Source organism: Arachis hypogaea, chromosome 19 (genome assembly GCF_003086295.3).
Source record: "Arachis hypogaea cultivar Tifrunner chromosome 19, arahy.Tifrunner.gnm2.J5K5, whole genome shotgun sequence".
In the NCBI taxonomy this organism is placed as follows: Eukaryota; Viridiplantae; Streptophyta; class Magnoliopsida; order Fabales; family Fabaceae; genus Arachis; species Arachis hypogaea.
This window is the reverse complement of record NC_092054.1, coordinates 97,164,597-97,236,685: the sequence shown is the minus strand read 5'-3', so window position 1 is coordinate 97,236,685 and position 72,089 is coordinate 97,164,597. Positions and strand designations below refer to the sequence as shown.

Below are 72,089 nucleotides of genomic sequence, written 5' to 3'. Positions count from 1 at the left end.
CTTGTTTGAGTCTAGAGTCAATTTTTAAGTTTGGTGTCAATTGCATGTTTTTATTCTTCTTGCATTTTTCGAAAGTGTGTTCATATGTTCTTCATGATCTTTAAGTTGTTCCTGGCCAGTCTTCTTGTTTGATCTTCATATTTTCTTATTTTGTGTCTTTTCTTGTTTTTCATATGCATTCTTGAATTCTTAGTGTCTAAAAATTAAAATTTTTTAAGTTTGGTGTCTAGCATGTTTTCTTTTCTTGAAAATTTTCAAAAATAAGTTCTTGGTGTTCATCTTGACATTCAAAGTGTTCTTGGTGTTCATCTTGACATTCATAGTGTTCTTGCATGCATCACATGTTTTGATCCAAAATTTTCATGCATTGAGTCAATTTTGTGTTTTTCTCTTTCATCATTAAAAATTCAAAAATAAAAAAAAATATCTTTTCCTTTTTCACTCATAAATTTTCGAAAATTTGAGTTAACTTTTTCAAAACTTTTTAAAATTTAGTTGTTTCTTATGAGTCAAATCAAATTTTCAATTTAAAATCCTATCTTTTTCAAAATCTTTTTCAAAAAATCAAATCTTTTTGTTTCATGTTAGTCAAGTAATCAACTTTAATTTTCAAAATCAAATCTTTTTAAATTTCTTTTTCAAACCTTTTTCAAAATAATTTTCAATCATATCTTTTTCAATTTCAATCATATCTTTTTCGAAATCAAATTTAAAATCTTTTCTAACTTCTTTTCTAACTTCCTATCTTTTCAAAATTTGACTTTCAAATCTTTTTCAATCAATCTTATCTTTTTGTTTCAATCACATCTTTTTCAAATTTCAATCTTATCTTGCCAAAATTTGATTTTCAAAATCTGTTAACCAATTAACTTTTTGTTTGATTCTTATCTTTTTCAAAATTGCCCAACTAACTTTCTACCTTTAATTTTCGAAAATCCCTGATGAGCGGATAATTTATACGCTTTTTGACATTGTTTTTAGTATGTTTTTAGTAGGATCTAGTTACTTTTAGGGATGTTTTCATTAGTTTTTATGTTAAATTCACATTTCTGGAATTTACTATGAGTTTGTGTATTTTTCTGTGATTTCAGGTATTTTCTGGCTGAAATTGAGGGACTTGAGCAGAAATCAGATTCAGAGGTTGAAGAAGGACTGCTGATGCTGTTGGATTCTGACCTCCCTGCACTCAAAGTGGATTTTCTGGAGCTACAGAACTCAAAATGGCGCGCTTCCAATTGCGTTGGAAAGTAGACATCCAGGGCTTTCCAGCAATATATAATAGTCCATACTTTGGCCAAGAATTGACGATGTAAACAGGCATTCAACGCCAGCTTTCTACCCAAATCTGGCGTCCAGCGCCAGAAAAGGATCCAAAACCAGAGTTGAACGCCCAAACTGGCACAAAAACTGGCGTTCAACTCCAAAAATGGCCTCTGCACGTGCAACACTTAAGCTCAGCCCAAACACACACCAAGTGGGCCCCGGAAGTGGATTTATACATCAAATACTTACTCATGTAAACCCTAGTAGCTAGTTTATTATAAATAGGACCTCTTACTATTGTATTAGGCATCTTGGATTGTATTTTGATCCTGTGATCACGTTTTGGGGGCTGGCCATCTCGGCCATGCCTGAACCTTCACTTATGTATTTTCATACGGTAGAGTTTCTACACTCCATAGATTAAGGTGTGGAGCTCTGCTGTTCCTCAAAGATTAATGCAATTCGCTTCTAAGATATCCATTCGCACCCAAGAACGTGATGAAGGTGATGATTATGTGTGACGCTCATCATCCTTCTCCCTTATGAACGCGTGCCTGACAAACACTTCTGTTCTACATGAAATAAGCTAGAATGAATATCTTTTAGATCTCCTAACCAGAATCTTCGTGGCGTAAGCTAGAATGATGGCGGCATTCAAGAGAATCCGGAAAGTCTAAACCTTGTCTGTGGTATTCCGAGTAGGATTCAATGATTGAATGACTGTGACGAGCTCCTAACTCGCGATTGCAGGGCGTTAGTGACAGACGCAAAAGGATAGTAAATCCTATTCCAGCATGATCGAGAACTGACAGATGAATAGCCGTGCCGTGACAGGGTGCGTGAGCATATTATTCACTGAGAGGATAAGATGAAGCCATTGACAAGGGTGATGCCTCCAGACGATTAGCCATGCCGTGACAGGGCATTGGATCATTTTCCCGAGAGATGACCGAAAGTAGCCATTGACAGTGGTGATGTATCACATAAAGCCAGCCATGGAAAGGAGTAAGACTGACTGGATGAAGATAGCAGGAAAGCAGAGGTTCAGAGGAACGAAAGCATCTCCATTCACTTATCTGAAATTCCTATCAATGAATTACATAAGTGTCTCTATCCCTATTTTATTAATTAATATTCGAAAACACCATTATCATTTTATATCTGCCTGACTGAGATTTACAAGGTGACCATAGCTTGCTTCATACCAACAATCTCCGTGGGATTCGACCCTTACTCACGTAAGGTATTACTTGGACGACCCAGTGCACTTGCTGGTTAGTTGTATCGAAGTTGTGACAATTATGAATTAAGATCAGAGCACCAAGCTTTGGAGCCATTACCAGGATTTGTTCGAGCCTGGAGATCACAATTTCGTGCACCAATCCCCCCCTCTTTTTTTTCAAAATTCCTTTTTAATTAACTAATTATTTTAAATTTTAATTTTTAATTTAATTTCAAACTTTAATTTTCAAAATTTAACTTTAAATTTAATTTTTATTTTAATTAATTTTCGAAATTCTCTCACCTCTCATCTCCTTCTATTTATTTATTCATCTACTAACACTTCTCTTTCACCCAAAAATTTGAATCCCATCCTCCTCTCTGTGTTCGAGTTTTTCCTCTTTTCTTCCTTACATTACATTCTTCTCTTCTTCTACTCACATAAAGGAATCTCTATACCGTGACATAGAGGATTCCATATTTTCTGCTTTCTTCTTTTTTTCATATGAGCAGGAACAAGGATAAGAACATTCTTGTTGAAGCTGATCCTGAACCTGAAAGGACTCTGAAGAGGAAACTAAGGGAAGCTAAAGCACAACTCTCTGGAGAAAATCTGACAGAAATTTTCGAAAAAGAAGAAGACAATATGGCCGAAAATAATAATAATGCAAGGAGGATGCTTGGTGACTTCACTGCACCTAATTCTAATTTACATGGAAGAAACATCTCAATTTCTGCCATTGGAGCAAACAACTTTGAGCTTAAACCTCAATTAGTTTCTCTGATGCAACAGAACTGCAAGTTTCATGGACTTCCATCTAAAGATCCTTTTCAGTTCTTGACTAAATTCTTGCAGATATGTGATACTGTTAAGACCATTGGGGTTGATCCCGAGGTCTACAGGCTTATGCTTTTCCCGTTTGCTGTAAGAGACAGAGCTAGAGTATGGTTGGACTCTCAACCTAAAGATAGCCTGAACTCTTGGGATAAGCTAGTCACGACTTTCTTAGCCAAGTACTTTCCTCCTCAAAAGCTTAGTAAGCTTAGAGTGGACGTTCAAACCTTCAGACAGAAAGAAGGTGAATCCCTCTATGAAGCTTGGGAGAGATATAAGCAACTGACCAAAAAGTGTCATTCTGACATGCTTTCAGAATGGACCATTCTGGATATATTCTATGATGGTCTGTCTGAACTATCAAAAATGTCACTGGACCATTCTGCAGGTGGATCCATTCACCTAAAGAAAACGCCTGCAGAAGCTCAAGAACTCATTGACATGGTTGCAAATAACCAGTTCATGTACACTTCTGAAAGGAATCCTGTGAATAATGGGACGCCTATGAGGAAGGGAGTTCTTGAAATTGATACTCTGAATGCCATATTGGCTCAGAATAAAATATTGAGTCAGCAAGTCAATATGATCTCTCAGAGTCTGAATGGATTGAAGGAATCATCCAACAGCACTAAAGAGGCATCTTCTGAAGAAGAAGCTTATGATCCTGAGAACCCTACAATAGCAGAGGTGAATTACATGGGTGAACCCTACGGAAACACCTATAATCCCTCATGGAGAAATCATCCAAATTTCTCATGGAAGGATCAACAAAAGCCTCAACAAGGCTTTAATAATGGTGGAAGAAACAGGTTTAGCAATAGCAAGCCTTTTCCACCATCCACTCAGCAAAAGACAGAGAGTTCTGAGCAGATCCCATCTAGCTTGGCAAACATAGTCTCTGATCTATCTAAGGCCACTCTAAGTTTCATGAATGAAATAAGGTCCTCCATTAGAAATTTGGAAGCACAAGTGGGCCAGCTGAGTAAAAGAATCACTGAAACCCCTCCTAGTACTCTCCCAAGCAATACAGAAGAAAATCCAAAAGGAAAGTGCAAGGCCATTGAATTGATTACCATGGCCGAACCTACAAGGGAGGGAGAGGACGTGAACCCCAGTGAGGAAGACCTCCTGGGACGTCCAGAGATCAATAAGGAGTTTCCCTCTGAGGAACCAAAGGAATCTGAGACTCATCTAGAGACCATAGAGATTCCATTGAACCTCCTTATGCCATTCATAAGCTCTGATGAGTATTCTTCTTCTGAAGAGAATGAAGATGTTACTGAAGAGCAAGTTGCCAAGTACCTTGGTGCAATCATGAAGCTGAATGCCAAATTATTTGGTAATGAGACTTGGGAAGATGAACCTCCCTTGCTCACCAATGAACTGAGTGATCTGGATCAACTGAGATTGTCTTAGAAGAAACAGGATCCTGGAAAGTCCTTAATACCTTGTACCATAGGCACCATGACCGTTGAGAAGGCTCTATGTGACCTTGGATCAGGGATAAACCTCATGCCACTCTCTGTAATGGAGAAACTGGGAATCCTTGAGGTACAGGCTGCCAATTTCTCAGTAGAGATGGCAGACAAATCTATGAAGATGGCTTATGGCCTAGTAGAGGACGTGCTAGTAAGGGTTGAAGGCCTTTACATCCCTGCTGATTTCATAATCCTAGACACTGGAAAGGATGAGGATGAATCCATCATCCTTGGAAGACCCTTCCTAGCCATAGCAAGAGCTGTGATTGATGTGGACAGAGGAGAGTTGATCCTTCATCTTAATGAGGACAACCTTTTGTTTAAAACTCAAGGATCTCCTTCTGTAACCATGGAGAGGAAGCATGAAAAGCTTCTCTCAGTACAGAGTCAAACAAAGCCCCCACAATTAAACTCTAAGTTTGGTGTTGGGAGGCCTCAGCCAAGCTCTAAGTTTGGTATTGAATCTCCACATCCAAACTCTAAGTTTGGTGTTGGGAGTCTATAAAATTGACCTGATCACCTGTGTGGCTCCATGAGAGCCCACTGTCAAACTATTGACATTAAAGAAGCGCTTGTTGGGAGGCAACCCAATTTTTATTTATCTAATTTTATTTTTATTTTTATTGTTCTTTCATGTTTTATTAGGTTCATGATCATGTGGAGTCACAAAATAAATACAAAAATTAAAAACAGAATCAAAAACAGCAGAAGGAAAATCACACCCTGGAGGAAGGACTTACTAGCGTTTAAACGCCAGTAAGGAGCATCTGGCTGGCGTTCAACGCCAGAACAGAGCATAGAGCTGGTGCTGAACGCCATAAACAAGCATAAAACTGGCGTTCAACGCCAGAAACATGCTGTATTTGGGCGTTGAACGCCCAGAACAAGCATCACTTCGGCTTTTAAATGCCAGAATTGCATGCAACGATGTTTTACACGCCTAATTGGTGCAGGGATGTAAATCCTTGACACCTCAGGATTTGTGGACACCACAGGATCCCTACATACCTCCACTCACCTTACCTCCTCATAATCCTATATCACCCTTTCCCAAGAACCCTTCACCAATCACCTCCATTATATTTTATTTATTTTCATCCACTATAATTTCTTAAAACAATTTAATCCGCCTGACTGAGATTTACAAGATGACCATAGCTTGCTTCATACCAACAATCTCCATGGGATTCGACCCTTACTCACGTAAGGTATTACTTGGATGACCCAGTGCACTTGCTGGTTAGTTGTACGAAGTTGTGAAACAAAATTAAGAATATGAACGTGCGTATGAAGTTTTTAGCGCCGTTACCAAGGAAGTAAAGATCACGATTTCGCACACCACACATGCAACATGAACTCTCTGAAATATACTACTGCCTTCTTTAATGCCAAATTCCTCATTCTATCCATTATATATATATATATATATATATATATATATATATATATATATATATTGCTTGTGTTGTTGTTGTTAAGTGTTTTGGTGCTTGTGGATGGTGGATTGTTTTATATTTTATTTTACTATTAGTAAGTATAGTAGTTAATGGAGAGCAAAGGAGAAAAGGCCTAATTAGGCTTTGTTGTTGTTGTTGTTGTTTGTGGTCTACATTTAATTTGAACACGTGATCAATTTTTCTTTCTAGTAGGACACCCCTCACGTGATCAATTTTGTTTGTGGTCTACATTTAATTTGAACACGTGACCAATATTTGTCATTTAATTTTATTTATTGAGATGTTTCTTCATTATAAGATGAAACTAAATGAGTAAATGACCCTTTTCTCATAGGATGCTAGAGCTTTACTAAGAAGGCTTGAATATCAGAAGGGTAATTTTAAAGCTGCACTTCATATATCAGAAGGGTAATTTTTGAAGCTACACTTCAAATTCCTACAATGCTGAGAGGTAGGAATTTGTGATAAACATGAATAATTAATTTTGTCTTATGAATACTGCTTGTGGGTGGGAATGGTATGACAAGAGACTTGCTTGAAATAATTAAAGCCATTCACATTAACTTGATTATTTATTAACATATTTTCATTGTGATATGTTCGCTTGGTGACATAATTTACGTGAAAGGTTGCTATGATAACAATAGTAAAACACCATAGATTATTTGTAATTATGGGTCTACAATGAAATAATTGAAAATCAAAGACTAAAATATACACATTGAAAAGATAAATTGAATAACTCTATTAACCCTGTTATTAGTTCACTTTCTTAATTCATACTGTAGTTTCAGTTATTTATTGTTCCTGCTTTGATTAATTTTTCCATGATGATGTTAATGAAGTATCTTAGTATAATTTTTTTTGGTAAAAGTATTTTATGGATGCTTAGGTGGATTCTTCATCCCCCCTTCCCCAATCCACAGCACCACATATTGAAATAGCCACTTAGGAAAAGACACAGATTTTGTCTAGTAAACTCTTTAATGTCGTCTCTCGCTGCCTATGATTTTAACTCCATATTCTTAAACTTTTGATATTGGTTGTTGACAAAGCCCAAATGCACGGGTTTGGAATTTTACACTAAAAATAAGATTGACGTTGCCAGTATAATCCAAACCCAACAATTGAACATCAATCAAATAATAAATTCAATACAAAATATAAACCGAGAGTATTTAGCTCCCGGGTCGTCTTTCCTAGGAGTTGCAATTAAGTGTATAATTATTGGCTACGAGAGAGAGCATGGGGGATTGGGAGTTGTGAATGCAAGAGAGCAAGGCAATGTAAATAGCAAGGAATTAAATGAGCATGCAAGGAATGTAAATGGAAACTCTTGGCAAGGAGTGGGTAATCTAGGTTTCCTATCCTAGTTGTGGACCACAAACATGGCAATTGTGTGGAAGCAATCCAAACTAGTCAATCCTCTGAGAATTAGTCAAAAGGTGTAATTGATCTCAATCCATAAGTCCTAGTCAACTCACTAATTACTTAGTGAAAGATTAGTGTCAATGGAAACCAAATCAATTAACAATTCTCACACAATGTGGAATAGACATCCACAACTCAATTCCATCCAAACACCCAATTTCTCAACCAAGAGTGTGAAAACTAAACGTGCAAAAAATTAAACATCAAAGCAATAAGAATCAAAGCAATTAAACGCAAGGAAAGGAAATGGCAAGAAAGTAACTTAACATGCAAGAAAGTAAATGAAAGCAAGTAAAAGTCAAAGCAATAAAACTTCAAATGCAAGAAATCTCTTGGCAAGTAATTGAGGACTAAGGCTACCTATCCTAGCCATTGACCACAAACATATGATGATTATGAAGAGTAAATCCTACTTAGTCAACCTTACATCAAAGATAAGTCAAATAGGCATAGTTAATTTCAATCCCTAAGTCCTACGTCAACAGTAAGAGGTCACATAGAGTCAAGGGAGACCAAATTAACTAACTAGTCTAATATATCAAACAAGAATGGACATCAAGGACTCAAGGAGTACCAAAGTCAACAATTCCAAGCCAAGAGTGAACAAAAACTAAGTAAAAACTAAGCCAAGTATTTTATCAAACACTTGGTGTGCATGAAAATAAAATAATATTAAAATGCATTAAAATAAATTCTAAAGCTACCAAAGCAAGAAAATAGCAATAACAACTAAAGGAAGCAATAAATGATATGGAAATATAAATTTGCATTAATTGGAATTAAAATAACAAAAATGTTCATAACATGAAAATAACAAAATAAAGGAAATAACAAGAGAAATGAAGAAGAGCAAAGAAGTAATAACAATAAATGACAAGGAAAGGTAAATAGAAACAAGAATTAAAAGTAGAAATGACAAGAAATTAAACTAAAGAACCCTAATTCTAGAGAGAGGGGAGAGCTTCTCTCTCTAGAGAACAACTTACATAATGCTAATCTAATCCTAATTTCTCCCCCCTCACATGGAGTAAGGCTTCCTTCATATAGCACTCAATCAGGTTCAGAAAGTCCCAAAATTGGGCCCTGGAGGCCCAAAAATCGCCCCCAGCGATTTGCAATAAATGAGTCACGCGCTGGGACGTGTGCGGACACACAGGTGTGTGCGTCCACATACATGCTGATTTTCTTCGTGTGCGTACGCACAGGTTGTCGTACGTATGTGATGAATCCATATTTGATGATGATTTTTGGTTAGAATTGGATGGATTTTCATCATATAAACTTGCACTTATTCCCTTGATTAGCATGCTTTTGAACATTCCTTCCAAATTGTGCTTGATTATGAAAATATGCTCTTTTGTGCCTATTTAATCTATTTTATTCCATTTGCCTTCCATTCGATGCCTTGATGTTGGTTGTGAGTGATTTCAGGTGTAGAAGGTAAGAATGGATTGGAGAAAATGGAAGAGGAGCATGCAAAGTGGAGGAAACATGAAGAATCAAAGGAGATGAGCTCAGAGACGTGTGCGTGCGCACAGGCACAGCCACCCAATCAAAGCGCGTGGAGTGTTTCAAGCGCGTCACGTGTCCAGCCAAGCATCGCTTAGTGTGCGTGCGCACAGCCTCTTGTGCGTACGCACAGGCCTGAATTTTTCGCGAAGTATGCGGACGGACGCGTCTGTGCGTCCGCACAGGTGTCCGTATATGACTTCATTAAAAGAGCACGTGCCTCGCGATTTAGGGGCTTTGGAATCCCATTTCTGAAGTTATCTAGCTCATATTGAAGGGGAAATGAAGACATAGTATAGCATATCATTAGTGTAGTTTTAGGAGTAGTAGTAGGAAGCTTTAGTTTGTTTTTCTCTAAGTTTTTCATCATCTTTATTAGGGTTTATATTAGGGTTTTAAATTCAAGTGCCATTTCCATTTTTGATCTTGGATTTTGCTAGCTTTCATTGTAGGTATTCTCTTGTTATTACTTTTTATAGTTACATTGTCATTACTTTTTCTTCTAATTCAAGTTATAGTTCAATTTTGCTTCTCTCTTGCAATTTTAATTTCTTGTTGATGAATTTGATGTTTGATGTTTGTTTCATGCTTCCTTGTGTTATTCTTGTTGATTGAGATCAATTGTTGCTTTTAGTTTCAATTCATTTCTTATTTTTGCCATGTTTAAAGTTTATGCCCACCAAGTGTTTGACAAAATGTCAAACATGGTTTTAGGCTAAATTTTTGGTTTTTGGCTTAGGTAAAGTGAGCAATTGGGTTTCTAGAGTTAGAATGTCCAACATTTAGTTTTAATTCTTGGATTGTTAATTGTTTTTGTTCCCACTAACGCTAATTTGTTACTAAAGTAATTAGCAAGCAAGTTAGGATTTATGGGTTAGAAACACTTATACTCATTTAACTTACTTTCCAATGTGAGAGTTAATCAAGTGAGATTAATCCATCATAATTGTCATAGTTGTGGTTCCAATAAGGAAAGGACCTTTAGCTCACTCCAAGCCAAGACTCTTTTTGATGCTTTTAATCTTTCATACATTTCTCTGTTAATCTCTTTTATACTTTACTTGTTTATATTACATAGTCGGTTCTTTAATTTTGCATGTTCTTTTATTGCTTTATATTTTCATATCTTCATTGATAACCCCTTGATCACTACAACCGGATTCGCACACTCATTGTTCTAAAGTACTCATTGGGAGACGATTCGGGAGTCAAATACTCTCGGTTTTGAATTGGGTTTGAATTGTGACACATCTTGTGAACCTCTAATTTGATCGATGGCCAAGTTGTTGGGTTAGGACTATACTTACAACGCTAATTCCAATTTTGAGGAAATTCCTAACCTGTGCATTTGGTCGCACATCAAATTTTGGCACCGTTGCCGGGGAGTTCACTTTAAGTGCAATGAGTGCTACAATTTTGGTTATTGTAAATATGTGAATAGTATGAATATTTGAATTTTGATTTGCTACTTAGCACTAATTGTAGATACTACTTTTCTCTCTTTAGTAGGAGGTGCCTCTATCTTCGTATTGATAGTAACTAACTCTTTTTGTTTGTTTAGCTCTGCACAAGTGGATATAATTAGAACATATATACTCATTGGTTCATTGCTTTTGTTGATATTATTGGGTTTTATTTTTCCCATTCATCATCAACGATCACCCTTTTGACTTGGAGTCTGGTTGTTATCATGTTGCAGGGGGTAGCAATGCCGATGTTGGTTCACCTCAAGGTATGGAATGCCAATTCGAGGAAGGGTCGCAAGCAATCAACTCTTGGCAACAAGGACCGTTGCGAGGGCCCAATGATCTTAATGTCTATCAACCTCTCACACCTAGTGGAACATGTCCTCACTACAATTTTTCCCATCTATATGCTTACACTTCATACCCTCCACATGAAATGCAACCATCATGCCCTCAAGCTCCTTTACCTTTTCCACCACCAATTCCCTCTCCATCCCTCTACTTACCGTCTCAATTGGGACGACCTAGTTTCCACCACCACCCCACTCCCATTAACTTCCCTTATAGAGAGCCTAGCTTTCAAGCCCCTCATCCAAGAGCAAAGAGAGTCTCAAAGGAAGCAAGAGAAGTGCATGGCAACTCTTGCCGATGCTTTGTCACGTCTAGCACCCCATCACTCCAGCCCTAGCAACCTTGCTCATCCACCCTTGCCACACCCATCACCACCAAAGTCTAGCATTGATGCTATAACTCCGGAAGGAAGTGGATCGCTTAATGAGATAAACCACCAAGAGATAGGGGCGAGAATTTCATTGAAGATGGGAGAGAGGATGACCTTGAGATAGATAACCACCAAGAGCTTCAAAAAGGTTTAAGTGATGAAGAAGATGAAAATGACCCACCAAGTCTCCATAACCAAGAGGATAAGTTGCCCTACCAAGAAGCAAGGGAAGATTTGAAACCACTACCACCTCATGTTAAATATGCGTTCCTCGATGAGGAACATAAGTTTCCGGTGATAGTGGCAACCGACCTCTCCGATCAAGAAGAGCAACAACTCCTTGAGGTTATTCGGAAGTATAAAAAGATAATTGGATAGAGCCTAAGTGACATTGTGGGAATAAGTTCTCAAGTGTGCCTCCATAGGATTTTCTTGGAAGAAGGCGCTAAGCCGGTCCGGCAACCGCAAAGACGGCTAAATCCTACAATCCTTGATGTGGTCAAGAAGGAAATAACTCGCCTCTTGGAAGTGGACATTATTTACCCCATTTTCGACAGTGAATGGGTAAGTCCGGTCCAAGTAGTGCCGAAAAAGTCCAGGGTAACAATGGTGAAGACGGAGAGTGGAGAGCTTGTGGCCACCTGAGTCCAGAATACTTGGCGAGTGTGCATTGATTACCACCAACTGAATCAATCAACAAGGAAGGACCACTACCCGTTGCCGTTCATTGACCAAATGTTGGATCGATTGGCAGGTAAATCCCATTATTGCTTTTTAGATGGATACACAGGATACTTTCAAATTCACATAGCTCCTGAGGATCAGGAGAAAACCACTTTTACTTGCCCCTTTGGGACGTTTGCATACAAGAGAATACCGTTTGGCTTGTGCAATGCATCGGCAATGTTTCAAAGATGCATGACAAGTGTTTTCTCGGATCTTTTGGAAGATTGTATGGAAGTCTTCCTGGACGATTTCAGTGTGTATGGTAGCTCCTTTGATGCATGTTTATGGAACTTAGCTAGGGTACTAGAGCGATACACCAATACTAACCTTGTTTTGAATTTTGAAAAGTGCCACTTCATGGTGAAGCAAGGTATAGTATTAGGTCATATTGTCTCTAAAGACTGAATCTCTGTCGACCCGGCTAAGATAGATGTCATTTCGAGTTTACCTTACCCCTCCTCGGTGAGGGAGATCTGTTCCTTCCTTGGTCATGCAGGCTTTTTATCATCGGTTCATCAAGGACTTTAGCAAAGTCGCCTTACCTCTCTCCCGCCTACTACAAAAGGATGTGGAATTCCATTTCAGTGAAGATTACAAAAAGGCTTTTGACAAGTTGAAGGAAGCGTTAACCACGGCTCCTATTGTGCGAGGCCCAAATTGGAATCAACCTTTTGAGATCATGTGCGATGCCTCGAATCATGCCGTAGGTGCCGCGCTAGCACAGCGCGATGGTAACGCTCCCTACACTATAGCTTATGCATAAAAAACTTTAGATTCAGCTCAGTCGAACTACACCACCACCGAAAAAGAGCTTTTAGCCATTGTTTTTGCTCTAGACAAGTTTTGACCTTATTTGCTAGGCTCTAAAGTAGTGGTGTATTCGAACCATGCCGCATTGAAATATTTGCTAAAGAAGAAAGAGTCAAAGCCTAGGCTCATTAGGTGGATATTACTTTTGCAAGAATTTGACTTGGAGATCAAAGATAGAAGTGGCTCCCAAAATCTAGTAGCGGACCATTTGAGTCGGATAGAACATTTAACTTCGGATCCCACTCCTATCAATGACTCATTTCCCGTAGATACCTTGCAAGCAATATCCCAAAGCACCCCTTGGTTTGCCGCGATAGCTAATTACTTGGTTGCTCGCGTTTTTCCCCCACAATTTTCAAAGTATCAAAAAGATAAATTGAGAAGCGATGTTAAGTATTATCTTTAGGATGATCCACATCTGTGGAGGCGTGGGGTGGATCAAGTAATTAGAAAATGTGCACCAGAATTTGAGTTCCAGTCTATCTTTCAATTTTGCTACTCATCTGAGAGTGGGTGTCATTTTGGCCCGTAACGAACAGGGAGGAAGGTTTTAGACTATGGATTCTGGTGGCCTACTTTATTCAGGGATGTCAATCAATTTTACAAATCTTGTCATCAATGCCAAAAATCTGGAAATACCTCTCAAAGGGATGAGATGCCCCAACAACCGATAATTTTTTGCGAGATTTTTGATGTTTGGGGCATGGACTTCATAGGGCCATTTCCAAATTCCAATGGGTTTGTATACATATTGTTAGCAGTGCATTACATCTCTAAATGGGTGGAAGCAATTCCTACCCATTGCGATGACGCTAACACCGTTGCTTCATTTTTGAAGAATAACATTATTTGTAGATTTGGGTCCCCATGAGCAATCGTGAGCGACCAAGGAACCCATTTTTGTAGTAGAAAAATCGAGGCATTGATGAAGAAGTATGGGGTCATTCATAAAGTCTCCACAGCATATCACCCCCAAACCAATGGGCAAGCAGAAGTATCCAACAGGGAGATCAAAAGAATCTTAGAGAAGGTGGTTAACCCACAACGGAAGGATTGGAGTTCTAGATTGTGAGATGCATTATGGGCCTATAGGACCGCTTACAAGACCCCAATCGGGATGAGCCCCTTCCGTATTGTTTTAGGAAAGCCTTGTCATCTTTCGGTTGAAATCCAACATAGGACTATTGGGTGGTGAAGAATTGTAATCCGGACCTAAAAGGGGCGGGAATGGAACATAAGCTTCAATTGGAGGAATTAGAAAGCCTTAGGTTGGAAGCGTATGAGAACGCTCAATTCTACAAGGAAAAAGCTAAGGCATTCCATGACCAGAATATCAGGAGGAAGAATTTCAAGATAGGTGATGAGGTGCTTGTGTATAATTCAAGATTGCGATTGATGCCCAGAAAATTGAGATCAAGATGGGACGGGCCATTTAAGGTGGTAGATGTCAAGCCTTATGGGGTAGTGGAGGTGATTCACCCTACCAGTGGAGTGAAGTTCAAGGTTAATGGTCATAGGGTGAAGCTTTATCACACTCAACCCAAAAATGCCAAGGAGTTGGAGATTTTCCTCCTTGTGAAGTTTCCAAGTGACAAATGAAGTCATGCAAGTCCAACTTAGGACTCTAAACCAAAGTGCTCGGTGGGAGACACCCCACCATGGTAACTTTGTTCCAATTTTATCTCTTGTTTATAGCCTTTTGAATTATTTGCTTTCTTGTGATATAATGGTTAGTTTAGGTTTGGTTTAATGATTTTTGGGTTATATAAGTTGATTTACTTGTGGACTGTGAATTTGTGCTTGTTTGAATGATTTGGGGTTGGTATGTTGATATACTAAGGGTATGAACCTTAGTTTTAAAGAGAAAAGAATTTTCCGAAACAGGGCATTTATGCGTTCTCACCCATCTGTGCGTGCGCACAAAACTGTGTTTTTCGCCATTTGTGCGAACGCACGAGCCTGTGCGTCCGCACACACCTTTATATGCCCTTTGGTCACAGCGCCAGCACAGCTTGTGCGTGCGCACAGCCGCGTGCATATACACACAACCCCTCACATACTTCATCTGTCGGTCGCACAGACGTGTGCGTCCACACACAACTTGATAGCCCCTCTGGTGGGAGCGAGGAAACAGCCTGTGCACGTGCTCAACCTCCCCCATTTCTAACCCCTGTGCGTGCGCACGGACCTGTGTGCGCACGCACATATGCTTTTGTCTTCAATTTAAAAAAAATCCTCTCTGTGCGGTCGCAGGTCTTTGTGCGTCCGCACATCCCTTCGCAACCTCTCTGGTCGCAGCGATTGCACGCTGTGTGCGCTCGCACCCTTCTAAGTTTTCATCGCTGTGCGTCTGCACAGGCCTCTGTGCGTCCGCACACGACGCGTTCTGAGCAATAACAGGGCAACCTGCCCTGTTGAGCAGTAGCTTCTTTTCTTTTCTTCTTTTCCCCATCGCTGCTCTCTCTCTCTCTCTCTCTCTCTCTCTCTCTCTCTCTCTCTCTCTCTCTCTCTCTTCTCAGCCCAGCTCCGCCGACTACCACCGCCATCAGCCACCGCCGGCGACCTCTTTCTCTCTCTCTCTTCTCTTCACTTCTCTTTTCTCTTTTCTTTCTTTCTTTCTTTTTTTCCTTCTTTTTTCTCTATACACCAACGGTGAGTTCTCTATTCCGGTGTTTTCTTTTTTCGGCGAACCCAAACGCCATGACTTCGGAGTGGCTATAAGAAGTGCCATTGTTTCTCCCTCATTCTTGCCAGTTTCAACCTTTATCTCTTAGGTTCTTGCTTTTCCTTCCTATTTATGTTAATGCTTTTGCACCTGTTTTCATTTCTTTTATGTTGCTTAGATCTCATTAGTTACTTTCTATATTGTTTCTTTGTATTGCAAAGTGTTAATTGATTGATTGTTGGGTTAGTTATGATCAAATTTGAGCTTAATTGTGATGAACTTGCACATTGCATACCACATGTTCGATAAAATGCCTCAATAAATATTTTGTTTGATTCATATGACTTGGCCATCATATGTGTTTAATTTATCTCTTGTAGGCATATTGTATGTATGATGCAACTTCTAATATGACTTTTGATGGTAGAAAAATTGAAATCACCAATGCATTTCTTTGTTTGATTTTGGTTGTAAATACCTTGCGTTGGTGTGATATAAGTTTCGTTGTTCATCTTGGAATTCAAATTGAGTAACCACTTTACAAGTGTTCAACTTTTGATGATGTCTTAATCAAACATCTCTTGGGCTTCCAATTGGGAACATTGTATGTGTAATTACCACTTTTTAAGGATGAACAATCGATAATTCCCTTTTATGGTGCTTGCTTGAAGCTTTGAACTATGAATTGCCTTAAGCGTGTGACTGCCGTGATATCTGGCCGGTGTGTGTATTCCAACTGCGCACATCATTGGAATATACACACCATGGTCCTTGTAAATCACACTACTTTTATAGGCTCTTTTCACATTGTTAGTGCTTCCTCAATGATTTTACTGTAGTGTTGCCCTATGATCTTGAAATTTTTTTCTTGGTATTTTCAGGATAAGGAAGAAAGGTAAGACACCGGTTACTCCACCGGTTGAGCAAACTTCTGCTCTCTTTCCTGATGTTTGGTAGCATCGCCAAGGTCATAGACCGGATACCTTGGTTAACCGGAGAGCCAACTCTCAATTCAAGAACATTAAGAAGCGTACAATCCATTGGGAGCGGCCGTTGAAGGTTCCAAGAAAATACAAGGCGACTATTTACCAAGGGACCACCTCGCTTCATTGGGAGTTTCTCGAGCAAGAACCCATTGAAGTCAATGAGACTATGGTGCGGGAATTTTATGCAAACTACCAAGCTTGGGAAGAGACGTCAGTTTTCCTACGGGGAAGGATGTTGGATACATCCAATCAAGCTCTAGAAGCTATTCTGGATATCCCCCACATTCCACTTGAGAAAGATGAATATTCCAAGATAAAAGCGGATGTTTTCAGTGGAAGAGTATCTCTGACTCCTATTCTTGAGAGAATAAGCCGTCCTGGTGCATCTTGGGAGTATAGCAAAGGGATGAATTCTATTCCCACTAGTATTACATACTCTGATTTGAATGCTGAAGCTCGAATATGGCATTAGATTGTGGCGGACTACATCATCCCGAGCACCCAATATACCCATGTGAGATTCAGAACTGCTTTGCTACTATGGGCTATTATGCAAGGGAAGCATATAGCCATCTTGCCTTTATCACGCAAATCGATTTGGAAATTAATTGAGAAGAAGAATGTCAGCATTTCATTTCCGTCGATGGTGATGCGCTTAGCAAATGTAGCGGGGGTAGAAAGGTGACCAACAGACGTTGCGTTCTGAGTTCCTAGAGGCAACATGTTCATTCCGAGGGGTGATTTGGAAAGATCAACAAATACAACCCCCTCCAAGAGGAAGACACCCGTAACACCACCATCAAGTCTACCAACTTCATCAACTGCTTTACCTTTTCTCTGACTTCTTCCGGATTTCTTCCGAGACATCTTGCACAATATCCACCATATGGAGCATTTGGAGCACAAACATTTTGAGTGGATAGCGGCAAAGCTAGAAGGAAGAGACCCCGGCCCGATTCCTAGAGCTTCATCCGAGCTAGCTGGGGAGGAGCATGATGCAGTTAACCATCCCACTCCTGATTCCACCAGCTAAAGGTGGCCCCTCTTCATCCTCTCGGATCGTTAGCATGCACGGAGGACCGCGCACAACTTAAGTGTGGGGAGGATCGATGACTTCAAGGGGGTAAAAAAATTTCTCTCTTAAAGACACTTTGCAATGTTTCTTGTAGTACTTTTTCTTCATTTTGAGTAGCTTTATTTCAATTGCATCTTGTTTGGTTTGTTGTGAATATCTCTTTACCGCTTATGGATAGTTAGTAGTTAATATTTGTGTGTTGCATGATAGAATGAATAAGTTGGTGAAACACCAAGAAATTTCCATGAAACCTTTTAAGGGCATACCATTGATTGAATTGAAGAAAAATTTGTTTATCAACTTGCTTGGAGCATTTTATTTGTAGAACATGGAAAAGAGCTCGAACAACATACCTTGTGAGATTTGAGCTCTAATAGATGGTTGCACTTTTCAGCCATAATGTTGTTCTTGTGTGCGATTATACTCCTTTTTGATTGTGATCATTGATTTTCATGATTCTTTATGTCTTGCATTTGTGTTTGGATGCATTTAGCATGATTGAGGCCATCTTTGATGATAAACTCACTAACCTATATGGCCAACCCTGGCATTCACCTTTGTGAATCCCTTTGAGCCTATGAATCCCCTTTTGTTCTAATGATAGCACATTACTCCTCTTAAGCGGAAAACCATTGATGTCCTTGAATTATTCTTTGATTAGCTTGGGTGGATTAGTGTGTAAACTCTAACTGTGGGAGAATTTTGGGAAGCATTGGTGATAAAGGCATGAACTCTTTGTGAAAAGAAATTTTGGGCAATTAGGTAATGCTCATGCATTTCATTAATTAAAACATATGCTTTCATAGTTCAATTTGAAAAAAAAATGCCATGTTTGTGCATAACAAAGTATGAATAAAAAGAGTAAATAAAGGATGCATATGCCATATTTGAAAAGAAAATGCATGAGTGAAGTGAGATAAGAGAAGAGAAAATGGGTAAAAGGTTGTATTGTTATGTGTACATAGGTGATGTAGGATTAGGTGGACATTCAAGCTAATCAAAGAACTAATTCTTTAAGTTCACTTAACCAAACTTCATCCTACCTAACCTTAGCCCCATTACATCCCTCTAAAGACCTCATGATGCTTGTTATTCATGCATTAAATACTAGTTGATTGTTAGATGAGTTGAAAATCTTTGAAAAGCATGATAAAAGGGGAATTGAGTGGTTAAACCCTAAACACTGAGCGAATTGAGTGGATACACATACGGTGAGGGGTTCGATCACTCAATTCCATGTTTTTACACCTCATATTGCATCTTCTTGCAAGTTGTTTGATTGGATAGTTTTGATAACTTCAATTCAATTCTTTGGACATTGATCTTAATGCATGAACTCTTTGCATTGGCCCTAAAGATCTCTTGTGATGGATTGGAATTTCATGATTTGTTTCTACCAACTCTCATAATAGTATATTTAGGTGCTTAGTCTTAGGATAGTTGCATACATTTAAGTAGTATATAGCATAAATCATTTTCCCTTTCATATATCTCCTTTGTGAGTTAAGCATGAGGACATGCTAGTGTTTAAGTGCGGGAAAATTGATAAATCCATATTTGATGATGATTTTTGGTTAGAATTGGATGGATTTTCATCATATAAACTTGCACTTATTTCCTTGATTAGCATGCTTTTGAACTTTCCTTCCAAATTGTGCTTGATTATGAAAATATGATCTTTTGTGCCTATTTAATCTATTTTATTCCATTTGCCTTGCATTCGATGCCTTGATGTTGGTTGTGAGTGATTTCAGGTGTATAAGGTAGGAATGGATTAGATAAAATGGAAGAAGAGCATGCAAAGTGGAGGAAACATGAAGAATCAAAGGAGATGAGCTCAGAGGCGTGTGCGTGCGCACAGCTACCTGTGCGTATGCACAGCCGCCCAATCAAAGCGCGTGGAGTGTTTTGAGCGCGTCACGCATCCAGCCAAGTATCGCTTAGTGTGCGTGCGCACAACCTCTTGTGCGTACGCACAGGCCTGGATTTATCGCGAAGTGTGCGGACGCACGCATCTGTACGTCCGCACATGTGTCCGCACATGACTTCATTAAAAGAGCACGTGCATCGGGATTTGGGGGCTTTGGAGGCCCATTTCTATAGTTCTCTAGCTCATATTGAAGGGGGAAATGAAGACATAATATAGCATATCATTAGTGTAGTTTTAGGAGTAGTAGTAGGAAGCCTTAGTTAGTTTTTCTCTATGTTTTTTATCATCTCTATTAGGGTTTATATTAGGGTTTTACATTCAAGTGCCATTTCCATTTTTGATCTTGGATTTTGCTAGCTTTCATTATAAGTATTCTCTTGTTATTACTCTTTATAGTTACATTATCTTTACTTTTTCTTCTAATTCAAGTTATAGTTCAATTTTGCTTCTCTCTTGCAATTTTAATTTCTTGTTGATGAATTTGATGTTTGATGTTTGTTTCATGCTTCCTTGTGTTATTCTTATTGATTGAGATGAATTGTTGCTTTAAGTTTCAAGTCATTTCTCATTTTCTCCATGTTTAAAGTTTATGCCCACCAAGTGTTTGACAAAATGTCAAACATGGTTTTAGGCTAAATTTTTTATTCTTGGCTTGGGTAAAGTGAGCAATTGGGTTTCTAGAGTTGGAATGTCCAATATTTAGTTTCAATTCATGGATTGTTGATTGTTAATTGTTCTTGTTCCCACTAACGCTAATTTATTGCTAAAGTAATTAGCAAGCAAGTTAGGATTTGTGGGTTAGGAGCACTTAAGCTCATTTAACTTACTTTCCAATGTGAGAGTTAATCAAGTGAGATTAATCCATCATAATTGTCATAGTTGTGGTTCCAACAAGGAAAGGACCCTTAGCTCACTCCAAGCTAAGACTCTTTTTGATGCTTTTAATCTTTCATACATTTCCATGTTAATCTCTTTTATACTTTACTTGTTTATATTACATAGTCGGTTCTTTAATTTCTTTATTAGTTCAATCATTACAATTTTTCATGTTCTTTTATTGCTTTATATTTTCATTTCTTCATTGACAACCCCTTGATCACTACAACTGGATTTGCACCCTCATTGTTCCAAAGTACTCCTTGGGAGACGACTCGGGAGTCAAATACTCTCGGTTTTGAATTGGGTTTGAATTGTGACATATCTTGTGAACCTCTAATTTGATCGATGGACAACTTGTTGGGTTAGGACTATACTTAAAACGCTAAATCTAATTTTGAGGAATTTCCTAACCCGTGCATTTGGTAGCACATCAGTACGTACACATGGTTTTGTGGCTTTTGTGCATACGCACAGGTGGTTGTGCGCACGCACACTCCAATGTGTGCTTCTCCTTTGTTTTCTTCATGCTTTCTCCCTTTGTACATGCTTCCTTCCACTTTTGCCTTGCCAAACTTGCCGCTAGGACCTAAAATCACTCAACAAACATGTCATGGCATCGAATGGCATAAAAGTCGGATAACAGTGATTAAAATAAGCACAAAATAACATGTTTTCACATTTAGGCACAATTAAGGGGAGAACACAAAAGCATGCTATTTGGATGAATAAATGTGGGTTTATATGATGAAATCCATTCAAATCAAACCAAAATATACCGGAAAATATGGACTCATAAATTTCCCGACACTTAAATAATAGCATGTCCTCATGCTAATTACAATCAAAGGAGAAGGATAAGGAGGGAAAGCAATTTATTTAATGCAACTAACTACATGCCTGCAACTATACTAAATACTATCTATCTATATCTATACTATGGTTCCTATTGAGTTTTGTAAAAACAAACAAAAGAATCTCAATCAATCCAAAATAGGAACTTAGGGCCATGACAAGAAAATATAGCAATGTAATCAATGTCCAAGGATTTGATTTGAAATTTTCAAAATTCATTTCCATAACTTGCAAGAAGATACAATATAAGAGATGGAATCATAGAATTGAGTGATTGAACCCCTCAACGGATGTGTTTACACTCTAATCGCTCAGTGTTTAGGGCTTAATCACTCAATCCTCCTTTATTCATGTTTTCAAAGATTTGCAATTCATCTAACAATCAACTAATATTTGATGAATGAATGCAAATATCATGAGAACTTTTGTGGGTTGTAATGGGGCTTAGGTAAGGGTAGGATGATTGCGAAAATTGTTGTGGGTAAGGAATTTCGCAAAATATTTACCTTGCAAGTATAGCTCCAAACCAACAAACAACTCTCGCATCAAATTAAATTTTAGGTTGTCACAATTAACAATCCCCAATAAGAATTAACCGAAGTATTTTGGACTCCGGGTCGTCTCACGAAGAGTTGCAATGAAGTGTTTAATTATTGGCTATGAAAATGCAAAAGGAGGGTTTGATTTGATATTTGACAAGAAAATATAAATGACAAGAAAGTAAAATAACAAGAACTTATAAAAGAAATGAAAGAACTCTTGGCTAGACATAGGTAATTGAGATCACCATCCTTGTCTACATACCAAATATTGATAATTATGAGAGGCCAAGCTCATTAAGTCTACTTCCAAAAGTCTTATGTACGTAATATCTACTCCTAGACTTGAAGTACGTCAAATGGCTTTGATCACATCAACCCATAAGTCCCAACCTACCTACTAATTAGATTAGTAGTGGGTTGGCGTCAATGAGTATCAAATTGATCACCAAGGGTTCTCAAATCACCAATTCAATGAGACCCAATGACTCAAGGTCACTCAATTCCCTTAGCCTAGGCCAAGAGTCAAGAGAACTACTCAAAAACTAGAGGAAACATTTTAACAAACACTTAGTGTGCAGGAAAAGTAAACATCATCAAATGCAAGGATTAAAAGAAACCATAACCAACATAAGCAAGAAATCAACAATAGCAATCAAGATCAAGATAAAAGAGCATGGAAACATAAAATTGCATGAAAGAAAAATTAAGATCCAAGAATGATTCATCAACATAAAAATGGCAAAATAGGGAAATTAACAACAAGAACTAGAAGAACAAAGGTGTAACAACAAGAAATTAAAAGAGAAAACTGAATCAAAACAAGAATTGAAAGGTGAAATTGAGAGTGATTAACCTAATTGTACCCTAATTTCTATCCTAAATCTAGAGAGAGGAGAGAGCCTCTCTCTTTAGAATTCTAGCCTAAAACATGATGAAAAACTAAACTATGACTAAGTGTGTTGACTCTCCTTCAATCCTTGGCTTGAATAGCATCAGAAATGAGTTAGGTTGGGCCCAAAGTGAGCTGCAAAATCGCTGGGGACGATTTCATTAAAGTGGGCCACGGACAGCATCGGCGCGCGCGCGCCCCTGAACGCGAAGCAACATATAGCAAAATTTATATCATTTCGAAGCCCCGGATGTTAGCTTTCCAACGCAACTAGAACTGCCTCATTTGGATCTCTGTAGCTCAAGTTATGGTCGATTGAGTGCGAAGAGGGCGGGCTTGACAGCTTTCCGGTTCCTTCATTTCTTCATTTGTTCTCCCGCTTGCATGCTTTTCTCCTCACTTCTTCCATCCAATACTTGCCCTATGAATCTGAAATCACTTAACAAATACATCAAGGCATTGAATGGAATTAAAGTGAATTAAAATTACCAATTTTAGGGCCTAAAAAGCATGTTTTCACATTTAGGCACAATTCAAGGGAGAATTACAAAACCATGCTATTTTTATTGAATAAATGTGAGAAAAGGTGATAAAATCCCCCAAAATATGCACAAGATAAACCACAAAATCGGGGTTTATCATAGGATTAATATGGTTAAGTGGGCTATTAGATTGGATCTTTGATTAGCTCAAGTATCCCACCTAATCCTATATCATCCTATATACATAACAAAATAACCTAAATACCTATTTATCCCTTTTTTCATGTTCACTCATGCATCTTTCTTTTTCAATTCACACACATATGCGTCCTTTATTTACATTCTTATTATCATTTCTTTTTTCTTTTTTTTCTTTCTCTTTTTTTTATTATTATCACAAAGAAGATGCATATGTTTTAAATGATGAATGCATGAGTGATTACCCATTTTTTCCAAATTTTCAATATGAGAACCCAAAGAACTAACTACCAATGTTTCCCACAAATTTCTCTACACTTGATTAACACACACACACTCAAACCCAAGCTAATCAAAGATATAATCCATTGACATAATGATTTTTTAGTTAGGGCAAATGATGTGCTTAAAATTAGAATAAAAGGGAATTAAAAGGCTCAAAAAGTGGTTTACAATGGTAGATGTAAGGGTTGGCCATATGGGTTAGTGAGCTATACAAAGATGGCCTCAATCATAGTAAGTGCAATCCAAAACAACAAATATAGGACATATAGATTAAAGCAAATCTAAGATCACAATCATAAAAGGAGTTTATCACACAAGAACAAGATTTTGTGGCTGAAAAATGTGAAACCACTCAATTAAAGCTCAAATCTCACTAGGTATTTTGTTCAAGCTCTTTTCTGTGTTCCATAAAAAGATACTTCAAGCAAGTTCAAAAACAAGTTTCAAATCTAATCAATGGAATGCCCTAAAAAGGGTTTCTTGAAAATTCTTTGTTGTTTAACCAAAACTTAATTTACTATATGTATGTATGTATGTATGTTGTGATGGATGCAATTTCAAAATCTTTCCTAGTTCTATTCCTAATTTTCAACAAGTAAAAGTTAACATGAATAATTAGGACAAAATTGAACTAGGTGCTATACTATTCATGTCATCCAATCACAATTTTTATCTATAAAATATATACTAAGAAAAAGATACAAAACGCAATAAATATAAACTATGAATAGTCTAAGACATATATACTAGAAGAAAATGCAATGCAATAATCAAAATCACTCCAAATATATACAAGAAACCTACTAAAAGAAGTAAAAATAAAGTGCAAGGTGTTTGGGAAAAGAAAATTTACACCCCAAAATGGCGAATCCTCCCCCACACTTAAGCGTTGCACGGTCCTCCGTGCACAAACAAAATTCGGGGAGAATGTCTCTCAAGAGCTCCACCTTCGGTTGGTGGATGCGGGGGCTTGGGAGTCCATGTATGCTTGGCATCTCCCTCCTCAGTAGCCTCCTCCTCTTCCGGCTCCTTGCCTTTTGATGGTGTTTTTGCGGAAAAACTAATTTCCAAAACACACAAAACTAACCGGCAAGTATACCGGGTCGCATCAAGTAGTAAAACTCACGTGAGTGAGGTCGATCCCACAGGGATTGATGGATCAAACAACTTTAGTGGGTGATTAGTTTAGTCAAGCTAACATTGAATGATTTGAGTGACAATTGAAGCCAACAGAATGTAAACTTGCAGGAATTATAAAGTGCAGAAAGTAAAATTGCAAGTAACTTAAAGAGCAAGAAAGTAAAATAGCTGAAACTTGAATTGCAAGAAATATAAATTGCATGAAAGTAAAGGGGACTGGGTGCAGGGAAATTAAATGAAAGCAGTAAATCAAAGCTTAGAACAATTGCAAGGAAATTAAAATTGCATGAAAAGTAAATTCAGATCACAGTGGCTCAAATGTAAAATGCAGAGGAACACACGTGCAGGAAAGTAAATGAGATTTGCAGCAGGCTTAATGTAAATTGAATTGAGGAACCGAACAGAAAATGAAATGCAGCTCAATTACAATAACTAAAGGAAAGTTGAAGATCTCAGGGGTTGGATGAGACTAGAGACCAAGTCAAGATCTCAATTCCTTCCTTGATCCAACAGTAAACAATTTGCAGAAGAAATAGAGATGAAAGCAGTAAAGAGAGTTTTAATTCAAATTGCAATTCACTGAAAGTTTGCAGAAGAGGAAAACAGAGAGAATTCTCAAGTTGAGATTGAAACAAAATTTCTTCAATTCTCAACCCAAGATTCAAAAAAAACTAAAGAGAGAGAGTTCTGTATTCCTAATGCTCCCTAGTGGAGCTCGCCCCCCTAATAAAATGAAACAGATGCCTATTTATAGGCATTTTTACAAAATGAAAATGAAATTAAAAACAAATTACAATTAAAATGAAATTTCTATTCTAACTATCTCTTGTGCCTTTGAGTGGTGTCAATTGGGCCCTTGCTCTTGATGGAATTGGGTTGATAGAGGCCTTGGTTGATTGCTCTTGGAGTTGGAGAGAGAACCAATGTGAACCGGGTTGTGAATCTTAAAAGCTTGAGTAAAAGTTTGAGTAAAAGTTTGAGGCAAACTTTTACTCAAACTTTTTACACCAGCTGCCCCATTCTTGCTGCTACCAACGTTTGAGCTAAAGTTTGGGGTCAAACTTTTGCTCAAACGTTGGCCCCCTAGTGCATATATGTGGCGCTACTTTGTCCTCTTGTCAACGTTGCCAATTTTATGCCCATTATAGACTATTATATATGGTTGGAAAGCTCTGAATGTCAGCTTTCTAACCCAATTAGAATCACCTCAATTGGACATCTACAACTCAAGTTATGCTCCTTTGAAGAGGACAGGGTCGCTGGCTTTGGTGTCCAACGTTTGAGGTAAAGTTTGCCTCAAACGTGGTCGAAAACGCCAGTTTTGGAGGCTCAAACGTACTGTCCACCCCATAATATTATACATTGTTGGAAAGCCCTGAATGTCTACTTTCCAATGCCTTTGGAAGCACATCATTTGGAGCTCTACAGCTCGAGTTATACTCCTTCGAAGGTGCAGAGGTCAGTTGGCCTCACTGCAGGTTGCCACCATATTCGTTTATGCACATTTCGGGGCAGTTTTCTACCTCAATTTTAGTGTCCACCATGCAGTGTCATATATGCCTGGAAAGCTCTTGATTCCTACTTTCCATTTCTTTTTGAATCACCTCATTTGGAGCTCTGTAGCTCAAGTTATGCTTGTTGGAAGTATACCCCTTGTATGCCTTGTGGTGCCAACGTTTGCCAAAAAGTTTGAGGCAAACGTTGGCGCAAGCTTTTTCTCCCCTGGGTGTGTTGGTGTGGCGCCAACGTTTGCCAAAAAGTTTGAGGCAAATGTTGGCGCAAACTTTTGCTCTCCAGGGTGTTGATTTGTGATGCCAAAAGTTTGCCAAAAAGTTTGAGGCAAACTTTTGCTCAAACTTTTTGCCCAAAAGTTTGCACAAAAGTTTGAGGCAAACTTTTGGTCAAGCTTTTTGCTCCCTGGTTCGTTTTCACTTATTCCAAAAGTTTGATCTAAAGTTTGAGGCAAACTTTTGCTCAAACTTTTTGTCCTCTCTTCCTCCTAGCCATTCCTTTTTGTTTCAACCTTTCTCCAAGCTTTCTTCACCTATCATCAATCAACCAAACACATCAAAGCTATGCTAAAAATCATGAGATATTCATTCTTTCATAATATATGACAATTATAGCATAAAACCTCATGAAATTGCATTAATTCATCTATGGTTGATTAAATCAAAGGAAGCATGAAAATCTACCCAATTGGCTTGCTTATGGCTTAAGAAAGTGCATAAAACCTATTGAAAACAAAGGAAAAAGCATAGAAAAACATGGCATGGTGACATGTTATCACAACACCAAACTTAAACCTTGCTTGTCCCCAAGCAAGAAAAGAATCATGCAATAAATATTGACAATCCAAGGCAAGAAGAATAGCAACTCAATGTTCATGGTAAGCTAGTTTTCTAAGCATGCTACAATCACAAAAGAAATGTAAATGATTGATGCTTCCATCTAGCTCAATTTATGAAATCTTTTTCTTATATTTCTTCCTTGAAACAAGCTTTTGATTTTCTTATTAGCTTCTCCTTTTGGGTGCTTTGCCCCATGAGTTGATAACAAAGCTACGACTTCTAAATGCTTTGTTTTCAAGTATTACCACTTGATACATAAGCACCACAAGCATTTGATTAGAGGACTTCATTAAGCTCATTTTTCTTTTCTTTTCTTGACTCTCTAATCATTGATGCTCAGAGCCTTGAGCTTTGAGGGAGTGCTTTTGCACTTTGAGCCTAACCTTGACTTCTAAGTGTTTTGTTTTCAAGCATTTGGCTTGATACATAAACACCACAAGTACTTAACAAATGAATTGCCATTGGTACTCAGAGCCTTCAGCTTTCTCAATCTTTCCCTTTTTCTTTTTCTTGCTTTATTTTGCATTTGCTTCTTCAAGGTTTTCATGATTTTAAAAGATTTCACAAAATGTTCTAGATGAAAACTTCAATTAAATAAAATCCGATGCAATTGAGCAACAATTAATCATACTAGCTTTCCAATACTTGTATGCACATGCTAAACTCTTCTTTAGTTCCTTGTTTGTTTATGATCATGATGCTTTACTGCTTTTGAATTCACAAAACTCAAGTTGGTAATCACAATGGCACAGCACCATGTTGCAATTTAGAAATCAAACTATGCCTTTTCATACACACATGCATACAGAGAAGGTAAAGACAATCATGCAGTTTATAGTGCTTGAAACAAATGAGAGGAAAAGGAACTTTACAATCTTGTAGTTCATCTTCTCTATTGTTGTCATTTTCCTCCCATTCTCCTCCTTCCCATACCAAACTCAGAATGCTTGCTCATCCTCAAGCAACTATTAGAACCGTGGCTATGGGGCTAAGATGGATCATGAATGTCTTACACAAGAAATGTTAGTAGTACATGTGTTTCAAGCAAGCAAGATTAAAGATAATAATCACGGCACAAGAGACAGAGACATTGTGATTGCAAGCTTAAGAAGGTGAGCATAATACTTTGCATAAAGAATAAGTGGCACACCAAACTTAGTGTGACACTTTCACTTGGAATTGATGCAAGTATCTTGTAAGGATTAGAACCAAATTTTGTTGCATAGCAACACCAAACTTAGAATGCAATCACATGTCAATTTATTTGAAATAAAACTAAATGAAAGAAACTATTATATGTTAAATACAATCACCAAATGAAGAGTCTGTTATGAATAAGGATGTCTTGGTGATGTATTAACAAAAACAGTTAATGAAGGAAAGCATTAAAAACAAGTAAATAAATGAAATAAAGAGAAAACAAAAATTATCCAACTAAGAAGAAAAATAACACTGTAAAAGACAATATGATTATGCAGACAAGTGATGTTGCTGGATTGATTTGCATAGAAAAATAGGTGGCACACCAAACTTAGAATCTTGGTGTGTCACTTTCATGTAAAATTGATGCAATCATCCATGAAGATGGAAAACAGTTTGTTGCAGGGCAACACCAAACTTAGAATGTAACCATATGCCAATTTATTGAAATTTAAACAAAGCAAGGAAAAGAAATGTACCTACTGTCTACCTGTTTTTTACTTTCTTCCTCTTCTTCCAATTTGTTAAGAGAAATGACTTCAAAGGAGGAGAAGATTCAGCTATTACCCCCTGTCTTGGTCTCTCCTCAGCAAGCTTTCTTTTGTACATGGCTTGATTGAGCTTGCTTGCTATTGGTCCAGGGGTTGGATTGCTTGTGGTTGACCTCCTCTTGAATGTTGTCCTTGGTAGTTTGGTCACAATCCTCTTCTTGGTGCTTTTGTTAATTGCCTTCACTTCTTTGAATCCAAGTCTTGGTGGTTGTGTGATTGTTGGAGTCTTCTTTTCATCAAGAGTCTCTTGTATTGGTGGTTCCATGAACTCCTCCTTTATGTACTTCTCTGCTTCACTTGAGTTTGGAATGACTTCTTCACTTTCTTGCTCCTCCACTTCCTCTTTTACACTCAACATTTGTTTTAATAGCTCTTTTATGGAGGAGGTTTGTTGATCTTCCCAAGCTTTCTTCATCTCCTCTTCATACCTTTCAAGCATGGATTCAAGTGTTGAGGCGTTTTGGTCCAGGGAAATTTGTGAGAGTTGTGATTCTTCATGTTCCTTTGTCATCTCAAGTGTAGTTTCATTTTTAACCACCTCATTCTTCATTAAAAATCCACCTGACTCAGTAGCCTCTTCCTTTTGTTTTTCCTCCTTCTTCATTGCACTTTCACTTGACATAAGGACCTTTTGTTCTTATTTTTCCACTTCCTCTCCCACAGATTGATTTTTACTGTTTGATGGTTCTAAGTGTTTCCTTATGTTCTCCAGGTGCTCATTCGCCCTTTGACGGATGATTTCTTCCCTTTTCCAGGCTTTCATTGCCTCCTCCTCATTTTTTTTGAACATGGACTCAAGCTCTGAAAGCCTTGAGTGGTTCATGGAAGTTTGTGTGGGTGGTGAGTTTTGAAAGGGGCTTTCAGTTGAAGTATGGTCAAGTGATGATATCTTTGGATGAATATCATATGGAGCACTAGAATTCCCTTCCCAGCCACCATTAGAATCATGACTTGCATTATTTTGTGGTGGAGGAAAATATCCCATATGATTTTCTTTCTCATCTTGTGGTTCTGAAGCATAGCTCCATGAATTGGAGTGCCCAGAATTTGAAGTTTCTTGGTGATATTCCCAACCACCATTAGAGATTGGTGATGGTGGGTGATATCCCATAAAATTTTGTTTGACCATAAGATGAGTTGAATTCCATTTGTATTTTGTAAACATCAATGAAATTTGAAATTCATGTCATAGAGAAAGAATTTCTTAGTGAGGCAATAACTCAAACACCTTGGTTTCAACTTAGAACAGAGAACAAAAATAAAGAAAATGCTTGATCTAGACTTCTCACCCACTTAATCATTGTTGATCTAATCAATCCCATGGTGTTTTTGCGGAAAAACTAATTTCCAAAACACACAAAACTAACCGGCAAGTATACCGGGTCGCATCAAGTAGTAAAACTCACGTGAGTGAGGTCGAACCCACAGGGATTGATGGATCAAGCAACTTTAGTGGGTGATTAGTTTAGTCAAGCTAACATTGAATGATTTGAGTGACAATTGAAGCCAACAGAATGTAAACTTGCAGGAATTATAAAGTGCAGAAAGTAAAATTGCAAGTAACTTAAAGAGCAAGAAAGTAAAATAGCTGAAACTTGAATTGCAAGAAATATAAATTGCATGAAAGTAAAGGGGACTGGGTGCAGGGAAATTAAATGAAAGCAGTAAATCAAAGCTTAGAACAATTGCAAGAAAATTAAAATTGCATGAAAAGTAAATTCAGATCACAGTGGCTCAAATGTAAAATGCAGAGGAACACACGTGCAAGAAAGTAAATGAGATTTGCAGCAGGCTTAATGTAAATTGAATTGAGGAACCGAACAAAAAATGAAATGCAGCTCAATTGCAATAACTAAAGGAAATTTGAAGATCTCAGGGGTTGGATGAGACTAGAGACCAAGTCAAGATCTCAATTCCTTCCTTGATCCAACAGTAAACAATTTGCAGAAGAAATAGAGATGAAAGCAGTAAAGAGTGTTTTAATTCAAATTGTAATTCACTGAAAGTTTGCAGAAGAGGAAAACAGAGAGAATTCTCAAGTTGAGATTGAAACAGAATTTCTTCAATTCTCAACCCAAGATTCAAAAAAAACTAAAGAGAGAGAGTTCTGTATTCCTAATGCTCCCTAGTGGAGCTCGCCCCCCTAATAAAATGAAACAGATGCCTATTTATAGGCATTTTTACAAAATGAAAATGAAATTCAAAACAAATTACAATTAAAATGAAATTTTTATTCTAACTATCTCTTGTGCCTTTGAGTGGTGTCAATTGGGCCCTTGCTCTTGATGGAATTGGGTTGATAGAGGCCTTGGTTGATTGCTCTTGGAGTTGGAGAGAGAACCAATGTGAACCGGGTTGTGAATCTTAAAAGCTTGAGTAAAAGTTTGAGGCAAACTTTTACTCAAACTTTTTACACCAGCTGCCCCATTCTTGCTGCTACCAACGTTTGAGCTAAAGTTTGGGGTCAAACTTTTGCTCAAACGTTGGCCCCCTAGTGCATATATGTGGCGCTACTTTGTCCTCTTGTCAACGTTGCCAATTTTATGCCCACTATAGACTATTATATATGGTTGGAAAGCTCTGAATGTCAGCTTTCTAACCCAATTGGAATCACCTCAATTGGACATCTACAACTCAAGTTATGCTCCTTTGAAGAGGACAGGGTCGCTGGCTTTGGTGCCCAACGTTTGAGGTAAAGTTTGCCTCAAACGTGGTCGAAAACGCCAGTTTTGGAGGCTCAAACGTATTGTCCACCCCCATACTATTATACATTGTTGGAAATCCCTGAATGTCTACTTTCCAATGCCTTTGGAATCACATCATTTGGAGCTCTACAGCTCGAGTTATACTCCTTCGAAGGTGCAGAGGTCAGTTGGCCTCACTGCAGGTTGCCACCATATTCGTTTATGCACATTTCGGGGCAGTGTTCTCCCTCAATTTTAGTGTCCATCATGCAGTGCCATATATGCCTGGAAAGCTCTTGATTCCTACTTTCCATTGCTTTTTGAATCACCTCATTTGGAGCTCTGTAGCTCAAGTTATTCTTGTTGGAAGTATACCCCTTGTATGCCTTGTGGCGCCAACGTTTGCCAAAAAGTTTGAGGCAAACGTTGGCGCAAGCTTTTTCTCCCCTGGGTGTGTTGGTGTGGCGCCAACGTTTGCCAAAAAGTTTGAGGCAAACGTTGGCGCAAACTTTTGCTCTCCAGGGTGTTGATTTGTGATGCCAAAAGTTTGCCAAAAAGTTTGAGGCAAACTTTTGCTCAAGCTTTTTGCCCAAAAGTTTGCACAAAAGTTTGAGGCAAACTTTTGGTTAAGCTTTTTACTCCCTGGTTCATTTTCACTTATTCCAAAAGTTTGAGCTAAAGTTTGAGGCAAACTTTTGATCAAACGTTTTGTCCTCTCTTCCTCCTAGCCATTCCTTCTTGTTTCAACCTTTCTCCAAGCTTTCTTCACCTATCATCAATCAACCAAACACATCAAAGCTGTGCTAAAAATCATGAGATATTCATTCTTTCATAATATATGACAATTATAGCATAAAACCTCATGAAATTGTATTAATTCATCTATGGTTGATTAAATCAAAGGAAGCTTGAAAATCTACCCAATTGGCTTGCTTATGGCTTAAGAAAGTGCATAAAACCTATTGAAAACAAAGGAAAAAGCATAGAAAAACATGACATGGTGACATGTCATCACCTTTATGTCTCATCTTCAAAAAGAAGAGCAAAGTATAGTTAGGACTCATAGGGCAAGTAGCACAAAAGGGTAAAAGGGAAGAGTGAATAAGCATCTAATTGAGGAAGTTTGCATAGTGGTATGGAATACACACAATGGCCGGCTAACGTGGCATCCACACAATGAAAAAGTAAGCATGAGTTCCTCAACTAAATGGCCTAAGAAGCAAGCAATAAATGAGCATCAATCAAACACAAGCAAACTTAGGCAATTGCAACAAGAGTGAATTGAATTAAGAATATTGGATATTGAAATTGTGCAAGTAAAACCTCAAGAGTGATATAAAATAGCACAATAAACAACACCCGATCCATCAATGAAAAGGAAACTACTTATTTATCATGAAACACAAGGAAAAAGTCACATGGTATAGGTACTTGTTACAAAAAGTGATACACTTGATAGCAATCAAGTTAGGTCACTCAAACAAATGCAAAGCATTAAAAAGAAACAAGTACCAGACATGTGATCCATATGATATGAAAATCAAGATGAACAAGTAATTTCAACTCAATTCACCAAAGTGAAAGTGCACAATTCAAGATGCCAAACAAGGATAAAGTTTAATGCATATGGTAGCTACAACATATGAATCAAACTCACAATTCATCTAGGCATTTAAACAAGGCTTTTAATGCTCAGTGCACATATTTATCAAACCTGAAACCAAATTCAAGCAAGAAGCAACCCAATCAATGTTAAACAGACACTTGCAACTTATTTATTTGTCAAACAACTAAACTAAAGCTAATATAATTACCAAAATAAAAACTGAATGCAAAAAAAATGAACAAGAACAAGTATAAAATAAGGTGAAAGAGAAGAAGAAGAGAGGAGAGAAGAGAAGAAAAGAGGCATAGTGAGAAAATAGGGGCGTGCGCACGCACAGGGGTGTGTGCGTGCGCACACTATGAGGGAAGGGGGAGGTGTGCGAGCGCACCCGTTATGCGAGCACTCCTGGTAGAAGAGGGAGTGAGAAGTATGCGTGCGCACAAGGTTGTGCGCACGCACAGTAGAAATTTTTTTTTTGGGAAGGATCATGTGTGCGTGCGCACATGCTGTGCCAATGCTCCCACCAGAGTGGTTGCAGGTTGGCGTGCGGACGCACACGTCTGTGCGGCCGCACAAGAAGCGCGAAAAAGGGTATGTGTGCGTACGCACGAGTGGGTGCGCACGCACAAGTCGTAGAAAGCAGGGGAACGCGTGCGCACAAGGCTTGCTGGGGCTGCGAACATAGGGCAAAATCATGCGTGTGCCTGCGCACAGGTCGGTGCGCACGCACAGGTCGCAAAAAATAGAGGTTGTGTGCGCACGCACGGGTGGGTGCGTACACACAGATGCCCTGTTTTTCAAAATTTTTTTCTTTCAAAAACTAAGGTACCAAGCCTTAGATCAATCAAAACCAAACACCAAAACATGCAATAACCGATAAATTCATGATCCAAACCAAAATTAACTTACAAATCTCAAAATTAAACGGATTCTAAGCTAACCAATCAAACAAACATGCAATAAAGCCAAAATTTATACAAAAAGAGAAGAGTAGGAATGATGTTACCAAGCAGTTTTATTTAATGTCTTTAAGTTAGACAATTGGGAGAGCCCTTGCTATGGTGGTTTGTGCTTGACCTTCCCACCAAATTCTAGAATGTCCAATGTCCTCCGGGATCTCAATCGTAATCATCAACAAAGACAATCAAAAAGTAAGGTATTTACATATTAACATATATACAATAGCCAACAACAACACCATTGCAAATCTCCGACAACGGCACCAAATTTGACGAAGCCAAATGCACGGGTTTGGATTTTCACACTAAAAATAAGATTGACGTTGAAAGTATAGTCCAAACCCAACAATTGAATATCAATCAAATAATAAATTCAATACAAAATATAAACCGAGAGTATTTAGCTCCCGGGTCGTCTTCCTTACGAGTTGTAATTAAGTGTACAATTATTGGCTATGAGAGAGAGCATGGGGGATTGGGAGTTGTGAATGCAAGAGAGCAAGGCAATGTAAATAGCAAGGAATTAAATGAACATGCAAGGAATGTAAATGGCAACTCTTGGCAAGGAGTGGGTAATCTAGGTTTCCTATCCTAGTTGTGGACCACAAACATAGCAATTGTGTGGAAGCAATCCAAACTAGTCAATCCTCCTTGAGAATTAGTCAAAAGGTGTAATTCATCTCAATCCAAAAGTCCTAGTTAACTTACTAATTACTTAGTGAAAGATTAATGTCAATTGAAACCAAATCAATTAACCATTCTCACACAATGCGGAATGGACATCCACAACTCAATTCCATCCAAACACCCAATTTCTCAACCAAGAGTGTGAAAACTAAACATGCAAGAAATTAAACATCAATGCAATAAGAATCAAAGCAATTAAATGCAAGGAAAGGAAATGGCAAGAAAGTAACTTAACATGCAAGAAAGTAAATGAAAGCAAGTAAAAGTCAAAGCAATAAAACTTCAAATGCAAGAAATCTCTTGGCAAGTAATTGAGGACTAAGGCTACCTATCCTAGCCATTGACCACAAACATATGATGATTATGAAGAGTAAATCCTACTTAGTCAACCTTACATCGAAGATAAGTCAAATAGGCATAGTTAATTTCAATCCCTAAGTCCTATGTCAACACTAAGGGGTCACATAGAGTCAAGGGAGACCAAATCAACTAACTACTCTAATATATCAAACAAGAATGGACATCAAGGACTCAAGGAGCACCAAAGTCAACAATTCCAAGCCAAGAGTGAACAAAAACTAAGTAAAAACTAAGCCAAGTATTTTATCAAACACTTGGTGTGCATGAAAATAAAATAATATTAAAATACATTAAAATAAATTCTAAAGCTACCAAAGCAAGAAAATAGCAATAACAACTAAAGGAAGCAATAAATGACATGGAAACATAAATTTGCATTAATTGAAATTAAAATAACAAAAATGTTCATAACATGAAAATAACAAAATAAAGGAAATAACAAGAGAGAGATGAAGAGCAAAGAAGTAATAACAATAAATGACAAGAAAAGGTAAATAGAAACAAGAATTAAAAGTAGAAATGACAAGAAATTAAACTAAAGAACCCTAATTCTAGAGAGAGGGGGGAGCTTCTCTCTCTAGAGAACAACCTACATAATACTAATCTAACCCTAATTTCTCCCCCCTTCACATGGAGTAAGGCTTTCCTTCATATAGCACTCAATCAGCTTCAGAAAGTCCCAAAATTGGGCCCTCGAGGCCCAAAAAATCGTCCCAGTAATTTGCAATAAATGAGTCACGCGTTGGGACATGTACGGACGCACAGGTGTGTGCGTCCGCACACATGCTGATTTTCTTCGTGTGCGTATGCACAGGTTGTCGTGCATACGCACACATAGTTTTGTGGCTTTTGTGCGTACGCACAGGTGGTTGTGCGCACGCACACTCCAATGTGTTCTCATTTGTTTTCTTCATGATTTCTCCCTTTGTACATGCTTCCTTCCACTTTTACCTTGCCAAACTTGGCGCTAGGACCTAAAATCACTCAACAAACATTCATGACATCGAATGGCATAAAAGTCGGATAACAGTGATTAAAATAAGCACAAAATAGCATGTTTTCACATTTAGGCACAATTAAGGTGAACACAAAAGCATGCTATTTGGATGAATAAATGTGGGTTTATATGATGAAATCCATTCGAATCAAACCAAAATATACCATAAAATATAGACTCATTAGTTGTGTAATTATGTTCTAGATAAATTAGTCCCTTATTGATACTATATTATGTGATTGGCCAATTGTTATAGTGAAACAACAAAGTCCCATTTCAAATTATCTCTATTGGTGTGGGAAGTGTTGAGCTTGACTAGAAGTAAAATTTCGCACAACGGGTTATTCTTCTTTATAACCTCAGACTTATTTGTGATTTCAAAACTAATACTGGTTGAGTTAGTCCAAACTTGCTCTACAAAATTAGAAATTAGCATTATGTTTCATAGTTGTAGAAATCCTGTGGTTTGTGATTTGTGTTGACTGATATGATATGATTTTCGACATAGACAATCCCAATTGGAGAGTGAATTGCTACAAGTGGAGAAAACGAAGAGGTAGGCAATAAAGAGTGTGCTGAGTTATCTGGTCCAACAGTAAGGTGGGGAGCTGCTACTAGACATCACTGCGCGGATGAATTCTTTGGATGGACATGGCGAAAAATAGAAATTAGGATATATGTGATAGTTTGTTTTTCAGTATATGTTTTGTTTATGTCAACTATGCAGTATTAATTATTAGCCAAATACTTACTTTTTGGGTGACTATTGAAATATTTTATTGATATTAAAATAAACATATTAGTTTGTTTCGCAGTTAAATATTCATGAGTATTTTTTCCTGCAACATAAAATTTTAGAGAAGAACAATAAGATTCTTTAAATAAAAAAATAGATAAAAAAATCTCTAGGTTTATAAAATAAATAAAAATGAAATATTATATTTAAAAAAAATTCCTAGGAATAGCGGCGGTTTAAAACTCGCCGCAAATAAAGTCCATAAGAAACGCTGCAGCAATAGGGCGGTATAGGAGCGTCGCAAACATGTGAGGGAAATCACCCTTGGATAATATAGCGGTGGTTTTAAACCGCACAAAACTGATTGACGCAAAATACCTGATTTGTGGCGCTTATGCCAACGGTTGCTGGAAACCGCCGCTAAAAGTCATCCCCGCGCCCTTATGTGCTGCGCCCGCTGTTTCGTTGGCAAGCTGTTTAGCGGCAGTTTAAAACCGTCGCAAATCGGCAATTAAACTGTCACTATCCTCCGCATGTCCTGTAGTTATTACTTTTGCTTATTTAATTATTCTTATTCTTATTATTGTTGTTGCTATTGTTAATATCATTATTATTTTGATTAGTATCATTCTTATGGTTATTATTGCTATTTGTAAGACCCCAAATTTTTAGAAAATAAATAATAAATTATTTATATTTATATATATGGTTTTATTTTAGAAAGTCGCTTTTACTAAAAAGGAAATAAACCAAAGTTATGAGATTTCAAGTTTTAAATTAATTTGGATTTATACAAATTTTAGTTTCAATTAGATGTTTTTAATTAATCGAAATTAGTAATTTGAGTTTTGCTTGATTAAAATTGAAAGTTTTAGTAATTTGAGAAATAAATAAGTATTCTTAAAATTAATTATATTGGATTAAATCTGATTTTAAATTAAAACTCTATTCAAACCCTAAATCCCCAATTTTAAATCCTAATTTCAATAACCCTAACCCCTTCTACCCAACATACACACACACACACGATGACTACGCATCATGTTAGGTTTTTCTATGCTTTTTTATATTATAATCTAATTAGTCATGCTTAATTATTGAGTGTTTTTGTCCTTATGTCATATATTATTTTCAACTCTTTGATTTTGATCTATTTTGTAGAAAATGGTGGAAAAAGAAGTAAAAAGCACAAAACAAGCATGAAAGAAGAAAGGAGCTTAAAGGGTGAAGCAGAGAAGATAAGAAACAGCGCAGAGCGCCATTGGTGCTACACTTGCCCCAACAGCGCCAACACCAGGAGAGCACCTTTGGCGCTACGCTTTTCTCAAAAGTGTTCCTCAGCATTAAAAGAGCGCCTTTGGCGCTACGTTTGTTCCAAGAGCGCCTGCGATAGTGAAGTGGGAAAATTTAGCCGGTGACGCGTACGCGTGGGTAATGCGTACGTGTGGAAGAGTGCCTTTGACGCTAACGCTACGCCTTTGACACCAACGCTGAAGACCACACGCACACATGGACAAAGCGTACGCATACACGTGAGTGCACGAGTGCTAACGCTGCAGAAAAATGCTACGCAAACCTGGAAGCCTCATCTTGGTTCAAATGCATTCCAAGTCCACCTTAAACTCAAGCAAGCAAGCCCACAATTGTCAACCAATCAAGGTCACAAGAATCATCTAGAATAGTTAATTTTTATTTAATTGTAATTTGTTTTGAATTTCATTTGAGTTTGTAATTTAGGCTAGCTTATAAATAGGTTTTAGTTTCATAGAATTGTGAGAGGACTCTTGGCTGGAAACACATTTTGGAGGGGTCTTCGGACCTTCTCTCCGCATTTCTCTTCTCCTCCACTTTCTTACTTTGTAAATATTATAGTTATGAATTACTAACTCTTTCCATTGGGAAAGAGAGCTCTATTGCAATTCAATGGGTTGATGTATTTTTATTCTTCATCTTCAATTCTTCTTTTATTGTTGCTTTAGAGAGAGTCTTTGTCCTTTATAGATCTAATTACTACCGAGAGGAGGATTGGATCTACTTGAATTACATGTGAACCTTAAGAAAAGGATCATGGAATTTAGTTTGAGGCTCTTCTCTCATAATCCTCTTGATCAATATATTCTTAGTTGGTATGTGAGATGTAACCACTTTGAATTGAGATCTTGAGGGTTGTGTGGCCTTTGAATCAGAAATTGAACTTCATCTCTTCTCATGACCAATTAGATCAAGAGATTGGCAATTGTTTATGTTAAGAGAAATCAAATCACTAAGAGATTGGGATTTGGTTACTTATGATTTTCCAAGAGATCAATAATTGTATGATTGAAGAGGAGATGAGAATGGTTGATCCTAAAAGAGCAATATCTCTTGATCCCAATGCTTTTCTTTTATTTTTACTTCTAGTTATTTACCTTTCCGTCATTTACTTTCTTGCACTTTACTTTCTTTTCTGGTTGCCCATCACTCTAAATTGAACCGTCTAACTAGAATAATCAACTAACTATTGATTGCTTAATCCTTTAATCCTCGTGGGATCGACCTCACTCTTGTGAGTTTTATTGCTTGATACGATCCGGTATACTTGCCGGTAGTTATACGTGAAATTTATTTTTCCGTATCAACACACACACACGTAACCCTCCTCCTCCACACCCATGCATCCCTCAATCTGACACGTTCACTCACTCTCACCACCTCTTACCCCACTCATCACCCCCTTTCACTCCTAAGTCCTAACACACACATGGTTGGAACCTGGAAAAGAAAAGAAAAGAAAGGGAAGAGAGAGTGGGATCCGAGAGAAGAGAGGGAAGAGCATCACCAGAGGGGGCTTAGCACCGTCGCCGACTCTGTTCGTCGGGTCCTGCTGCGCCATCGCCATCGTCTGTCGCACTGCCACACCGCCATGTCGCACTGCCACACCGCCATGTCGCAATCGAAGAGTAGATCAGCGAGGAGAAAGAGTTCATGAGTGAGAGAGAGAGCAACGTGGAGGATGAGAGTCGTTAGCTTGGGACCACTGCCTCCTCGCGTCGGTCACCGCCACTGTCGGTGAAGAGGAGCCGTCGCGCTCCGCCAATGACCAGCCGCTGTCGAGCTTCGAAGAGAGAGAGAAAGACAGTTCGCGAAGATGAGAGAGAGAGAGAGAGAGAGGGGAAGCCGATCCAGTCACCGCCGCTGCACCCAGTCACCGTCATCGTCACGGGAGCTCGTCACTGTCACTGGCAGGAGTCGCTACTGCTGTTGTTGCTGAAGCCACGGTCTCCATCAGTTGCTCAGCCTTGTCTCTATTTTTGGTTCCCCTTTTGTGTGCCGAAGTCACTGCTACCGTGATGGTGGCCGTGGTGTTGCTTGTGCTTAAACAAAGCTGTTACTGCTGCTGCTCCATTCCTCTATTCTTTCCAAGTTTTAGTAAGTTGTCCTTGTTTCAAAATCCTCATTGTTATCGTTCTATTTTCATGGTTGATCAAGAATGTTGAGATGTTAATATGTTAGGGTTATGTCAATACCATTGAAAATTGTTCGATGGCATTGCTGTTACTGATTTGGTTTAAAGTTGTTACTGCTGCTGCGAGTTGGAACGAAGTTAAAGTCACGCTTAATTTTGTGGATTTCAACTAGCTGAGGTAGGGGATATTTTATTAAATTAAATATTTTAAACTTTGAATGCCTAAGAAGTTTACTGAATTATTGCAAATATATGAATGTTTGATCTGTGATGGATTTTGGATGCGGAGTAGATGTGTGACTGGTTGTGTCTTTTGGTGGTTTTATGTGGTTTGAGATCTTTGTTAAAAGAACGTGTATTTTGGTGTGAAAGTTTACTGAAAATGTACTGGGTGCTTGTAATTGTGAAAGCATGTTTTGTTCCTTGTTTGAAATATGTTTGAATGATAATTTTGAAGACGCTAGGTAACGCTAATTTTGGTTTTTAAGATTGATTTTGAGTTAAGATCGTGACTGTGACTAAATTGTTGGAAATTCTGATTCTAATTTATTATGTTAGATGGTGGTTATTGAATTGTTTGTTTGATTAGGTTGTGATTGTTGTTAATTGAATATGCTTGTTTGATTGGGTATTGTTGTATTGAATCTTAAAGTGAACCGTTGGTTACTAAACTGAAATAAAGTAAGTTGATTATTGAGAAAATGAGGGAGCCCGGAGGGGTGTTGAAGTCTAATTTTTAGGAGAATGTTTTGTCTGAATTTTTGTAAAAGTATACGAAAAAGTAATTTTGTTTTGAAAACCTGATTTAAATATGTATTACATTAAGAAGTGAACTTTGTATTAAAAATCTGATTTACAAGCTTATTTTGAGAAATGATTTTGAAATTGAACCTGTTTAGCTTTTAGATTTGTAAAATGATTTGGCATTGGATTTGGAATGTCTGATGTATCAAGGATGATCTTTGAGAATCGAAAATGATTTGGTCGGGACCCTGGAAGGGTGACATAGTCCGAATTTTAGAGGAAATGCTGCCAAAATTTTTATAAAATTTGGGACTTTATTTGAAATGCTATTTTAAAAGATTTGGTTTCGGAAAGTAAAATTATTTGAGACTTATTTAGTTGGAAAAATATTTATTCTATTTTGAATTCGATTTATTAAGAAAAGTATAATGTTTTAAATTCTATCTTTTGGGAAAGGGGTTTGGTTTAAGTAATGATTTGAGTTAAGTTTATTAAGGAAAGAAATCTCTACCACAGTCCACAGGAGAGCAGAGAACAAAGATTAAAAGAATGTATTAACTAAAAGGGTCTCTACCACAGAAGAGCAGAGGCCAAGGATAAAAAAAAGCTTTAAAATGTTGTCTGCCATAGGAGAGCAGATGCGACTTTGTTCGGGCCTTAGTGCCAAATGTATAGTGGGGACGCCCACAGACTGAGAACTGTTTTCCATATGTAAGCACATTGAAAGTCACACTTTATGCGCTTAGCTGTAAGACTTATAAGCACACAGTATGCATTTGGAAAGCCATATCTAGGACTCGTGCCCGGATAATGTCGGGAGGGGGTAGGCAACCGACACATGAGCTCATGGTTTGCGTTAGGAATAGACATGCATCATATTATTTGCATATTTGCATTTGATTGTGTTTGCTTATCTAGTTTCTCTGTGATTGTGCTGTTTGTCTTATTGCAATTTGTTTATGTGTTGATCTATTTCTTGTGCTATTAGTTAGTATATTGAGGTGACTAGGAACTGAGGCTGTGATTGAGATTTGCTTAAGTTTGGAAATTTAAAGAAGGTAATTAATTATATAAAGTAAAAGTAAAAAAGTATTTCCAAAGGTTTAATATAATGGTTTTACTGAGTAAGTTAATTATTTTCTTTAAATTCATTACTTTTGCGGCATTCCCATTCCCTACTGAGAACGTGTGGATTGTTTTCACCCCAAAATCTTCCACCCTTTCAGTGACAGGTTCGAAGATCCAGTATGAAGCTGCGGATGATTAGTAGATTTACTTGTGATACCTGTTGTTTTTATAGAGTTCCCTCGCCTTTGTTGCTTTAGATTTTATTTTATATAGAGGGATAAGAATTGTATTTGAGTCTCATTTGAATTCTTTTGTATAATATTTATTATTATTAATAATTATGTGATTATTATTACTTGTGTTCTTTGATGTATGATTTTGATTAATGAGAAATAAAATTTTCTGGCATTTTCTTAAAAATTGAAACGCGATATCGAACTAAAAGCTCAATATTAAATAGTAAATAAGGAAAACAGGTCAGTAACGTCTCACTTTTGGTACGATCATGACGTGCTGAAAGTTAGGGTGTTACATTGTTGCTGTCATGTTGTGAGTCAACTTTTTTTTTTTTACTAAAGATAGGGAGATTCGATTTCGCGATCTCTTAGATGAGTATGGAAAGACTATGCTATTTGAGCTATAACTCGTTGGCTTGTGACTCAACTTTATAATAAGATTTCATGATTTAATATAAATATAATAAATAAATGTTTAAGATTGATGGTCAATTTTTAATAAAGTAAGATATTTTGGTTGGTACATTATAAAATATTTTTGTTGTTACGATGTTATATTGTTATGAGATATATTAAGAGATGAAAATTTCTTAAAAAAGTTTTTTATGTGTGAGATAAATAGATTAAAAGTTAAAAACAAAAAAAAAATATTATTAAAACACATTTTGCTTTGCATAAAAAATTATTTTATATGACTGTTGTTTTTGCTGGTAAAGGGTCTATTTGAGGTATAACTCGTTGCAGAAGGAGAGACATCATCTTATCTTCTCAATAGATGAGATATACGTCGAACTTTAAAGAACATCAAACACGGTGAATGCCTGCAAAAGGTCCTTAATGTTACCCCTCATTTTCTTTTTCCACGTGTTATTCTTCTTTTTTGTTGGACATCGGCCATGGCGGATAGCATTTCCATCCTCTACCAACCCATGTTAAAGTATTAGCAATGAACGCTACACTGCAAGCTGAAAATCAGAAGATGAACGATCTATTAGCTCAATGCAAGAATAGTCGTTAGGATGATAAAAATTGCAAAAATATCAACAATGGCAATTTTCACGAGGACGTATCTCAGAAACCAACACTATGGTAGAGGTTACTCCAACCAGAGCAAAACAATCTTCCAATCTCTTCTTTGAAGACATCATGAGATTTCAATTTCCTGCCAACTTTACTCTCCCAACAATCCTCAAATCATATGAGGGACTTGGTGATCCGAACTTATATGTCACAAAATTCTATTCTATGATGCTGTTGAATGGTATCTCTAGCCCTATTTTTCACTACAAGAAAAATGTTGAATACCGTCCGAATTGCTATCGAAAAAATGGATAAAATCTGACGGTACAATGTTTATTGTCAGATTTTGTGTCGGTATTTATCCGACAGAATAAACCTCGTTTGTAACAAATTACCGTCAGATTTATGCGTCAGACGGTAATTTGCATTGGATTTACGATGGAATATGGTTATCAAGAAAACAAAATCTATTTAACGTCACCGGTAGAAATTTTTCGACAATAATATTGGCACCATATCATACATCTTCGCGCCATCTTACTGGCGGATTAATCCGATGGTAATGCCGATGGAAATATTTCTTAATTTCTTTTTGAAAATTGGTTGTGTTGTTATCGTCGGTATATTCCGATGGTAGTTATTTTTATTTTTTAATAATCTTTTTCCATCTATCTATATTGTACCCTAATAATTAATAATTGAAACAATATTTTAAACCTGATGTGAAATATCAAATATACAAATTAAAAATAAGGAATGATGGTAATTAAAATATCTAAATCAATGCTAATTATATTACATTCTTCTCAAAGTTTGGTAAAGAAATACATATGATAGAACTATATTTACATTAATCCTATTCAGATTCATCATTTTCTTCCTCTGGTTCACCATCCTCCTCTTCCGAGATAGTTTCCTGATCATCGAATTCATCTTCCTCTTCTTTGTTGCCATCGACCCCGTCTTCTTCTTGAAGATTGTCATCTTCTGGTTGTAGTGCGTTGTCATCTATTCCAAGGTTAATGATGTCATCATCCATAACAGCCGACCTAGGGGTGATCGTCTCATCTGTATCAACCACCGTTTTCAAATGAGTTAGGTCATCAATCTGGTAAGGTTCCTGAGCCTCTATCCCATCATCAGACTCGTTGTGGCCTCTTGGTTTAGTTTTAACCACAACCACCCAACTATAGTTGTATGAATCCGGATAAGTAAAAAAGTATAGCTATCATGCATTTTAAGGTAGAATCAAAGGATCGTAGTGCCTATATTTTTTTGTTACATTAGTGTTAATGATATCGTAGTGATAAACCCTATTTTAAGGGTTTATCTTGTGCATAATTTAGTGGATTTTATCTATTAAACTCACACTTATTCATATGATTTGCATGTTTTATATTTTCCTTCTTAATTTTGTGCTATGATTGAAAACATGCTTCTTTGGCCTTAAATTTGCTAATTTTAATCCTCTCCTATTACCATTCGATGCTGTGATATGTTTGTTAAGTGCTTTCAGGGTTTATAGGGCAGGTATGTGATGCCAGGGCATTTTGGCCAGCTTCACTGACCTTTTCTTTACTGTTTTTAGGGTAGTTTCATGCATTTCCTTAGGAAATAAGCTAGTTTTGGGTAGATATCCACTTACATCTTAATTCAAGCATACATTGTACATTTTACATGATTTCATGAGGATTTTGCATGAATTTAAAGACAAATTAGATGTTGCATTTCCCATGACTTAGACTAGAACTTTGATGCACTTTATTGCTTAATTTCAGGACAAAGGAAGCAAAGAAGAACCACATTAGTGGCTACGTTAGTTGCACTAACGTTAACACTAACATGGAATGGGAGTAACTTGCAAAGTTAATGAGAAAAGTGATTGCCAATAACGCTCTCGAAGCCATCATTGCCCACGTTAAGAAATAGAGCCAACGTTAGTGACACTTAACATTATCACTAACGTTGAACCAAGATCATGAGTGGCCACGTTAGAGTCCACGTTAACCTAGTTAACGTGGCCTCTAACATTAAGAAGGAAGGGGGGAGCCAACGTTAGTGACACTCAACATTGTCACTAATGTTGGCCAAAGCAGATTAAGCCACGTTAACTCCCACGTTAACCTAGTTAATGTGGAAGCTAACGTGAAGGAACAAAGTGGTCGACAACGTTAGTGACACCCAACATTGTCACTAACGTTGGAAGAACACAAGCCCCCAATGAGCCACGTTGACTCCCACGTTAACCTAGTTAACGTGGAAGCTAACGTGAAGAAAGAAGGTGATCGCCAACGTTAGTGACACCCAACATTGTCACTAACGTTGGAAGGAGCCACACATGCCACCATGAGCCACGTTAACTCCCACGTTAACTTAGTTAACGTGGAAGCTAACGTGGATAAGGGAAGGATGAGCCAACGTTAGTGACACTCAACTTTGTCACAAACATTGGAGATGGCTAGCAAGGCCACGTTAGAAGCCACGTTAACCTAGTTAACGTGGACTCTAACGTGAAAAATAGGGGCAATTTGGAACGTTAGTGACAATGGTAAGTATCACTAACGTTCTTGAAGGATGGCAAGTCTACGTTAAAAGAGCCACGTTAACTAAGTTAACGTAGGCTCTAACGTAGGGAAGGGGGAGGCTTCTCAACGTTATTGGGAAAGTTGAGTCCCTATAACATGTGCGAAGGACATAGTGGAAACGTTAGTGGCAACGTTTGTGCCACTAACGTTGAGGTTAACGTGGCCTTTAACTTTGGTGAGGAACGTTAGTAAAAAAGGTGATTGTCACTAACGTTCTCGAACCCATATTTTCACTGAATGTTAACACCACTAACTTCCTGAGCCAAAGCCCCTGCCCACTTCATACTTTCTCTCAGCAAGTAAAAGATAAGCCTAATGAAGAAGAGAACTGCTTCTAACTCAAGATCCAAATGCCCAAGATTTGAATAATCAACTAGAAGAACAGAAGAGTAGTATATATAGGAGTATCTTTGAAATATTTTAGAGAGATGGAAATTATAGGGAGATTCTTAGCATAGAACTACTCTCTGTATTTACTTTCTCTGCACTTCTAAGTTTTCATTATGTATTCTCCATCTTTGTTTTCATTTTCCAGAGCTATGAACAACTAAACCCCTGTCATTGGGTTAGGGAGCTCTGTTGTAATTTGATGGATCAATACTAGTTTTCATTATTCTTCTTCTATCTTTTCTCTTGATTTTACTTGAAAGCTTTCGATCTTCATCCAATTGAGTAGTTCTCTTGAAAAAGAAGCTATTCATACTTGGATCTCTTCTGAACCTTGAAAGAGGAATGAAGAGATCAAGCTAGAAATGCTTTCATGCTGGACCAAATTGGGTTTGGATGGATATGTGACTATAATCCTCTCAACACTTGGTTTGGGAAATGCATGTGGTATAATCAGTGACCATACTTCATCTCTTCTCATGAGCAATTGACCAAGGAATTGTCTATTGATCAAGATTTGAGAGATTGAATTACAAGAAATTGTAATTCAATCACTTAAGATTGCCAAGGAGATCAATGAGTGCATTGATTGAGGAAGAGATGAAAATGAAATTGATCCGGAGAATGCAACAGCTCCTAAGCCCAATGAACTCCCCATTTCTGATCTTACCAATTCTCTTTAATTTCTGTTATTTACTTTAATGAGCGATTCCCCCATTCCCATTTACAATTCTGCAATTTACCTTCCGTCATTTACTTTCAGATCTATAATTCTAGCACTTCCTTTCCTGTGAATTACCTTCCCGCCATTTTATTTTCTGCAATTCTCAACTCAAATTTTGGATTCGCTCAACTAGAACAGTCCTCTAATTAAAGTTGCTTGATCAATCAATCCTTGTGGGATTCGACCTCACTCTATTGTGAGTTTTTACTTGACGACAAATTCGGTACACTTGCCGAAGGGAATTTGTTGTGAGACAAGTTTTCCGTGCATCAAGTTTATGGCACCGTTGCCGGGGATTAATTGTGCATCAACAATGATTAGATTGGAGGATAACTAGATTGAGCATTTTATTTTTGTTTGATTTAAATTTCTGTTTGAGTCATTTACTTTCTGTTTTAGATAACTTCTTCCCTTCCCCCTTACTTTTTCTTTGTTATTTACTATTCATCTCACTAACCCACTAACTGTATTGCATCACTCACACTAACAGTAATTCTGACAGATATACTTTCTGCACCTATTCTCTTTGCTTGTACTTGTTGGTTGTATGACAGGGAGAAGAAGCGGGGCTTCAACTTCCTTTGATTCTGAACCTGAGAGAACCTTCCTTAGACTAAGGAGGGAGACAAGAGAAAAATATGTAGTTGGTGGTGAAGAAGAGGAGGAACACTTTGAGGAATACTTTGAACCAAACATGGAAGAAAACATGGAAAACCATCATGAAGAAGAGGCTCACAACCATGGCAGAGGAGGTGGAGCAAATCATGCTGGGGAGGATAGAAGAGTTTTAGGCTCTTACATCAATCCAAACCCAGGGAACTGTGGAAGTAGCATTCAAAAGCCAACCATCCATGCCAACAATTTTGAACTGAAGCCACAGCTCATCACCCTTGTTCAGAACAACTGTTCGTTCGGAGGGAGTGTCCAAGAGGACCCCAATCAACATCTAACCACCTTTCTGAGAATATGTGATACAGTAAAGTCTAATGGTGTTCATTCTGACGCCTATAGACTGCTCTTATTTCCATTCTCACTCAGGGATAAGGCAGCTAAGTGGCTGGAGTCTTTCCCAAGGGAGAGCTTGACAACTTGGGAAGACGTGGTGAACAAATTCTTAGCAAGATTTTACCCTCCTCAATGAATCAATAGGCTGAGAGCTGAGGTCTAAACTTTCAGGCAACAAGATGGTGATACTCTATATGAAGCATGGGAGAGGTTTAAAGACTTAACAAGGAGGTGCCCACCAGATATGTTCAACGAATGGGTGCAGCTGCACATTTTCTATGAAGGGCTCTCTTATGAGTCAAAGAAGGCCGTAGACCATTCATCCGGAGGATCTTTGAACAAGAAGAAGACTATTGAGGAAGCCATAGATGTCATTGAAACAGTAACAGAGAATGACTACTTCTATGCTTCCGAAAGAGGGAACACAAGAGGAGTAATGGAGCTAAACAATGTAGATGCTCTGCTGGCCCAAAACAAGCTCATTACCCAGCAGCTGGCTGACCTCACCAAGAAGATGGAGAGGAACCAAGTAGCAGCAGTCTCCACTTCATCAACAACCCAAGAAGGAGTGAATGAAGAAGCAGAGGGTAGTCAGGAGCAAGCCAACTACATTGGGAATTCACCTAGGCAAAACCATGATTCATACTCCAAGACCTACAACCCTGGATGGAGGAATCACCCAAACTTTGGGTGGGGAAATCAACAAGACCAAAGCCTTGATCAAAGACGCCCAAATCCAAACAATGCAACCACCCAACACTTCACATCTAGACCATATCAACACCCCCATAACAACACCTCCCCACATTCATATCAAGGCCATAATAACCCTACTCAGCCTGACCTGTCATCATTTGATGAAAGAATCTCAAAGATTAAGAATCTACTTGAAGGCCTAAGCAAGGAGATTCAAGACAACAAGGTCTTCAAGGAGGAAGTGCGAGCCAGTTTCAAGACCCAGGGAGACACAATCAAGAGGTTGGAATCTCAAGTAGGATATCTCTCTGAGCAAATTCCCAAACCCACAGATGGATTCCCAAGTGACACAGAGAAGAAACCGAGAGGTGAAACAAAGAAGGTAAGATGGGAAAATTGCAAGATGGTCACTATAAGTGATAAGGAGACTGAGGACAAGCCAAGCGTCAGAACAACCTGAAGATACCTCAGTAGAGGAGGTGGAAAAAGATTACCAAGAACCAGAAATCTCAAAAATAGGAGTTACTGAGACTCTATGCACCTTTTCCTCAACTGCTCAAGGGAGCTGTGGAGAGGAAAATATACTCAAGATTTCTTGACTTATTTGCATCTCTGCATGTGAACATACCATTCATCAAGACTATCCAACAAATGCTTGCATTCATCAAGTACATGAAAGAGTTGCTTCCCAGGAAAAGCTCACTCAAGGGAGGCCAAACTATAGTGATGAACAAGGAGTGTAGTGCCCTCATTCAACCGCAGTTGCCTACAAAAAGAAAAGATCCAGGGAGTTTTCATGTCCCCTGTGCCATAGGAGAAACAATGTTTGATAGAGCACTCTGCGATTTGGAGCAAGCATCAACTTAATGCCTCTATCCCTGGTGAAGAAGCTGCAGATCAATGAGATATTGCCCACAGATGTAGTCATTAGGCTGGCTGACAAAACTCAAAAACAAGCAAGAAGGGTGGTGGAAAACGTGTTGTTAAAGGTGGGGAAATACTTTCTTTCCACAGACTTTGTCATCTTGGACATGGAAGAGAGTCACACTTATCCAATCATATTGGGAAGACCATTCCTAGCTACAGCCAAAGCACTCATAGACGTGGAGCGAGGAGAGCTAATATTGAGGATCCATGATGAACAACTCAGCTTCAATGTCTTCAAACTCTCCCAAGAAACTGACCAAGAAAACAAAGAACCAAGCAATGATCATAACGGGATGCTGATAGAAGAAACAAGCACTGAGGCACCACCAACACATTTGAGAACCCCACTGAATGATGAACAAGGCAAACAGCAATCGTCACAGCTCAAGGAGAAGCTGGAGGAACCTAAACCACCAGAGGCATGTGAAGACAACAACAAAATTCACTTAAAAGAAGAAGTCACCAAGAACAGGGAAGCATCAAAACGGACAAAGAAGAAGGTACCAAGGGGGTGGAGGAACAAAAAGATCCCTACGGAAGGCCTCTCTCTAGGAGATAAAGTGATTTCAGCTTACTTCCCAGATATCCCCCCTAATCTCCCCACTGTACCATCTCAGTTACCTAAGGTCTTCACTATCAACAGAGTTCTTTCCTTGGAACATGTAGAGATCATTGATACAACCAATGGATATAAGTCCAAGGCAAGAGGGGAGGACTTGAAGCATTATCAACCACCCTGATAAAGGAGAAACGTCAAGCTAGTGACGCTAAAGAAGCACTTCATGGGAGGCAACCCATGTTTTATTAGCTTTTACTAGTGAATAAGTCAATATTCATAAATTCCAACCCAAACTTGGTGAAGTCCTTATACTGCAGTATATAGTGAAGAACAAGTTTGGTGTTCAAAGCATAGCAAGAAAGCATGAATGCAATAGAGAGCATTCTAGTCTTGGAGCTTTGAACAGAACTTTTCATCACAATGCTTCAAACTAAGTTTGGTGTCACCCCATGGTGCCACAAAAATGCATAAAGGGATACACAGTTAGTTAGTTAGTTGGAGTTCATGAATAAACAATCTAATCTTTTCTTCTCTTTATTATTTTAGCTGTAAAAATCTAAATTGATTTTTTTTATGATATTTCTTACTTTTCTTATTTGATCTTTATAGGGAAAGGAAAGGAGCATTGAAAGAGATTGATTGGACAATTTAATGGGAAAGGTTCGGCCACTTCATGAAGAGGGCACTACACACGTGCCTCAAGGGGGAATGCATTGGGAATGGTTGCCATGCAACATTGGAGGAAGAACAAACTTGGAAAGCGAACCAACTCCATCATAAAGTTGAGAATCCTCGTGCTTACTCCATATAAAACCCCATCCGTTTATCATACACCAATCCCATCAATCCACACCTTTCATCTCTTCATCACTTCTCTATATAAGTGAATCAAATCCACACCATCTCCATATTCAAAATTCATACCCCTTGCACCTCACTTTCCAGTAACCAATTCTTCAACTTCCCACTCTCTAAATCCCACATCTCTTCCCTTTACTACACCCTTTTTTTTTGCTTTAACTTCACTCATGGCATCATCAAGCTCCAAGAGGCAGAAGAGGAAGGAACCAACGGAGAACATTCCCTTCGACAAGAAGAGATTCAAGACTGCCTTCCATGAATGAGAATTTGAGCGAATAAAGCTCAAAAAGATACTGCCCGAGTTAACCTTCCAAATCAATGAAGACGAATGCCCACAGATTCGGGAGAAGATTAAAGAAAGAGGGTGGCAATTGCTCACCAATCCAGAGGGGAAGATCAATGCAAACCTTATCAAAGAGTTCTACGCAAATGTGGTCAGAGAAGACAAAACCAGAGCCCCAACCTTCAAAAGCTATGTAAGGGAAAAAGGAGGTAGACTTCAGCCCAAATGCTATAATAAGAACTCTTCACCTGAAATCACCACACTTTGATGAGCCTAGCTATCATGCAAGGATAAGTAAAAGCCAAGACAATGATGAGCTCACCGAGATAGTGACTAGCATCTGTGTTATAGCTGCTGACTGGGAGAGGTATGGAGATGGGAGACCCCGGTTCATCAAGAGGGGAGACCTTAGCCCAGAAGCCAAGGGGTGGTTTGAACTCGTGAGGAGGTCTATTCTCCCAGCTGCAAATAATTCAAAGGTAAATATTAATCGAGCAACTATGGTACATTGCCTAGTACAAGGTAGAGAAATCAACGTGCATGAACTTATAGCTGAGGGAATTCAAGATTCAGCTGAGAAGCTTGAATCAGGTGCTAGGCTTTGGTACCCCAGCACCATTCTCCGATTATGCACAAAGGCCAAGGTGGTCTTTGAGGATAGTAATCCAGACTGGGTTAACCCAGGGAGGCTAATGACAACCCAGCGTATGGCCTATACTACACCTGCTCAGCAACAAAGAAGGTGATGACAAGTCATCTTAGCCTAGTTTCACTAGCCTTTTTCTTTTGTTTTCATTTAGTTTTATGCACTTTCTTGTATTATAAATTAGCCATTTGAATTGGAATTGCATGGTTTCTTTAAATCAAGCAACCACCTTTTAATTGATACAAAATCATGAGGTTCAAGCCAACTTTAGTTGATAATGAATTGATTTATAAACCTTGTGAATTTTGTGATACTTTGATTGGTTGTTTTGATTACTTGTAGGTGAAGAAAGGAAACAAAAGGTGTGCCAACATTATGGAAGAAGGTTGCAAGAATGGGTTTGAGAAAATGGAATTCACGTTTGAGCTAACGTTTGCCTCAAACGTCAACTCAAACGTGAGTAGCAGTTGAAGAACACCCTGAGGAAAAGCCAACGTTTGCGCCAACGTTTGCCTCAAACGTTGAGGTCAAGCGTTGGCTGAAGAATGAAGCTCCTGGAAAGCAACGTTTGAGCCAACGTTTGCCTCAAACGTGAGGTCAAACGTTGGCTCCAAAAGAGAAGAGAATTGAAGCTCCTGGGAAGGCAACGTTTGCGCCAACGTTTGCCTCAAACGTGAGGTCAAACGTTGGCGCCAAAGAGAAGAGAAATGGCATCCCTGGAGGCAGCAACGTTTGAGCCAACGTTTGACTCAAACATGAGGTCAAATGTTGGCACCAAACAGCATGAAGGGGGAACACTTCAAACAAGAATAACTTGAGTTGTAGATGTCCAATTGAGGTGATTCCAAATGGGTTAGAAAGTTGACTTTCAGAGCTTTCCAACCATATATAATAGTCTCTATTGGGCACAAAAATTGGCAACACAACAAGAGGACAAAGTAGCCCCAAGAAGCATACAAAAGGGAAGAACCACGTTTGAGCTCACGTTTGACCTCAAACGTTAGCTCAAACGTGGATGACAGCAAATGGCCTAGCTGCATAATGCCTCACTCAAGTAACGTTTGAGTCAACGTTTGCCTCAAACATTGGCTCAAACGTGAATGGTTCATGGCCCGGTTCACTAATGGATTTCTTCCCAACACCCAGAGCAATCAACGGAGGCTACTATCAACCCAATTCCATCAAGACTAAAGGCCCAATTCAATGCTTAATGATCATTTGAAGAAAGTGTATAAATAGCTTAGGATTTGAAGTTTTTAGAGAGCTTTTCCTTGGAGAGTTTTCTTTAAACATTTTCATAAGCAGAGAGCTTTTGGTTTTTGAGCATTTTGAGATTCTGAGTCTTGGGTGTTGAAGAATTGAGGAAATTCTGTCTCAATCTCACCTTGAGATCTCTTTCTGTTTTGATTTACTGCATCATTGAGAATTTGCTGTTTCACCTCTTTTCTTCTACTGCTGGATCTTTACTTTTCTTGCAATTAAATTCTCAATTTGGATCTAGGAAGGTATTGAGATCTAGACTTGGTTATCTAGTCTCTTGGGTCCTGAGATCTGGAGTTTTCATTTTAATTTCTCTGTTGAACGCTTCTGCAAGCAATTTACGTTTCTAGTTGAGATCTGTTTCATTTTAATTCCTCTTTTACTTCTCTACTTGTTGAGATTTACTTTTCTCTATTTAATTTCTGCAAATCCAATTCCAAATCCCCTTTACAATTCAAGTCATTTACATTTCTGGCACTTTAAGATTCTGCAATTTACATTTCTTGCGATTTAAGTTTCTGCAATTTATATTTCTTACACTTTAAGATTCAGCTTATTTACTTTCTTTGCTCTTTAATTTTCTGCAATCTACCCCTCTCCCTTTATTTTCCATGCAATTTAAATTCTGGTAATCACAAATCACTCAACCAACTTTTGATTCGCTTGACTAAATCAACCACTGAACTAAAATTGCTCAATCCTTCAATCCCTGTGGGATCGACCTCACTCACGTGAGTTATTATTACTTGATGCGACCCGGTGCACTTGCCGGTGAGTTTTGTGTCGGATCGTTTTCCGCACATCAAGTTTTTGGCGCCGTTGCCGGGGATTGAATAGATTGACAATGATTAAGTGAGGTGGTAGTTTAGATCAAGCACTTTTTCTTTTCTATTTCTCTAATTTTTGACTGACACACTAACTGTTTGAATTTTTGCCTGAGCTAATTGAAACTTCACTTTAGCAATAGAGTGAAAGTCTCTTGGTTTAACTTGCTGAGTATGATTCTCATAGCTTGATAAATCAACGAGAAAAGTGATTTTCGATCATTAATCTCTCAAGTTTACCAACTGTTTGACACATTGCGTTAACTAACCCTTTAATCATATCCTGGCATAAATGTACTCCATCTTCATTTGAACTGTATGTGATTGTGCAGACCATGGAAGGGAAATCGATGAATGCCAGCAATCATGGGAGCGATATCCCCACTGAAGATGACCCAAAGAATAGTGAAAAAGCTGCTGGGTTGAAAGGGAAAGCAGTTATGGAAAAAAGTGAGAAGGCTACGGGAAAAGAAACAATCATCAAGGAAAAGCCCACGGTGAGAGGGGGAAACCAAAGGCAACAGAAGCCTCAACTTCCATAATCAGAGGATGAAAGATGTCAAGCTAATGACAATAAAAGAGCGCTTGTTGGGAGGCAACCCAACCAGAGGTAGTTTTCTTTCCATAGTTACCTTAATAAAAAGGTTAATTAACTTCATTTATATTGCAAGAAGCTAAGTTTGGTGTTGCACACCAAAACAATATAAGGGAGAATGAAGGATTCTAAGTTTGGTGTTCCACCAAAATTTCATCATATAACATATTCTCACCTTCTGCATAATGCTAGCTTCAAGCATTTAGACAAACTAGTTAACCATTCTGCTATTTTCAGTTTAATTGCCTTTGAAAAAGAAAAAGAGTTTCACATCTGGTTAGTTTGATGAACAAGAACCATTGGCAAGGTACTAAGTTTGGTGTTTCCACACCAAAGTAAGTACAAAGGCCCACAAATAAATCATGCATGCTAACCATTTTTCAAGTGCTTGGGGAACAAGCAACTTTCAATATCACTGCAGAGTACCATACAAACTTTTGGGAAGATTAAGCATCATCAACCAAAGAAATGAAAGATGAACGGGAAGGCCAGCACTAATGATGATGAGAAGAAGGAAAGCAAGCGAACTCCAAAAAGGTTGTATTGTTCAATGATTATTTTGTATCAGATGCTGCTAAATTGAAAGTTACATAATACCCCTGCCTGCCTGCATAATATAGTTTTTCTGTAATTCAATAAGCAAGATGCTTGATCATTCACAACATTTTTCTCTTCAAAACTTGTTTGCACTCAATGTTCAAAAATTGCATCACATGAAAGTTCTTTGAAAAGAAGGATTGAGGAATTAAACAATTTTGAGGCAAGCAAAAGATTAGGAGAAGTGGTGGTTCTAGTTGTATAAATATGTATTGAGGTTGCATGCTTGTGAAAACTTGCATGAGAGCTCATAGGCAGGACATGAAGTTCAAAGAAGTATTGTGGAGATTCTCAAAAATCTATTGATCCAAGAAGCAGCAAACAAAACAAAAGAAAGAAAAGAAAATACAAAGACAAAAAGAACATGGCCCAAGGCTCTGAGCATCAATTACTAGGCAGAAAAGAAAGAAGAAACAATGACTCAAAGAGTTGTTAGCCTAGTAAAATGCTTGTGGTTGAGTTGTGTCAAAGAAAGAGGCTTGAGCAAGTAAATCCCTAGGGGTGCTTCAACACCTAATACCTTAAAACCAACTGGTTTAAGAGTATTGATTGAAAGCTTATCTAAAGAGCCGCTTTGAGACATGACACTTAGAGTCAAGGCCAAAGCAAAGAAACTATAAGCTGCTTCAAGGTGACTACATATAAAGAGATCTCCATGATACCATTTGGATGAAAATCCTAAGACCTAAGACTCCCAATATGTGAGGACTAGTAAGCACTGAAGCCCTTGTATGAGCATATAATTTAGAGTTCACCCTACTGTTACTTAATCGCTTCACTCACTGGACTTTACAAGTTGTTCTTCAATCCGTCTTAAATGAAAGAACCATTGAGCATAATTCATTTCTTGCTTGGGGACAAGCAAGCCTTAAGTTTGGTGTTGTGATGACAAGTCATCTTAGCCTAGTTTCACTAGCCTTTTTCTTTTGTTTTCATTTAGTTTTATGCACTTTCTTGTATTATAAATTAGCCATTTGAATTGGAATTGCATGGTTTCCTTAAATCAAGCAACCACCTTTTAATTGATACAAAATCATGAGGTTCAAGCCAACTTTAGTTGATAATGAATTGATTTATAAACCTTGTGAATTTTGTGATACTTTGATTGGTTGTTTTGATTACTTGTAGGTGAAGAAAGGAAACAAAAGGTGTGCCAACATTATGGAAGAAGGTTGCAAGAATGGGTTTGAGAAAATGGAATTCACGTTTGAGCTAACGTTTGCCTCAAACGTCAACTCAAACGTGAGTAGCAGTTGAAGAACACCCTGAGGAAAAGCCAACGTTTGCGCCAACGTTTGCCTCAAACGTTGAGGTCAAACGTTGGCTGAAGAATGAAGCTCCTGGAAAGCAACGTTTGAGCCAACGTTTGCCTCAAACGTGAGGTCAAACGTTGGCTCCAAAAGAGAAGAGAATTGAAGCTCCTGGGAAGGCAACGTTTGCGCCAACGTTTGCCTCAAACGTGAGGTCAAACGTTGGCGCCAAAGAGAAGAGAAATGGCATCCCTGGAGGCAGCAACGTTTGAGCCAACGTTTGACTCAAACGTGAGGTCAAACGTTGGCACCAAACAGCATGAAGGGGGCACACTTCAAACAAGAATAACTTGAGTTGTAGATGTCCAATTGAGGTGATTCCAAGTGGGTTAGAAAGTTGACATTCAGAGCTTTTCAACCATATATAATAGTCTCTATTGGGCACAAAAATTGGCAACACAACAAGAGGACAAAGTAGCCCCAAGAAGCATACAAAAGGGAAGAACCACGTTTGAGCTCACGTTTGACCTCAAACGTTAGCTCAAACGTGGATGACAGCAAATGGCCTAGCTGCATAATGCCTCACTCAAGTAACGTTTGAGTCAACGTTTGCCTCAAACGTTGGCTCAAACATGAATGGTTCATGGCCCGGTTCACTAATGGATTTCTTCCCAACACCCAGAGCAATCAACGGAGGCTACTATCAACCCAATTCCATCAAGACTAAAGGCCCAATTCAATGCTTAATGATCATTTGAAGAAAGTGTATAAATAGCTTAGGATTTGAAGTTTTTAGAGAGCTTTTCCTTGGAGAGTTTTCTTTAAACATTTTCATAAGCAGAGAGCTTTTGGTTTTTGAGCATTTTGAGATTCTGAGTCTTGGGTGTTGAAGAATTGAGGAAATTCTGTCTCAATCTCACCTTGAGATATCTTTCTATTTTGATTTACTGCATCATTGAGAATTTGCTGTTTCACCTCTTTTCTTCTACTGCTGGATCTTTACTTTTCTTGCAATTAAATTCTCAATTTGGATCTAGGAAGGTATTGAGATCTAGACTTGGTTATCTAGTCTCTTGGGTCCTGAGATCTGGAGTTTTCATTTTAATTTCTCTGTTGAACGCTTCTGCAAGCAATTTACGTTTCTAGTTGAGATCCGTTTCATTTTAATTCCTCTTTTACTTCTCTACTTGTTGAGATTTACTTTTTTCTATTTAATTTCTGCAAATCCAATTCCAAATCCCCTTTACAATTCAAGTCATTTACATTTCTTGCACTTTAAGATTCTGCAATTTACATTTCTTGCGATTTAAGTTTCTGCAATTTATATTTCTTGCACTTTAAGATTCAGCTTATTTACTTTCTTTGCTCTTTAATTTTCTGCAATCTACCCCTCTCCCTTTATTTTCCATGCAATTTAAATTCTGGTAATCACAAATCACTCAACCAACTTTTAATTCGCTTGACTAAATCAACCACTGAACTAAAATTGCTCAATCCTTCAATCCCTGTGGGATCGACCTCACTCATGTGAGTTATTATTACTTGATGCGACCCGGTGCACTTGCCGGTGAGTTTTGTGTCGGATCGTTTTCCGCACATCAGAAGGCCACAAATAGGGAAACTAAAAGCAAAGGAAGGAGCTCACCAAGAGGAGTCTCATCAGGAAGAATATCAATAGGGAGAGCATCCTTACCCAGCAGATTTGAATATGAATCACCTTCTAAGAGCTATTGAAGATTTGGGGATGAGACATATGGAAGGACAAGAGCAAATATTGAACTGGATGAGCCAACAAGAAGAGTGGAAGAAACAACAAATGGAGCAGCAACAGGAACAATACTCCCAGCTCACTCAAACCATCCACCAAGTTACCGAGAGGCAAGAATGTCAAGATAAGCATTTGCAGGAACTCAATCAGCGACAACTAGCCCAGATGAAAGCATTCAATGAGTTCACTGTACTTAATGAAGGACGGCAACTACATCAGGAGGAGTTCAACGTCAACACTCAAGCCAAGTTGAACTACATGTCCAGTAATTTGTATCATCTACACTATGCCATCCCTACATATGATGAGGTCCAAAAAGATTTTGTAGAACAAGAAGAGAGGAAAGTAAAACAGCAAAAGGAAACACTCAAGAAGAAGATGGAAGATGGTGGTTTCTGGAAGAAGCTGCTTGGAAAAGGCAAGGGAAGTGGGAGCACAAGCAATCAAGAAGGAGAGCATGGACATCCACAAGAGTAAAAGGTGGTGGAGTTTTTTTTTTTGGTCCATCTTTCTCTATGCTTTAAATAAGGAAGATCTTGTATGAAATAGAACTTGCTTCCATTTCAGTTTAAACATTTCTAAATTCTTTCTTTTAAGTTCTTGTTGAAGAGGTTTATGATATCTAGTCCTTATGTCACTGCATCTTTACTTTGCTTTCTTGTATGTTTGTCCCTTTAAATCAAATAAAAAGAGAATGAGTGCTTTTAAAGACCAGAGAAGAGTTCATACTAGGGAGTAAGTCCATGAGTTTGTGCTGTGGTCATAAGTTAGCTAAGTTGGTTCAACCATAAGGTGGGAAGACAACTATCTGTCATGAATACTATGCTTGAGACACACCCCATGAGACTAGATAAATAAGAAGATCCTAATAAGAAAAAGGGAAAGAACAATCAAAGTTGAGGAATAAAAGAAAAATAGTAAGCAAAGGCTAGGCACCAATGGTTTTAATCTTGAAGCATGTGTTTGTGGTGCTCCTGTGTGAAGGATCTACTTGGATGAATAAGCTCTTAGGGGTGCCTTATCACTTGGTAACTTGGGTTAACTAACCCGGGATTATCAGCTGAAAGTCCACTATCAAGAGTAACCCTCACCACAGAGCATTTAGTAACCCAAAGAGGTGCTGGACACCAAGGTCTCAAGAAAAGAAAATAAATAAACTATGTGCCTGTGGTGTGTATGTATGGGGGAGAGACTTGAGCAAGTAAGTCCTTAGGGGTGCTTCAACACCTAGCACCTTGAACCAACTGGTTCGGGAGTGTTGGCTGAAAGCTTATTTTAAAGAGTTGCCCCCTTACAGAGCACTTAGCTTAAGAACAAAAATAAGCCCTCAAATAACAACAAAAGGATCAATGAATAAAAGTCTCATGGGATGCAATAACAAGTCAGTATTCTAGGACATGATAAAGGTCTGAAAGCCAAGAATGAGCCTAAGTTGCTATGCATGAAACCACCATAAAACCAGGACATGACTTCCACAAGAATGACTCATGTCTCTTGGCATTTCTTTCATCATTCTCTTGTTCCAGTACTTGCTTGGGACAAGCAAGCTTTAAGTTTGGTGTTGTGATGCCAGGGCATTTTGGCCAGTTTCACTGACCTTTTCTTTACTGTTTTTAGGGTAGTTTCATGCATTTCCTTAGGAAATAAGCTAGTTTTGGGTAGATATTCACTTACATCTTGATTCAAGCATACATCGTGCATTTTACATGATTTCATGAGGATTTTGTATGAATTTAAGGACAAATTGGATGTTGCATTTCCCATGACTTGGACTAGAACTTTGATGCACTTTATTGCTTAATTTCAGGACAAAGGAAGCAAAGAAGAACCACATTAGTGGCTACGTTAGTTGCACTAACGTTAACACTAATGTGGAATGGGAGTAACTTGCAAAGTTAATGAGAAAAGTGATTGCCAATAACGCTCTCGAAGCCATCATTGCCCACGTTAAGAAATAGAGCCAACATTAGTGACACTTAACATTATCACTAATGTTGAACCAAATTCATGAGTGGCTATGTTAGAGTCCACGTTAACCTAGTTAACATGGCCTCTAACGTTAAGAAGGAAGGGGGGAACCAACGTTAGTGACACTCAACATTGTCACTAACGTTGGCCAAAGCACATTAAGCCACGTTAACTCCCACGTTAACCTAGTTAACGTGGAAGCTAACGTGAAGGAACAAAGTGGTCGACAACGTTAGTGACACCCAACATTGTCGCTAAAGTTGGAAGAACACAAGCCCCCAATGAGCCACGTTGACTCCCACGTTAACCTAGTTAACGTGGAAGCTAACGTGAAGAAAGAAGGTGATCACCAACGTTAGTGACACCCAACATTGTCACTAACGTTGGAAGGAGCCACACATGCCACCATGAGCCACGTTAACTCCCACGTTAACTTAGTTAACGTGGAAGCTAACGTGGATAAGGGAAGGATGAGCTAACGTTAGTGACACTCAACTTTGTTACTAACGTTGGAGATGGCTAGCAAGGCCACATTAGAAGCCACGTTAACCTAGTTAACGTGGACTCTAACGTGGAAAATAGGGGCAATTTGGAATGTTAGTGACAATGGTAAGTATCACTAACATTCTTGAAGGATGGCAAGCCTACGTTAAAAGAGCCACGTTAACTAAGTTAATGTGGGCTCTAATGTAGGGAAGGGGGAGGCTTCTCAACGTTATTGGAAAAGTTGAGTTCCTATAACGTGTGCGAAAGACATAGTGGAAACGTTAGTGGCAACGTTTGTGCTACTAACGTTGAGGTTAACGTGGCCTTTAACTTTGGTGAGGAACGTTAGTAAAAAAGGTGATTGTCACTAACGTTCTCGAACCCATATTTTCACTGAACGTTAACACCACTAACTTCCTGAGCCAAAGCCCCTGCCCACTTCATACTTTCTCTCTGCAAGTAAAAGCTAAGCCCAATGAAGAAGAGAACTGCTTCCAACTTAAGATCCAAAGGCCCAAGATTTGAAGAATCAACTAGAAGAACAGAAGAGTAGTATATATAGGAGTATCTTTGAAATATTTTAGAGAGTTGGAAATTATAGGGAGACTCTTAGCATAGAACTACTCTTTGTATTTACTTTCTCTGCACTTCTAAGTTTTCATCATGTATTCTCCATCTTTGTTTTCATTTTCCAGAGCTATGAACAACTAAACCCCTGTCATTGGGTTAGGGAGCTCTGTTGTAATTTGATGGATCAATACTAGTTTTCATTTTTCTTCTTCTATCTTTTCTCTTGATTTTACTTGAAAGCTTTCGATCTTCATCCAATTGAGTAGTTCTCTTGAAAAAGAAGCTATTCATACTTGGATCTCTTCTGAACCTTGAAAGAGGAATGAAGAGATCAAGCTAGAAATGCTTTCTCATGCTGGACCAAATTGGGTTTGGATGGATATGTGACTATAATCCTCTCAACACTTGGTTTGGGAAATGCATGTGGTATAATCAGTGACCATACTTCATCTCTTCTCATGAGCAATTGACCAAGGAATTGGCTATTGATCAAGATTTGAGAGATTGAATTACAAGAAATTGTAATTCAATCACTTAAGATTGCCAAGGAGATCAATGACTGCATTGATTGAGGAAGAGATGAAAATGAAATTGATCCGGAGAATGCAACATCTCCTAAGCCCAATGAACTCCCCATTTCTGATCTTACCCATTCTCTTTAATTTCTGTTATTTACTTTAATGAGCAATTCCCCCATTCCCATTTACAATTCTGCAATTTACCTTCCGTCATTTACTTTCAGATCTATAATTCTAGCATTTACTTTCCTGTCAATTACCTTCCCGCCATTTTATTTTCTGCAATTCTCAACTCAAATTCTGGATTCGCTCAACTAGAACAGTCCTCTAATTAAAGTTGCTTGATCAATCAATCCTTGTGGGATTCGACCTCACTCTATTGTGAGTTTTTACTTGACGACAAATTTGGTACACTTGCCGAAGGGAATTTGTTGTGAGACAAGTTTTCCGTGCATCAGTATGACTTAGAGGATGGAAAGGAAGCATGAAAAGTGGAAGGAAAACAAGAAACTGAAGGAATTGCTAAGCTGTCAACCCTGACCTCTTTGTACTAAATCGACAATAACTTGAGCTACAGAGGTCCAAACGAGGTGGTTCTAGTTGTGTTGGAAAGCTAACATCCGGGGCTTCAAAATGATATGCAATTTGCCATAGTTGCCATGCAGTTAAGCAATGCGCACGCGTGCATCACGCGTACGCATGACCTTGCAAAAGTTCAGCGACGTGTACGCGTGGGCGACGTGTACACGTGACAGAGCCACATGCTGGACGCATCAGAAAATGCTGGGGGCGATTTCTAGGCTCTTTTTAACCCATTTTTTGGCCCAAAAAACACATATTAGAGGCTGCAGAGTGGAGGAATCAAGCATTCATTCATTACAACTTTCATACACATAATTTTAGGTTTTAAATGTAGTTTTCTAAAGAGAGAGGCTCTCTCCTCTCTCTAGGTTTTAGGGTTTTTAGGTTTAATTCTTCCCAATTTCAGATTTCTATCTCAGTTTAATTAGTTTCTCTTATACTTTTATTTGTCTTAGCATTCTAGTCTATTTAATTCCCTTGTTGATTACTTTATATTGCCAATTTAGTTTATGAATTCTCATGTTAGATTTGATTTTCCATTTATTGCAATTTGAGGTATTTAATATTTATTGCTTCTTCTATTATTTGTTAGTCATTGATGTTTGCTATTGGTTGTTTGGATCTAATATTCCTTGCTAGTTTTCTATGTTTTTATGTTATGCCTTTCAAATGTTTGATAAAATGCTTGATTAGATTTTGGTGTAGATTTCCCTCCTCTTGGCTTTGGTTGAGTAATTAGAGACTCTTGAGTTATCAAACTCCTTTGTTGGTTGATAATTGAAAGTTGCTAGTTGATTTGGATCCCTCTAAAGCTAGTCTTTCCTTAGGAGTTGACTAGGACTTGAGGAATCAAATTGATTCATCCACTTGACTTTCCTTCATAGTTAGAGGTTAACTAAGTGGGAGCAATGGACAATTGATGTCACAATTGATAAGGATAGCTAGGATAGGACTTCTAATTCTCATACCTTGCAAAGAGCTTTCTTAGCTATTAGTTTACTTTCTTGCAATTTACTTTTCTTGTTCCTTATTCAAAATCCCAAAAAGATACTTTTCCATAACCAATAATAACTACACCTCCCTGCAATTCCTTGAGAGACGACCCGAGGTTTGAATACTTTAGTTATTATTTTTATTGGGGTTTGTTACTTGTGACAAACAATTTTTTTTATGAAAGGATTATTTGTTGGTTTAGAAACTATACTTGCAACGAGAATTCATTGAGGAATTCTAAACCGTCAAAAATCTGTTCATCAAAATGGTGCCGTTGCCGGTGTATTGCAAACGTGTGCCTTATTATTAGTTATTGTGAATATTGTGAATAATTTTGCTTTTTCGTTTCTTTGTTAGTTGTTTCTAGTTTTAGGAGTTTATTCTCATTAGTTTCTTATTAGTTTTTGTTTTTAATTTCTTTGGTTACTATGAATTCTCACCCCTTTGGCTATGAGTTTAGTTCAAATTATGTTGTAGTGAATGGAAGCTATAATGAGAACATGCATCAAGGTTGGAACAATCAAAGATGGGAGGAGCCAATCAAAGATGGGAGGAGCCACAAGGATTTGATCAACCCTTTTGGCAACAACCTCCTCCAATGTGCCATGGGCAACGACCATTCTACGATGCATCCCAAGACAATGGTTATGGTGGACTTTTTCGTGACAACCAACCTCCACCAAATTACTATGGTCAAGAGCCATTCCAGGGTGCGTACCAAGATGATGGATATGGTGGAACCCCTTGTAGTTACCAACAAGCCCCACCATATGCTTATGAACCACCTCCTCACCATAGCTTTGAACCACCATACTCATAAGCCCCTTTCCACCATTCACCTCCATATGACCCTAACCCTTATCCACTACACCAACCACCATACAAACCATATGAACCATACCTAGAACCACCACCTCAGTATACACCATCTCCATACCCTTATCAAGAAGAACCACCTCCATATTATGAGCCCTTTTCCCTAACAAATGAACCCTCCTATCCACCCCAAGCTCCCATAGATGATACCTTTAGTGTTATTCGCCAAGGGTAACAGGAGCTTCAAACCACACTTACCTCTGCTCTCACTGGTCTCACCTCTACTCTCCAAGATCTTATATCCCATGTGGATCCATCCTTTACTCCCAATACTCAACCCTCAAGCTCTGCTGCACTTACTTTTAACCCTTATCCATCAATCCAAGAGCAACATGATCTCAATTATGCTATTGACATGGAACGAGAGAAGGGATCGTCTTAGGGACGTAATAGATCGGGTTCACGCGTACATACTTCAAGAGAAGCAAGAGGAGGCCCAAAAAGTGGAGGTAGGAGAGACCATTAAAGAAAGTTGTCAAGAGGTGGAAGTCATCAAGGAGGAGTTAGATTTTGTACTAGAGCAAGTGGAGAAAACCGAACTTATCAAGGAAGAGGAAGTGGTTGAGAACTTAGTAGATGCGGAACCTCCATGGGAAACTCAAGTCATAGAGCCTCCTTCCAAGACGTTTGAATTTGATGTTGAGGAGGGTGTACAACCTCCAAGGCATATCATGGTTGAAGAGGAAGAGGTTAATGTTGCAGAAGCATGTCAAGAGGTGGAGATCATCAAAGAGGAGCCCAAGAAAGTGCAGCATACATTGGCAAGTCCACCACTGGAGATACTTCCTCCCAAGCCATTTCCATCCAACACAACATTCAAGTGGGTAAAATTCTTATCCTTAAACTGTACCTTCCCACTTGAATATGGTCTGCTTGAAATGGATGGACAACTTAGAGCTATCTGCGGTTTTAAGAGTAAAAGGGAGATGGTTAGCGGTTGCCAACAGCATCCTAGGTTCGTTTTGGTTGGAAGCTCAAGGCCTAATTGCAAGGGTTGGTATAATTCTTAATTCATTGGGTCTAAGAGGGTGTTTGAGTTCTTAAATGAGAATTCCAAGGCTAAACCACCCGGATGGAATCATGATTATCAACTTGAAGACGGGTGTGGAAACAAGATTTGGGATCCCGACATACAAGAGGATTAACTTCGGGAGGTCGAAGCTTGTGAAGAACTTCATCAAGGCCTGGTGAATGCACTTGGAGATGTTAGAGCTTATTGGAAGTCCAAACATTGGTGGAAGTTTCAAGATGAGTTCAAGCACAAGCCACCATGACCCAGAGCTCAGAGAATGTCCAACTTAAGGACAATAACTAAAAGTGCTAGGTGGGAGACAACCCACCATGGTATGATCTTTCCTTTTTATTAATTTTAATTAATTTCTGTCAATTTTAGTTTCCAGTTCTGCATATTTACTTTTAATTCTGCATATTAAAAAAAATTAAAAAGGGAATCGACGCGCAAGCGTCTACGACGTGCATGCGTCGTATGTGTATGTGCAAATGAACAGAGAGTTGCGATGGAGACGCGCGGGAGGGGTATGTGGTGCACAAGCCACCGCACGCGTACGTGTGCCTCATGCGTATGCGTCCACTACATATTCGCCAATCCACGGGTAAGCGTCAGTGACGTGTACGCGTGGGCTTGCCAATCGGCGTAAAAGGATGCTTGAACAGAGAGTTGTGATGCCATGGCGTTGGAATCACGCGAGTAGTCATGCGTACGCGTGACCGATGCTCACGTGTCAGTGTTCATGTTTGGCCACCCACGCGTACGCGTGGGCAACGCGTACGCGTCGCATGTCTAATTCAGTTTTCACGCTTACGCGTGATGCACGCGTACGCATCGCGTCCCGTTTTTCATTCCCTTCTCCTTTCTTCTATCCTTTCTCCTTCTTTCCTCCTCCTTTCTTACTTTCTTCTTCTTCATTTCTTTAACCTCTCACCCTTACTCTCTTTCATTCTATTTTCCTTATTGCATTTGCATACCTTCACTCATTGCATTTTAATTTTGTGCATGTTTTCTTTTTCTTTTCTAAATCTGATACTTTTTCTTCGGTGTTGAATGTTCTTATTCAACTATTGCATCTTTTCTTGCATTATTTTGGTGCTCAGTGACTTGTTTTACATTTTTGGGTGATATTATTTATCTGTCAATGCCAATCTTTTATGATACCTGTATTCCTTTTGCATTGACATGAATTTATATTGTCTTTCATTACTGTTCTGAGGGTTACCTGAAACTGTAGGTCGATCTCGGACGGGATCTTCAGTACTGATCGGAGCTGACGTGTCTGGCTGGTGAGTGGTGACCAGAACTGTCGTGTCCGACTTATTAAACTGGCTATGCGGCTGATCCTCTATCACCGGAGGGTGGGAGTACCTGCAAGGAACTCCGATGCTTAAGTTAGCAAGGGTATTAAGCAGGTTTTTAGTAGAATCAGAGTATGAATTATACCTGGGTGCTCCAGTGTATTTATAATATTTGTAGAGTGATCTTTCTGGGGATAAGATAGTTATCTTATCTTATCTTCGAGTGAAGTCATCTTATCTTCAAGGGAACCGACCTTATCTCTATAGGCTTGGGCTGCCTTTGGATTTGGGTCGTGTTCCTCTATTTGGGCCCTTTTTGGGCTTTCCTGGTGATTTGGCCGAGCTCTTTGAGAAGAGGTCGGATAGTTCTGACCTGAAGAGGTCAGTCGACTTGTCATCAAACATCCCGGGTCGGACAGCTCGACCTAGGGTACGAACAGTGCCCCTGCTCGAGTGTGGTCTTCCTTTTGAGGTCGAGTCCTTAGTTTTAGGTCTTCGATCCTTCTTTGGTGAAGCCGAACTTGAGCATTTTGTCGACTTCTTCTTTGTAGAGTTTCCCTTTGAATGCAGAATGTTTTCTTTAATTTTTTGAAACAGGCGTTCCTTTATTCTTTTGAAACGCGCGTCTCTCTGCCTTGGGAACGTGCGAGGGTTTAATAACCCATTAATTCTTTCCTTTGCTATTTTTCCCCTTTTCTTCATTTTGAATTTAGTTTTTTCAAAGATTTGGCTTCCGTTTCTTCTTCTCCTTGGCTCACTGTAACTCCACTCTTCTTTGTTTTTCTGTCTTTGCCTGAGCCCGTTTTTCACGCTTCTTTTCGTGGCGTCATTGGTGGTTACTAGGGCTTCCTTTGTTCGAAAGGCTTTTCTGGATTTTTCCTCTTCGCGTTCAACTTTTTCGGCGCTTCCTCCTCTTTCAGGTTGGTTCTTCTTTCTTTGACTTCTTTCGTCGTTCTTCCTTTATGCTTGCATTGTTCTATTCTTGGTAAAGTTTTGATCTGGCTTAACTTTGTGTTGGAAAGTTTGAACCTTTTTGTATTGTCGTGCATTTGCTTGTTACTGCTCTGGGAGTATCTTTTAGTTTTGAAATGGTCCTTTTAGGGCTTCTACGTGCCGTTTATTTGTATTCTTGTTTGTGCTCCTCTTCTATGGACTGCATGTTATTACTAAGGCTTATGAACCTGTTTGCTTCCTCAAAAGATTGCTCCTTTGATGACTTTTGTCATGTTGGTAGTTTTGCTGATGAACTTCATAGAAAATAACTCTTTTTCTGGTGGCTTGTTTTGATTTTCTTCGTGTCGTTGCTTGTTTGGAAGGGATTATTTTTCTTCGCTAAGAGTTTTTGTTAGGGTGTAGCCTCTTAGGCTCTTTTCTGAGTCCTTACTCTATCCCTGCCTCCAAAGGATGCCCCTATACCTTGGTGTGTGTCTTGGGGTTTTCCTTTTACTATTTGCATTGCTCTGAGTCATGTTTGACCGAGTTGTTTTGATTTCGCTCGAGCTATTTTGGTTAGTAATCCATTTTCCTTTTCTTGTTGTAGGACTAGTTGGCCATGTCTTCTCGCAAAAACATTGTTGAGACGTCTTCTAAGGTTCCTGAGGGGATGTCCGACTAGTTGCACTCCCTTGTGTTGCTGTGTGTTTTTCTAGCTAACTCTGAATTCTGTGTGGAGCTTAGAAAACATCATTGAATCTGTAGTAGTAGTAGAGATCAAGAGAACAACTATGAATTGGTAGCACCTGATTCTGATGAAAGGGTTTGCTTCCCTGTTCCGACCCAGGGGGAGCGCCCCTTTTTTATGCATACGACTTATTTTTAGCCAGATGAACATCACCCTTCCTTTCACTCCTTTTGAGACCGACCTGTTGTGGTCGTGTAACGTAGCTCCTAACTCATGGGGATTTATCAAAATTTTTCAATTGGTTTGTCAAGAATTTAATGTCAAACCTTCTCAAACTCTCTTTCTGTACCTCTTTGTGTTGACCAAGCCTGGGACTAACAAAAAGAAAACTTCTTGGATTTCTTTTAGGTCTGTCCAGGGACACAAAGTTTTTTCCATGTATGATGAGTCTTTTAGGGATTTTAAGAATTACTTTTTTAAGATCCGAGCTGTTGAAGGAGCTCGTCCTTTCTTTTTGGATGAGAATGACGAGCCCAGCTTTCCCTTAGAATGGCAGAGGAATGTAGTGGCATCTAGGTATACCTGGGAGATGTTAGACGAAGTTGAGCAAGCTTTTGTAACTATGTTGGAAGAAAACTGGGGGCAGCCTCCCCATCTTGATACTAAGAAATTTTTAGGAAATCCTTTACTTCTCCGAACTGAGTTGGGTAGGGGTTGACTTCCTTGATATTTTCCGTATTTGTTTATTTTGTCGAGTTTATTCTTCTTTCTTTCTGGTTGATGAGTTGGTTTTCTTTGTGTATTTTCAGAGATGGTTAAAAATAATGACTCCATGAGGGCCTTTAAGAAAGCGAGGAAGGCTACAGCTGCCGAAAACATCTCTGCCAAAGCGGCTGGAGAAGGATCCTCTCATGCTCTACCAAATCAGCCAAGACCGAGCTCTCCAGGACCGAGGAGGATGAGTGAAAGAACGAAACTCTCGCGCGATCTAGAATTTTCATAAAAATATAATCGCGTTGTAAGTATAGCTTCTAGACCGACAAGAATTCCTTTCTTACAAAAGTTTTGTTTGTCACTTAAGAAAACCCAATAAAAATAAATAACCGAAGTATTCAAACCTCGGGTCGTCTTCTCAAGGAATTACAGGGAAGTATAATTTATTATTGGTTATGAAAAACAGTATTTTTGGGTTTTTGGTAAAGGTTTGAATGAGAAAAATAGATTGCAGGAATTAATATATCAATAGCTAATAAAACTCTTGGCACAGTATGAAAATTAGAAGTCCTATCCTAGTTATCCATATCAATGGTGATGAAAATTATATTTTGCTCCCTACTAAGTCAACCTCTAACTATGAAGGTAAGTCAAGTGGATAAATCAATTTAACACCTAAAGTCCTAGTAAACTTCTAAGGAAAGCCTAGAGTTATAGGAATTTAAATCAATCAGCAAAGATAACAATTATCAGTCACGATGAGTTTGACAACTCAAGAGTCACCAATTAATCAACCAAAGCTAAAAGGGAAAAATCTAAATTATTTATATAAATAAAGGAAAGCAATCATAATTCTAAAATACCTCAAATTATATTAAATAGAAAATCAATCTAAACATAAAGAGTTCATAAACTAAATTGAGAAAATAAGTAAAAGGAACATTGAACCTGTGATGAAGAAGAAATAATCCTAAATCCTAAAACTAAATCCTAAGAGAGAGGAGAGAGTCTCTCTCTCTAAAAACTACATCTAAATTATGAAAAGTGAATAATGGAAGACTTTTTATGAATGGATGCATTCCCCCACTTTATAACCTCTAATCTGTGTTTTCTGGACTTGGATCTTGGCCAAAAGGGTTTCAGAATTTGCTGGGGGCATTTTCTGCACGTGGCGTCTATCACGCGTCCGCGTGGGTCACGCGGTCGCGTCATCTGGGAGTTTTCCTTGTCACGCGTTCGCTTCGGTCACGCGTACGCGTCAATTGCGTTCTGCTCAAGGCACGCGTCCGCATCAGTCATGCGTTCGCTTCGATGCCTTTTCGCGCTAGGCACGCGGCTGCATCGTCCATGCATTCGCGTCGCTGCCTTTTTCTTCAAAACTCCATTTTCATGCTTTCCTTCCAATTTTGTATGTTTCTTTTCTGTCCTCTAAGCCATTCCTGCCTTGGGAGATCTGAAAATACTTAACACACAAATCACGGCATCGAATGGTAATAAAGGGTAATTAAAATTAATATTTTTAAAGCATAAGAAACATGTTTTTCACATACATCATATAATAAGGAAGGAAAAGTAAAACCATGCAATTTACATGAATAAGTGGGTGAGGGATTGAATAAATCACTTGAATTGGGCACAAAATATATCATAAAATATGGGTTCATCAACCTCCCCACACTTAAACAATAGCATGTTTTCATACTAAATCCAAGAAAAAGTAAGGCAAAGTGGTGGAATTTCATGCAATGCAATCTATCCTCAATGCAAACTACCTAAATGAGTCATGCAATTCTAGTTATGATTCACTTATATATAAAACTTACATGTAGTTAAATCAATTCATATCTTCAAGGAATCATATATGCATAGCCAAACCCCTAGATAATGTTAAAGCATGTTTACAAATGAGATGGGTAAAAGTATTTCACAAACTTGCAAGACAATTAACAATTAAGCAGAGATATATGATGATGAGCTATTAAACCCTCACTGGATTTTTGTGTTTACTCTCTAGTCACTCAGTGTTTATTGGGTTAATCACTCTACTCTTTTTCTATCCCTGCTTTCTAAAACTTTGTTCTTCATCTAACCAATCAACAGAAGTGGAATACAGACATACAAAAATCATGAAGTCTTTTTCGAGGTTGTAATGGGGCCAAGGTAAAGGTAAGGATATATGTATAAGGCTAAGTGAGCTAACAAAGTGAATCCTTGATTAGTCTAAGATCTCACCTAACATACATACTTTATATAATTTAAAGTTCCTTTACCTATTTACCCAAATTTTTCCACTTTGTATTACAGGCTCATGCATTAATTTTAGTTTTGAAATTTTGTCCTATGTGCATTGATTTTTATTTTGCTTTTGGGGAATTTTTGTATCCCCTTATTTGAGTACTGAAAATATAGAATTATTATTATTATTATTATTATTATTATTATTATTATTATTATTATTATTATTATTATTTTAATCTATGCACATGGTAATTTAGTTATTTTGATTTTACATGAGCATGCTTCCTAAATTTCTGAAATAACATTTTAAATCCCTACTTTGTTTCTATCATCCCATGTTCCAATAAAATTTCCCACACTTAAATTGTACACAATATCTATCTTAAGCTAACCAAGGATTCAACTTAGAATTTTTATTTTGTTTTTCTGCTTAAGGCTAGTAATGTGGTTATAGAACAAGAGGGGATTAAAAAGCTCAAGGAGGCTAACAAGGGTGATGTAAAAGGTAGGCTAAATTGGGATAAGTGAGGAAAAATTCAAATGATGGCCTCAATCATCTCTTGGTATGTATCTATATTCTATATTGGACATATAGATTAAAACAAAGTAAAGAACATCAGAATGAAAAAGAAGGGCAAAACATATAGGAATGAAATTTATGGTTTGATTGTAACCATACGATTAAGCTCAAAACTCACAGGCTGTGTGTTCTCCAGCTCAAAAACCATATATCAGTTATGTATGTCATGCAAGTAGAATTCA

General features: G+C 38.3%; 1 non-coding gene across 1 annotated transcript; it reads right to left on the bottom strand.

Annotated features, from left to right (window-relative positions):
* Nucleotides 1-48,327: 48,327 nt before the first annotated feature.
* On the bottom strand, nucleotides 48,328-48,434 carry LOC112780155 (small nucleolar RNA R71). The gene has a single exon (XR_003191011.1). It is a non-coding gene; the product is annotated as a small nucleolar RNA R71 (small nucleolar RNA).
* Between the last annotated feature and the right edge of the window lie 23,655 nt (nucleotides 48,435-72,089).